This window comes from Gossypium arboreum, chromosome 12 (assembly GCF_025698485.1).
Source record: "Gossypium arboreum isolate Shixiya-1 chromosome 12, ASM2569848v2, whole genome shotgun sequence".
Classification (NCBI taxonomy): Eukaryota; Viridiplantae; Streptophyta; class Magnoliopsida; order Malvales; family Malvaceae; genus Gossypium; species Gossypium arboreum.
Window position 1 is genome coordinate 77,326,347 of NC_069081.1, and position 72,089 is coordinate 77,398,435.

General features: G+C 32.8%; 1 long non-coding RNA gene and 2 other non-coding genes across 3 annotated transcripts; 1 reads left to right on the forward strand and 2 right to left on the reverse strand.

The window, feature by feature from the left end:
• Positions 1-2,799: 2,799 nt before the first annotated feature.
• LOC128285363 (uncharacterized) lies at positions 2,800-3,898 on the reverse strand. The gene is made up of 2 exons (XR_008275879.1): positions 3,858-3,898; positions 2,800-3,100 (listed from the first exon to the last, which is right to left on the reverse strand). It is a non-coding gene; the product is annotated as an uncharacterized LOC128285363 (long non-coding RNA).
• Positions 3,899-14,090: 10,192 nt separating this feature from the next.
• On the reverse strand, positions 14,091-14,197 carry LOC128286070 (small nucleolar RNA R71). The gene has a single exon (XR_008276615.1). It is a non-coding gene; the product is annotated as a small nucleolar RNA R71 (small nucleolar RNA).
• Positions 14,198-47,233: 33,036 nt separating this feature from the next.
• Positions 47,234-47,340, forward strand: LOC128286248 (small nucleolar RNA R71). The gene has a single exon (XR_008276792.1). It is a non-coding gene; the product is annotated as a small nucleolar RNA R71 (small nucleolar RNA).
• The last annotated feature ends 24,749 nt before the right edge of the window (positions 47,341-72,089 follow it).

The window sequence follows — 72,089 nt, forward strand, 5'->3', positions numbered from 1 at the left end:
TCCCTTTAATTGATCAAACAAATCGTCAATTCGTGGCAATGGATATTTATTCTTTATCATCACTTTATTGAGTTGACGATAGTCGATGCACAACCTCATGGTTCCGTCCTTCTTTTTCACAAACAATACAGGTGCGCCCCATGGAGAAAAACTCGGTCGGCGAAACCTCTACCCGTCAATTCTTGCAATTGAACCTTCAATTCCTTTAATTCGTTAATGCCATACGATATGGGGCTATTGAGACCGGCGTAGTACCGGTACAACCGATGCCGAAATCCACTTCTCGAACCGGTGGCAATCCGGTAACTCCTCGGAAAAACATCCGAATACTCACAAACCATCGTACCGATTCGAGTTTCCTTTCCGTCTCTTTACTTTCAAACACATAGCAAGGTATGTTTCACACCCCTTTTCACATATCTCCGAGCGGTCATAGAAGATATTATCATTTGGCACTCCTTTTAAATCAAGAGACTCGACTCGGACTACCTCATTATTTGCACTCCTCCAATCAATGGTTTTCCTTTTGCGGTCCACCAACGCATCATGTACTGGTCACCAATTCATACCAAGAATAACATCGAATTCATCAAATGGTAGAAGCATCAGATCGGCCGGAAAACAGGATTCTCGAATTATTAGGGGGCATCTCTTGCACACTTTATCAACGAGTACGTATTGACCCAAAGGGTTTGACACCCGAATTACGAACTCAGTAGACTCAACAGGCAGAGTCTTACTGGATGCTAAGGTTTCACATACATATGAATGAGTAGAGCCGGGGTCAATCAATGCAATCACACTAGTATCAAAGAGAGTAAAAGTACCAGTGATAACGTCAGGGGAGGATGCCACCTCTCGTGCGCGGATGGCATATGCTCTAGTAGGAGCACGGGTCTCGGATCGAACACCAGATCGAGGCTCCTCTCGATTACCACCCCTACCTCCGAAATTCTCGGGGCCTACCTCTAGCCGTCGTTTCACTAGGTCTTGCACCTTGCATCTTATTCTTCTCATCTAGCTCGTGCAATCTCTAATGAAGTGGTCCTTGAACCGCATCCATAACAGCCCTATTAATGCAGACTTACCCCAACATTCACCTAGGTGTCGTCTTCCACATTGGGGGCATTCAGGTTTCTCTTGACGATTATTGCCCACACTAGCTATCAAGTACCTCGAGTCCGTCAATGGTCGGGCTCGATGGAAATTCCCGATCGCCTCGACTTATTAGTGTCCTCCCGAACCTCTTTGTTGAGAATGGAGCTTTGCCCGTCGATCTTTTACGAAAATCTCTAGCTTCAAATTCAGCCTTCTTCTAATCTCTTGCACATAGCAACCTCATCAGCCACACACTCCAGAGCATCTCGACTAAGTCTTACGAACTCATGTTCAGATTTAGATCTGATCATCCGCCTTGCTTAAGTTCCAAGAATTCCTTACACTTCTGATCGATGAACCGTTGACTAATGTATTTCTTTCGAAATTCAGATTGAAAGAAATCCTAAGTAACTCATTCATTTGGGACTATGGATATTAAAGTCCTCCACCAATAGTAAGCTGAGTCTCGCAACAAGGATATAGCACACTTAAGACATTCATCGGGTGTGCATGACAGTTCATCTAACACTCTAATGGTGTTATCGAGCCAAAACTCGGCCTTTTCGGCATCATCAGTAACTATGGCCTTGAACTCCTCGGCCCCACGCTTCCTAATCAAGTCCACAGGTGGTTTACTCAGCCTCACGGGATCGATGAATCGGAGGCATTACGGGCTCTTGGGTGGAGTATTTAAATTCAGGAATGGTTGGACAGCCGGATTGGTTCGGGCATATTGCGCGACCCACTCATTCATCATGGTGAAGAAGGCTTGTTTCGCCCCTTCAGCTTGATTATTCGCGGATGACTGAGGCTCAACAGGCGGTGTCCCTTGCGTAGGAACAGCCGCTACACTTTCAACGTCATCCGCCAAGGGTCTCTACCCGGGTTCCATTTGCAAATCAAAACAAAAACTTCAACCGTCAAGTCATCACATTTCTAAGCACTAACATTTTGGGCATGTATAGCTAGACTCACACGCTATGGTAGTCCTAGAACCGACTAAACCATAGCTCGATACCAATAAAATGTAACACCCCAAACCCGTGACCGTCACCGGATTTGACCACGTGGTGTTACTGGGCTTACTTCCTTATTTCTCTCTTTGAAATAATTGATTTGCATTCCAGGCAGGCTAGCTAACTGCGTCACTGTCACCTTAGAAATCATATCTCGAGTTCCAGAACTTGAAAATCAGTTTCGTAAATTTTCCCTGAAACTAGACTCATATATCCATCCCTGTACTTATTTCTAGAATTTTTGGTCAGGCCAATTGGTACAGTTTATTAGTTAAAGTCGCCCATGTTACAGGGGTCGACTACACTGACCTTCGCGCATTACGACCTGGATATATTCTCGTACAGGGCTTCAATGCTCATGTAGTTTGTTTCTAATGAAACTAGACTCAAAGGGGAATCTGCACATATAAGGCACAACTTCTAATTCCTTCTGGATAATTTATGGTAAATTTTCAAAGTCGAGACAGGGATCCAGAAACTGTTCTGGCCCTATTTCACGAGAACTTTAATATCTCTCAGTATACTGCTCATATGGTCGTTTCGTTTCGTCCATATGAAAATAGATTCATCAAGGTTCAATTTCATAATTTATTCACTATTTAATTCTACTTCTACTATTTTTAGTGATTTTTCAATCTCATATCACTGCTGCTGTCCGCAACAGTTACTGCAGAGACTATGCCAATTTCATGAATCTTTCCTTGGCCTTACTAATCATCCATCATACATGACACAAATTATGGCCACCTTATCAAAATTAAAGTTTCTAAGACTCGTGGCTATAGGTTCTAGCATCCCACTCAACGACCACATAGGCCATTTTCACATGGCTTAAAGTTTACAACCCACAATTCAACAAAACATAATAGCCTATACATGCCAAATGTTCTCCTAGTTCAACTACGAAGACAATACCAAAAGATTTCCAGCCGGTGTGATGACTTCAACGACGGTTCCGAGCACGCAACAATACGAGTCCAAGAGACCTAAAATGGGTGACAAGAAAACACCGAGTGAGTTTATAACTCAGTAAGTCATAAGCATTCATCAACCATCCATTAATAAAATTTTCACAACATCAAACAATAAACGAGGCTAGGTACTTCATCCATATCGAAAGTATACCATAATTCCTCGGACCTTTCGGTTCAATCTCATACCAAGTCATACATCCACATTTCATATTCTATACAATAAGATATTTGAGGCATTTTACACACCAACTCATTCACACCACAATCATACAATTGCAATCATCACATAGATTTAAAGCTTACCAAGCTCAACCCCGAGCATGAACGTATTGCCTATTCGTCATGAGCTCAAGGTACTTACCCGATCCGCTGTCCGGGATTAACTCGATAATGTCGCACACTCAGTGCCAATTGTAATGCAAGAGCATATAGTGAATCCGCACACTTAGTGTTATATATTTTCAGCTCGCACACTTAGTGCTATATAATTTTCAGCTCGCACACTTAGTGCTATATAATCAAACTCGCACACTTAGTGCTGTACAATTTTAAACCCGCACACTTAGTGCCAATCTTGTCACCGTGTCCATTTATACCCGCACACTTAGTGCCGAGACCAATACCTTATGCATTTTGCTGCCTTTATACATTCAACAATGGCATCATTCCATACACATACATTTTCATTTACACATCAACTCATTTAAACACAATTACGTATATATTATGGTCATTTACATCAACACCAAATATATGCTTAATGACTTACATTATGTAGGGTAGAACGGTTCCAATTCGGCTACTCGTTTGCTTTCTCCTTTCCTTTGTCCGATTTAGTCCCCCTTTGCTCTGGAGCTAAATCAAACAATTCACCTCTCCATCAAACACAAACATACGGCATTCATATACATTATTATGATTATTGCCGAATACTTAACACAACTAAGCTAAAAATTTACTCAATCTCATCTTAATTTATTGCTACTTATTCATCAAATTCCCAATACAGGGTATTTAACACCTATGCAACAAAACCGGATTAGCAAACACCCATAGCCCATGGCCGATTACAACTTAAACACAAGTCAACAAGATCTCATGATTTCAAATCAAACTCTTCTCAAGAATGCACCATGCCGAACCCTTAGATGATTAAACATCTAATTTAGACAATCTTAGAACATCTAAACGACACTTGTTCAAGGCATTAAACCACTACATGTTCGGCTATTACCTTAGGTGCATTAGAAATTTATACTATCAATAAGCTCAACTTCTTGCAACAACAATTTCTTCCTCAAGGTTTAAAGGCTAAAATCAAATTATTCTCCCATTAACCATAAACGAATGTACCATACCTCCATCAAGATTTCAAGATTCTTTTGGCTTGGGTTAAGTAAGAAGCAAGATGATTAACCTAAAACAAGCTTGAATTTCAAAACAAATCTAACACTTTTACTAACCTTTCTTCTCCTTCCATGACCGAAAGTCTTTCTCCCTCTTCCTCTTTACATTCGCCAAGAAGAGCTTAAGTTCCAAGCTTTGTTTTCATGACCCTCTTGCTAGCTAAAGAAGAATGCCGATTTGCTTTAGGAGATTTCCCTATTCCTTCATCTTTTCAAGTCATGGCAATTGTAACAAAAATGAGGAAGGATGAACAACCAATTTTCTTCCCTTTTTTTTTCTTTGTTTTGTCACGGCACAAGAGTATCCATACACATTTTTCTTCATCATTTTCCTTCTTTTTTTTCATTTCTTTATTTCCTTCCATAATGCACTAGGCCAACATGTCTAGGACATGTTTTCTTTGCCCATCATCATGTCATGGCCGGCCACTAACCTTAAGAAATGGGTTATTTGACATGCAACTCCACCTTTGTGTTAACATGCACTAATAAGCCATTTAAAATTAGCCTATCATATTTCACCATGTTTCACATTGATCCCTATTTAATAATTTCTCACAAAATTGGTAAAATTAGAGAATGAAACTTCCACATATGCATGCACACATATAGTAAGCATAGAATATAACAATTAATTATTTTTATGACTCGGTTTAGTGGTCCCGAAACCACTTTCCGACTAGGGTCAATTTAGGGCTGTCACACATTCGGCAATATATATATATGTTAATGACGAAAACACTTAGGCCAATTCTAAAACTTCCACAAATCTTCATGCTTACATGCCATAACCGTATGGTTCTTATCACACTTGGACCACAAAATGCATAAATTTCCCAAATTCTAATTACTATCATAAGCTCAATTTAGCACTCATTTAGCACTTCAACATAGCCGATTGTCATTAAGTAATTAAGCCACATCTATTCAATTTTTACCAAGCTCAACTCATCTATAATCAACCTTCAATACACTAAAGCATCAAAAACAACATCAAAAAAAATACAAACATCCATGACCGAATGTCATCTTCATAAATTTACAAAAACATTTGCCATGAGCTAGCTTCTATACTTGATGACCACTCCAAATATACAAAGATTTTCAATGAAAGAGCATTAACATACCTTAATCCCCTTTTCCACTACAGCCTTCTCCCACCTTTTTAGCCTTCTACTTGAAAATTTCAACTTATAAGCAAACAAATTTCATGGTTTTCCACTACATGCAGCCGGCCTCTCCTCTCTAGCTTCCTTTGCAAGAGACAAGGAAGCAAGATAGAAAATAAAAGTTGAAGTCTTTCTTTCTTCCATTCACGACAATGGGGGGGGGAGACAACTTTGGTTTCTCCTCCCACTCCCTTCTTTTTTTATTATTCTTCCCACACATTTTAGCATAAAATGTCTATAATATGTCTTACCCCATAGCATGGCCGGCCACCATTTAGATTTTTGGCTAATTTGACATGCAAACCCTTCTTTTATACAACATGCATTAATAGGTCCTTATAGATTAACCTATCGCATTCCAAAAGTGTCACACATAAGTCCTATTACTAAATTCACATGCAATCGGCTAAATCGAAGCTTAAAACTTTCACACATTCATATTCACATATTTTAGACAATAGATATCATATTCAAATAATTTGGTGACTCGGTTTAGCGGTCCCGAAACCGCTTTCCGACTAGGGTCACTTTAGGGGTGTCACAATTTTACTTGGTCAAAATTAATTTTTCTAAAAATTCCCTAGATTTTTCAAATTAATTTTTCAAGAAAATTTTTTAATCAAATTCTCTAGTTCAACAATTCTTATGATAAGTAGAATATCATTGATATACAAAACAATGAAGACCACCTTTTTGTCCTTTATATGCTTATAAATACAAAGTTCATCAGCGTTTTACTCAAATCCAAAAATCTTTATTGTTTGATCAAATCTTTTATTCCATAACTAGGACGCCTACTTAAGTCCATAAATAAATCTTAGCAGTTTGCAAACTTTCTGCTATTTTCCTTTGACAACATAGCCAATGGGTTGAGCCATATAAATGGTCTTATCAAGATAGCCATTCAATAATATTGTCTTGACCTCTATTTGCCAGATTTTATAATTGAGAGCAGCGGCAATGGATAAGAGTATGCGGGTAAACTTGATCATGGCTATCGAAGAAAATGTCTCTTCGTAACCGATGCCTTCTTTCTATGTGTAACCTTTCCCTACAAGTCTAGCTTTGTGTGCTTCTATTTTCCCGTCCGCATTTCTCTTCTTCTTGTAGGTTCACTTACACCCTATGAGTTTAATCTTAATTAGTAAGTCTATAAGTTCCCGATGCCTTCTTTCTATGTGCAACCTTTCCCTACAAGTCTAGCTTTGTGTGTTTCTATTTTTCCTTTCGCATTTCCCTTCTTCTTGTAGATTCACTTACACCCTATGAGTTTAATCCTAATTAGTAAGTTTATAAGTTCCTACACTATATTGGATTTCATTCATGGCCTGTTTTTAGAACTTGGAATCAATGTCCCGCATAACCTCTTCATAAGTGAGTGGATCATCATCCTCATGATTGACTTCCGTATTATAAATACTACCATCATATATGAAGAATTTTGGTTTCTTAGAAACTCTCTCACTACGACGGATTCCCCTATGCTGTTGATCGTTTGTACGTTTTTCTACAACTTTCTTGAGAATTGAACTTGATGATTGTTCTACCACTCCTAAAAATTCCTCAGTACCATTTTACTTTGAGGCTTAAAGTTATCCATGTAGCTTTCCTCGAGGAAAGTAGCATGAGTAGAAACTTTAATCGTATTATCTTTTAGTTTGTAGAATAATCCTCCTTTAGTTCTTTTTTGATATCCTGTAAACGTGTATAATTTTGTCCATGCATCCAACTTCTTTGCATCCTTATCCAGAACGTGTGTTGGACAACTCCATATTCTAAAGTTATTTAGAGTGAGTTTCTTTCCATGCAACAATTCATAAGGTGTCTTACAAGAAGACTTGGTTGACACATTATTCAGAATATAGCAAGCCATTTGTATCGCATATCCCAAAAGGAAGTGGGAAGTTGTGGATAACTTAATATTGAATGAACGATGTCAAGTGAGGTTCTAATCCTTCTTTTAGCTACACTATTCTGCTGTGGAGTGCTCAACACAATTAATTGGGATAAAATCTCATTCTCCTTGAGGTATCCTAAGTACTCATCGGACAAATATTCCCCACCTCGGTCAGACCGAAGATTCTTTATGAATAAACCTTATTGCTTTTCCACTTTCGCACGAAACTCTCAAAATTTATCAAAGGTTTTTCTTTTGCAGTGCATTAGATACACATATCCATATCGAGAATAGTCCTCAATAAAAGTTACGTAATAATCGTAACTTCCTCAGGAACTAATGCTCATAGGACCACATACATCAATGTGCACAAGTTCTAAAGGTTGATTGGCCCTTTCACCTTTCACATTAAAAAACCTCTTAGTCATTTTACCTTTCAAGCAAAATTCACATTGTGGAAGACTAATTTATTTAATCATACTTAAGGGACCATCTTTCTTAAGTTCAGTGATTCTTTCTTCGGTAATATGACCAAGTCTTAAATGCCATAGGTACACCTCATTAGAGTGAGAAGTTTTAAACTCTTTATTCACTATTTCAGTTTGAAGCATCGAGTAGCTATTTGGTTTGATAAAGTAGAGATTGTTTGCCATCCATCAATTACATATTAAAGAATGATTTTGGTGAATAGCAATCCCTTTATTGAATGTCACAATATAACCATCATAAATTAAACATGCTACATAAATTAATTTCCTTTTAAAATGAGGTATATAAAACACATTCTTTAAAACAATCTTCCTAAAATTATCAAAGTGTAAAATAACTTCTCCTACTGCTTTGGCTAAAATATATCTCCCATCTCCAGTTCGCAATGAGAGGCTCTTGTCACATAGACTTCTCATTTCACTAAACCCCTGTAAAGAAACACACACATGGTTAGTGGCTCCAGAACTAATAACCTAATTATCAATTGATTTTTCCATTAAACAAGCTTCAACCACAAAGAGTTCCATACCTTTGCCTTTTTTGGTTAGGTAATCCAAATACTCTTTCCAGGTTGATTTGAAATACTCCTTCCTTTCATCAGCTGAGTCAAGGTAAGTGCCTTGTTCCCTAAGTTGTAAACAGCCTTAAAACCAGCAAACTCCTTAGTTAAGGATTTGAACATTATTTCAATTTGAGTGTTCATGTCTAGTTCAACCCCATTGTCCACCACTTCTACAAAGAATCCCGTAAGCTTAAGCATATGTTCTTTGACTGAAGTGTTAGTTTTCTATTGAGAATTCATCAAATTTGCAATAGTGGATTTTCAAGCCAATGCGACTTGGCGTCCAAGCAAATCCTCCAAATTTTTCATGATCTTTTTGGCAGTACGAAAATTCTCGTGTTGCTTTTGTAACACAATACCATGCTCGCTAACATATAGCATCGAACAATCGAGTCAAAATCTCCAGTGATTTCTCGCTTTGGGCTGAGCTTCAGAAGGGCATATTTCATTAAGAACGAATTTGTGTTTCTCACAGCTGAGGACTATCAGCAAGTTCCGTTTTCATTTTTGAAAGTTATCCCCATTTAATTTATTCTCAGTAAGAATGCTAATAAGAGGAGTAGGAGACATATTTGAACTGAAAAAATAAAGATTTCATTAATTACTATTTTTGTATTAAGCAAATATTTTTTATTTCAGCAACATATAAAGAATGCAGTATGATGCATGCGTCTTGTATTAAAACCTTGAAAAAATATATTTTTTTCGTTGCTACGATCATTCTCACACCCATCAACCATGTTGCATTGGGGTCCCATGATTAAATAGCAAGAAAATGAATTACATCCAATCAATTCATGAGTCTTAATTCTCAAGACTCCACACGAACTAACAAACGCTTAACGTTTGACCATCATCTTTAACTTAAATATCATTTCTTAGGAAACTATTTAATAAGAGATGATCTTAAGTGTGTAACTGTTGACTTAACACTTATCATGAACATGCTTTCATTTGTGAGTCATCTTGGGACAATATCTCTAGAAGTCATGCATGACTAGTTGTCCTTAAAAGAAAATTCCATCTAGTGAACCCACATGACAATATTTACCTCGGGGTTCAGTCAGGGTAGGAACCGGCTTAAAACTTTATCATGTTATCACTTAGGGACTATCAATGGAAGCCATAGGTCTTGTTCAAGGACTTTTCCCACTCAATATTTTAAAAACATGCAAGGTTTTTTTATCTCAAATTTCAAGAATGATCATACAATAGTCCTAGTGGCATTCTTACCTAATCTAAATGACAGGCTTCCAATATATGCATGGCATGCTATGGCAATAATATCCATTCATAAGAATCAATCAATATTAAAACAAAGAATTTTGATTCTCCATAGTTTTTCTTTTAAGGAAAAAATCGAAGAAGTGAATGCGAACCATGCACCAAGTAGGGTCCCAGGAAAGAGAGGTGAGTCAAATTTGATCGCTTAAAAACCAAGTCTTTCCCAGCCAAAGCCAATCTTGGACATGCACCTTCTCATTACCACACTTCTCATAGTTATCGAATAACCTAAAGAAGTGAATAGAACAATACAACACATGTATTTTCTCATTACCACACTTCTTATTTTTAATCGATATACTGTAGATCATCTCATATATATCACAATTTTAACATTACATAATATAAATATTATAAACAACACAATTATAAAGCAGATATATGATGGGATAGGTAATTAAAATAAAATTGTAAACCAAGGCTTCCATGGTGCTATTTTTAGAAAATAAATGGAAAAATAAAATTACATAAATTTTCACCACAAGGTATTCCTTGAGTTTTCAACTGCCATCACATCTTTTTATTGTCATGGTCTCCTTTTGGAAAAATTACATTTACCTCCTATTTTCGTTTTCAGCTCACAAGGATTCTATGAATTTTTTTTAAAAAGCCCTAAATGGAGATAATAGTCCACAGTCTTTTTCCTAAGAACTACAACTTTGGCAAAAAACATTTATATAACAAATATATAATATTGCATCCATTCCCATATATAACTCACAACATGCATAAGATCAAAAGAATGCTACTTTCTATGTAATCAAATTATTCAAGGAGAAGAGAAATTTATTTTGATTATCTGTTTATACTTATAGATAGAACACAACCTAGCTCTGATACCAATTGTTTAAAAAATGGGTTTGAAAAATATAGTTAAAAATAAATTAAGGGAAAAACAAGAGTTTTAAAAATTTTTCAAAACAAGATCTTGGTGGTGATATCTAAAGTAATAAACATTTAATCAAAAATATACATTTTCGATTCGTCTAGGATGAACTCTTTGACTGAATAGTCTTCTCCGCTATCCTTAAGCTCACCTTTGCTGAGTGTAGGCTTGATTCGAATAAGAAAATTTTTCACAAAAATTACCAATGGAGTAATTTTGTAATTTCTCTAAACTTTTGAGTCAAGTTGTAAATCAGAAAAATATCTCCAAAAATTTTCTAGAATAATCTCTTCTGAGAGTTTTCTTTCTACAACTTTGTCTTGAATTCATGTGTGTGTAAATAATGACCCAAGACTCTGCTTATATAGAGAGAGTTTAAAGAGTTCAACTATGATTAAACTTAATCACTTTAATATTAAATTAATATAATATTTATCAATATTAGATTAATTTTAATATTAAATCTTATTAAAATAATAGAATATTTATCTTTTAGATAAACATTAAATTTAAATTTAATATTAAGATAATCACTTTAATAATAAATTAATTAAATACTATTAATATAAGTATTAAATTAAATTTAATATTAAACTATTAAAATAATATTATTTTTGAAATAGTTAATCTGAAATCAAATTCTCTAGTAGAGTTCTAGTAGGTATAACTCCTCCATTACTTAACCATCGAAGACCAACAGCCGCCGGCCACCGGGACGCCACCATGGAAACACGAAAATTTACGCATTTTTACATACCCTTTTTTATCTTAAAATCATACCATTTCGATTAAATTCTTGTCAAAAAATAATTAATTTTTATAAAATAATTAAATTATACTTAAAATATGAACATGATGAATTTTAGTTAATTTTATAATTAATTTTGAGTAATTTTGGTTATTTTCGACAGAATTGCGCAAATGGCGAAAAATGGCTCGATAGACACTACTTGAAGCACAAAATCGAGAAGCAATTTGAAGTATCAAGGCGAATTAATTTCCAGCCTAAGACTGTCCAATTATGTATATTAATTCATAATATAATTAATTTTAATTTATACCCAATTTAATTTGGGCTAAATAAATTAGTATTAATTAATTATGGAAAAGGTGGTCCAGTAGATATGGACCGATTGAAGTGAACCGGCCAAAGATTGGGCAGCCCAAAACCGACCATATGCTGACCCAAATCAGCTTATTAGCTGATTAATTAAACTTGCAATGAATCCCTTGAAGTCTTGTCAAAGTTGCATTCAAACCCCTTCACAATTGGTGGATTTTTGGATTTGCCCCAAGCCATTTTTAGCAAAGTTGAAAGCATCAACTTTCCCACATAGGTGGCCGACCAAGGGGTGGCTCTTTGGCTGCTTATTTTAGCAAATTTCAGCTGCCACAGTCAGCTATAAAAGGCCCTCTTGGCTGATCATTCAAAGCATCTCATTCATTCCTCATTCATTTCACAACACTTCTCTATTCTCTCATTCTTTTTCTCTCATTTTTTCATTTCAATTCCCTTGCTCTTGTGCCGATTTCTTCCCTTGGAAAAGGGGTGTTCTTCAACCATTTTGGAGCAGCAATTGAGTGTTCATCAAAGCCTTGATCGGCAAGGAAAACAAGAACGAGGAACAGAGCAACCAAGTCAAACCTCGGAAAACCACCGAATTTGATTTTTGTTCCCTATCTCTTTAATTTTTGTTGTTGTTATGATGAACATATCTATGAGTATTCATGTTGTTGGAATGGTTAATTTAATTAGCTTAGCTTGAATTTAATTCGTGTTGGGTTGATTGCATTTCGTCTTCTTAAATTGTTAAAATTGTGTTTATGTTGTTATAGGCATCAGTAAAAGGCTTGATTAAGTAAAATCATGCCTAAGTTATTCTTGCGTTATGACTGTGAGGTAACTAATGAATTAATTATTTAAACGGGTTGAAATTGTAATTAATTGACACAGTACTTGATCAGTGCATCTTTATTCTTCTAAGGTAGCTTAAGGTTAAATTAGCAATGTATCTAGCGATATTATTGCCTTGCATAACTTGCAAGATTATTGTGATTAAACTGTTTAAAGGTAGGGATACCTTGTTACCTCATATAGTCTTTTATATGCTTGTTAGATTTAATTAATCATTTGAATTGACATAGGGGTTGCAAGAGATTAGTCCAGTTTAATGAATATGTTTGTGCAATAACATGTTTGCTTACTAGAATCTATTTAGTCAGTTGAATTAACATAGGGATATGTCAAGAGATGAATGGATTTTGGTATGTAAGTATGTTCAAAAGTTAGCAAATTACCGGGTTGCCGTGATTTTATTCGTAACAATATAAACATAAGTCTAATAATTCTAAGATGAGAAGTGTAATTAATCCAACACAATTATATAATCTTGATTAAATCTTATTTTGAAATCGTGCATTAGAAATTTCTTTTACTTCATTTATTTATTTATTTTAATTTTCTTAAGTTTTTAATCACCCTCTTTAAACAAAATATTTTTCTTCATCAAAGTGTTTTAAATTGCATTCATAAATAATCCTTTTCACAGTCTCTGTGGATACGATTACTCGACATTTACTTGTCACTTTATTACTTGTTGCGATTGTATACAGTTGCACATTTTCGTCGTTCTAAGTTTTTGGCGCTGTCGCCTACGACTATTTTAAAAAGTCATTATTTTTGAATTTGTTAGTTTACATTTGGGTTTTTTTTTCTATTTAATTTTTAACTTAATTAATTTTTCTGAGATTATTTCAGGTGTTCATGAGTATTAACCGAATTATTGACCTACTCCCTGTAGACCCTACGATAGAAAGAACTTTTCGACAACGAAGAAGACAAGCAAATCAAATGAGGACTGAAGAGATGAACTTCAAAAATCCAATCCAAGGAAACAGAGCAAACCCTGCTCAAAAATCCTATCCTTATTGTTGATGATAGGGATAGAGCTTTACGATAGTATCCGTGCCAGTATTTAATGATCTTAATTCGATATTAGAAGACCTGAAATTGAGGCACAATAGTTTGGGCCGAAGCCAGTCATGTTCCAGATGCTTCAGACAGTCGGACAATTCAGTGGAATGCTTATCGAAGATTCTCACCTACACTTAAGACTATTTATGGAGGTAAGCGATTCTTTCAAGTTAGCCGGAGTACCCGAAGATGCATTATGATTGAAGCTGTTCCCATATTCGCTGAAGGACAGAGCTTAAGCCTGGTTGAACTCATTGCCACCGAACTCAATTTCTACATGGCAAGAGTTAGCAGAAAGATTCCTTATAAAGTATTTCCCGTCTAGCAAGAACGCTAAGTTGATGAACGAGATCACTGCCTTCCAACAAATGGATGATGAGTCCTTGTATGAGGCATGAGAAAGGTACAAAGAGTTATTACGAAAGTTCCCTCATCATGGAATCCCACATTACATCCAACTTGAGACATTTTATAATGGTCTCAATGCTCACACGAGGATGGTAGTGGACACTTCTGCTAATGGTGCTCTCTTTTCTAAGTCTTATAATGAGGGTTATGAAATTATCGAGAGGATTACCAGCAACAATTACCGATGGCCAACCAACCGAGCAGCGTCAGGTAGACGAGTTACTGGAATACATGAAGTAGACGCTATTACTTCACTCGCACTCGCATCTGAGGTATCATCAATATCCTCAATGCTTAAAAATCTTACTACTAATGGGTCTAATAGTTTTGCAGCACAGCCACCAAATCAATTTGTAAATATAGCCTGTGTTTATTGTGGGGAAGGACATTTATTTAAAGAATGTCCATCAAACTCAGAATCCATGTACTACATAGGTAACTAGAACCAAAATTGAGGAAGGCAAGGACTGCAATCCAATTTTTATAACCCATCGTGGCGGAACCACCTGAATTTTTCCTGGAGTAACTAAGGAGCCGGAACCAGTAATACTTACGCCCAACATAGATCGACCCAGCCACCAAGTTTTCCCCAACAAGTTCAGAAACCAACCCAAGCTGAACCATCCAATGACTTAGAAAATCTATTGAAGGCATACAAGGCCAAGAATGACAACTTAATCCAAAGCCAAGCAGTTACATTGAAAAACCTAGAAAACCAAATGGACCAGCTTAAAAATGAACTCAAGAATAAACCACAAGGTGCTTTACCTAGTGATACGGAAAATTCGACGAATTCGGGGAAGGAGTATTGTAAAGCATTAACATTGATGAGTGGAAAGATAGTAGAGCCCAACACCATTGAAGTTGAAAAGGAGTAAGCTGATGCTCAAGAATCAAATGAAGTTTAACCGAGTGTTGAAATTCCAGTTTAACAAGAACCAGAATCTGCAAAACCCGACAAGGTAATTTCAGAAACAGCTAATTCTGATTAACTAACAACCCCGTCAGATACAAAATTGCCACAGAAAATGAATCAACCAGTTCCAGTAAAGAAACCACCACCACCCTACCCTCAAAGACTTCAAAAAAACAAGCAGGAGATTCAATTTAAGAAGTTTCTAGATGTACTCAAGCAACTTCATATCAACATCTCGTTGGTTGAAGCACTTGAGCAAATGCCAAACTATGTCAAATTCATGAAGGATATCCTGTCCAAAAAATTAAGACTCGGAGAATTTGAGATGGTAGCTCTGATGAAGGAATGCATTGCATATCTTTAAGACAAACTACCCCCACAATTGAAGGATCCTGGATGTTTTACCATACCTTACAACATTTGAGTAACATATTATGGTAAGGCACTATGTGACTTGGGTGCAAGTATCAACTTGATGCCTATGTCAATATTTAGAAAGTTGGGTATAGGTGAAGTTAGACCTACTACAATTACTTTTCAATTAGCAGATCGATCTTAGTACATCCAGAAGGAAAAATCGAGATCGTATTGGTACGTGTAGATAAATTTATCTTCCCTACTGATTTTGTTATCCTAGACTTTGAAGCAGACAAAGAAGTGTCAATTATCTTAGGAAGACCGTTCTTAGCAACTGGAAGGACCCTTATTGATGTGCAGAAGGGCGAGCTTACTATGCGTGTTCAGGATGATCAGGTAACATTTAACGTTTTTAAGTCTATATGATTTCCTAACACAATTGATTATTGTTCTACAGTATCCGATTTAGAAGATTTAATAGTGGAAAAGGAGCTCAACTATGTGGAGGATCCGTTGGAACAAATTTTGACATCAGATCCTTCGAATGATGAAGAGGAGGATGAGTACTTAGCTTTGTTAGAAGCTAATCAAAGGGGATTTATTCCGTAATCTCGCTTTGAATCTTTGGAGTTAAAGGAAAGGGATTATGCCCAACCAAAAGTGTCAATTAAGGAGCCACCTAAATTATAACTCAAGGTACTGCCTTCACATCTAAAATATGTTTATTTAGGTAACTCTTCTACTCTGCCTGTGATTGTTTCAACAGAATTAACTACTGAGCAAGAAGAGAAACTCATCTTGGTGTTGAAACAATTTAAGAGGGCTATCAGATGGACCATAACCGATATCTGTGGTATTATTCCATCTGTATGCATGCACAAGATCATACTAGAAGATGGCAAGAAAGGGACGATCGATGGACAACGAAGACTGAATCCCATCATGAAGGACGTAGTAAAGAAAGGAATCATTAAGTGGTTGATACGGGTATAATTTACCCCATCTCAGATAGTTCATAGGTAAGTTCGGTCCAGTGCGTGCCAAAGAAAGGAGGTATCAGGGTCATCAAAAATGAGAATAACGAGTTGATCCTACTAGAACGGTTACGGGATGGAGAATTTGCATTGATTATCGGAAGCTGAACAAGGCGACTAGGAAAGATCACTTTCCTTTGTCGTTTTTGGACCAGATGCTGGATAGACTCGCAGGGCGAGACTACTACTATTTTCTCGATGGGTACTTGAGGTATAATTAGATTATAGTAGCACCGTAAGATCAGCACAAGACAGCATTCACCTGTCCATACAGTACATTTGCATTTAGGCGCATGCTATTTGGTTTATGTAATACATCTGCTACATTTCAAAGATGTATGATGTATATTTTTACTGACATGGTTGAGAAGTATTTGGAAGTTTTTATGGATGATTTTTCAATATTTGGAGATACGTATGACGATTGCCTAGCCAATCTAGCCAAGGTACTAAGGCAATGCGAGGAAACAAACCTAGTACTTAACTGAGAAAAGTGCCATTTCATGGTACGAGAAGGGGTTGTTCTAGAGCATTGGATAACAAGACATGTAATCGAAGTAGATAAAGCAAAGGTAGATGTTATTGAGAAACTTCCACCTCCAACATCTGTAAAAGGTGTTAGGAGCTTTTTGGGCCACGCCAGTTTTTATCGAAGATCCATCAAGGACTTCTCCGAAATTGCTAAACCCTTATGCAAGTTATTAGAGAAGGACTCGAGGTTCAAGTTTGATGAGGAATGCTTAAAGGCTTTAAAAGATTTGAAGAGTTGATTAGTTACGGCACCCATAATAGTCACACCAGACTGGGATCTATGATTCAAATTGATGTGTGATAGGAGCCGTTATGGGCCAGCGAAGGAACAAAGTTTTTTATCCCATTTACTACGCAAGTCGAACTCTGACAGGAGCTCAACTAAATTATACAGTAATAGAAAAAGAGTTACTTGCTATTGTGTTTGCTTTTGACAAGTTTCGATCTTATCTTGTAGGTACCAAAGTGACTGTCTATACGGACCACTCGGTAATTAAGTACTTACTCTCTAAGAAAGATGCTAAAACGAGGTTGATTCGATGGGTACTTCTACTTCAAGAGTTCGATCTAGATATTCAAGATTGAAAAGAAGTGGAAAATCAAGTAGTAGATCACTTGTCCAGATTGGAGCCGCAAGAAGGGAACTCTCCTCTTATACCAATTCAAGAAACATTTTCGGATGAACACATACTAAAGGTAAATCATGTCCATAATGCCCCTTGGATTGCTGATATTTCTAACTATTTAGCTTATGGTTTGATGCCAATTAATAAGATGTATCATCAAAGGAAAAGTTTCTTCACAATGTGAAGTACTATTTCTGGGAAGAACCATACTTGTTCAAAAAGTGTGCAGATCAAATGATCAGGAGATGTGTGGCAGAAGATAAAGTACAAAAGATTCTATACCATTTTTACTCAGCTCTAAGTGGGGGACACTTCGGAGATACTCGTACTGCGGCCAAAGTATTGCAACTCGGATTCTTTTGGCCAACACTATTCAAGGACACGTACGCTTACGTAAAGAGTTGTGATCGATGTCAAAGGGTCAAAAATGTCACCAGTAGAAATGAAATGCCTTGAACAAATATCATTGAGGTAGAATTATTCAATGTTTGGGGCATTAACTTCCTCGATCTTTTCCTTCCGTCTTTTGGTCACAAGTACATCTTGGTAGCTGTAGACTACGTGTCTAAGTGGGTCGAGGCTGAAGCTTATCCAACAAACGATGCTAGGGTTGTAATAAAGTTTTTATAAAAACACGTGTTCACAAGGTTTGGAACCCCAAGAGCTATTATCAGCGATGAAGGGTCCCATTTTGTGAACAAGTGGTTGAAATGGTTGTTAGATAAACATAGAGCTAAACACAAGGTCGCTACAGCTTACCATCCGCAGACGAATGGGCAAGCTGAACTGGAAAATAAGGAGATCAAAGGCATACTTGAGAAGGTAGTTTGCCCGAACCGACGATATTAGTCCAAAAGACTGGATGATGCTTTTTGGGCTTACAGGACAGCATACAAGACACTTTAGGGATGTCACCCTACATGTTGGTCTTTGAGAAAACTTGTCATCTACCCTTGGAGTTAGAACACAAAGCTTATTGGGCCCTTCGACAACTCAACTTAGATCTTAAGCTTGTTAAAGAGAAACAAATGCTCCAACTCAATGAGCTAGAGGAATTTTGAACGTTCTCGTACGAAAATGCCAAACTACTCAAGGAGAGACTTAAGAAATGGCATGACAAGCACATTCGAGTTCGAGAGTTTGAAACAAGTCAGCAAGTCTTGTTATTTAATTCCAAATTAAAGTTCTTTCCAGGTAAACTAAAATCACATTGGTCCGGTCCATTTACAATTCATCGCATCTATCCATACGGAGTTGTTGAACTCCAAGGTAAGGGAGGTAATTTTCAAGTTAATGCTCAGTGTCTGACACATTATTGGAGAGATAAGACTGAACGGAATCAAACTTCGTTCATTCTATCATATGTTTAAATTTTCTTATTTTCCTTTTTAATAAATGATTTAGGGTGTATTTTCGAGATTAGTATGTTTAAATCAATTTTGTCTAGGAGATTGGAACTTAAGTGGGACCACTTGTGACCCGTCCAATTTTTCCTGAGAATTGATTTTAACATAATTTTCCGAGAAATTATTCCCTAAATAGAAAAATAAATTTTTAGTTTTTCAAATAAAGAGGTCAATGTTGACCTAAGTTTTAAATTGCAACTCAATTTCAAATTTTCATTAAGTCTAGGGACTTAATTGAATTATTTTCAAATTTTGGTTGCTCTTTTCGTAAATAATAAAAACTAGATGCCTCTTTTTTTTGTAAATATTTTCAAAAGGCTTCTAGAATAAATTTTTAATTCAAAAAAATATGATAATTATTAATAAATAATTATATCCATTATAATATATATTAATTATTATTAACTTTATATAGAGTTAGGATTAGTGTTAATTTCATCATATTTTATTTGATAAGTTTTTAATAATAATAAGATGATAGTCTTTAATATATAATTATATCTATTATAATTTATATATTAATTTTATCAATTTAGCATAGAATTAGGATTAGTTTTAATCATATCTCAGTTTTGTTTAAATAAATTAATAGCATTAATAATTTAATATACATATATTTAATTATTAATTGTTGTTAACTTGGATTAGAATTAGAACTTAGAGTTTTTAATTATTAAATTTCTCTAAGAATTCTACTTTAAGTCCTATTCCTTTCATTATAAATACTACCTTTTCCATTCATTCATCACTAAAAATCCCAAACACTAAAACCCTTAAAGTGCCGCAAGCCCCTAGCCTAGCAGCCATTCAGCCAGCAAGCACCCAGTAGCCCAGCTCCATCGCACATGCCGAGCACACCTACCCCCATCGCGCCCTGCATTGCGCGCCCCGTCCTGCTCCAGCACCTGCGCACGACCAACTCCGGCACTTACCAGGCCCGCACCTTGACGCTGCATCTGCTCCAGCTCCAGCGTGCGTGTGCCTCAGCTGTTGCCCACTCAGCTTTGCGGCCTTCTGCCCGTGCAGCTCATCCGCCAAGCTGTGCCGCTTCTTGCTCCTGCTTGACGAGCCTGCTTGCTGTCTGGCACTTGTGCGGCACACACCTACACCAAGCCCCTTAGTCGAAATCTTCCAACCCACCTTAAATTGACCTCTTTTGTTTATTAATTATTTTTAGGAGTTCTAAGTTTTATGAAAAAAAAGGTGGTAAGAAAATTTGTTTTCTCCCAAATTTTAATTTTATTCAATTATTAATTTTTCAGTTTACTGAATTATTAATAAATTTTGTGAATTAAATTTTTGAGAAAATAATTTTTCCCATCTTTTGTTCAGGTTAATCATGCCTCGCAAGAGAACTCGTGCTTGCACCTAAATTGATGAAACACAAAACAAATTTCATTGTGAAGAAGCCAAAACAAGATACAAGAGTATCTTCAAAAATCAACAGATGCATTTAGAGAAAGGCTTTACATTGAAAGAGAGAAACTACAAAGACTTTATGGCACGTATTCGTCAAGTTGCTGAAGCCTTCAATTGGGAATTATTTTGTGAAAAGGGGCCTAGTGTAACATCCCTAACCCATATCCGTCGCCGGACTAAGATTATGAAGTATTACCGATCATATCACAGTTTTTACAAATAAGTATTTCATTTTACAACTCAAAATATTATTCACATCAATGCTAGTAGTATCGTCTAAAATCAAATCTTAAATTTCATATCATTCATATGGTGACATAATTAAGACTTAATCCAGTATATATATATATATATATATATAAACAAATTACTCACATATATATAACATATAACGAATCATAACTTCTTTAATTGCATATCAGACCAACTTATAAATATATATTTTAAAGTCCTGGGCATGCACATATTACACATCATTTAAAATAAATTTACCTGCTAAGCTTTACTTTCATTTTTGCGGCATAAAAGAATTGATTAAAATATACTTACATATTTCATACATTAATACCAATTAATGCATCCATTTGAATATGTATATATATATAGGCATTTAATCACATTCAAACAAAACTTTATGGCAAATCAAATTATGATTATTACACAACCATCACATCGAAGATGTAACCATGTTTCACCAAATTCAAATACATTTCACCATATTATCATGAATCACTTTAGAACAGAAATAATAACTCAGAACCAAACCATGCACAAATTCTTATATCTACTACCACATATTTTCAACACATACAATTATCAATTATTCGACTAGCAACTTGGCCTTTTAATACCAAATCATAAACATCACGTCATAGCATATATATGTTTCATTCTTCATCAGCCGAATATAAGGCACATCCCTACTATTTTCAAGCTAACTCACAAGACAAAATACACATCCAATAAAAGTCAATATGATAAACAAATTCACATATGCCTCAATCTATATAAAACCTTGGCTGAACCATACCCATGTCTATCTAAAATCACCAACCACTTCAAGCATATACTACTTACCAAAATTACCATACATTCATCCATGACACTTAGCATAATAACCAATACAGACTTAAACCATGATCAACCAAAACCGAATTCAAGCTAGGAAGTTAGGCCATTTTCGCATGGCCTTTATACATAAACCAAATACAACATTTCAAAACACATTTCAGCCTATACATGCCATAATTCAAAAATGTAACTTATAAAATACCAAAGACGGTTGATAGTGTGATGAACTTTGCTGACGATCCCCAAGCTTGTAACTCGAAACCAAAATCTATAAAACAGAGCAAACAAAAATACACAGAATAAGCTAACTTAGCTTAGTAAGCCTTAAGCAAATATCAACTCAATAATATAGTCAAATCCTTAAAATTTAAACTGAACCAATTTTCTATATCACTGCCATATTTAGTTTCAACTTAATCAATCCATAACTAAACATGTTTAACATAAATATCACTTTGGTCGAATACTTATGAGATTAACATTTTATAAATTTTTATTCAACTTTCAAAGTCAAATATCATTATACATTCAAATATATTTCCACATATATACACAAGTTCACAAAACAACATTTAACTTCATTTACTAATAACACTCATTTAACCGAATACACAATATCAAATATAACATCACATATGTACATACCTATGTGGCTGAATATACAAGATCAAATATAACATCACATATGCTCAAACCTGTGTGGCCAAATATACATGGTCATTTAGCTTAGTTTTCTTACTCAATTACCACATCATCATGAAGTCTAGTGGGCATAGGCTTAAAATAAATCACCGACATAAAACCTGCTAGGCATAAGCCTGAATTACACACCGGCACATGGCCTGCTAGACTTAAAGTCTGATTTTATTCACCAGCAATAAGCCTACTAGGCATAAAGCCCGATTTAATTCACCAACACATTGCTTGCTAGGCTCATAGCCCGAATATCATTATTATAAAGCTATCTTATAAACAATTCATATAACAAACATTTCAGATATTCTACATAATTCATACGAACTTTTAGAAGTTTTAACTCAATCGAATAAAATTCAACCACATTAATTCCATGTTTAACCACATTCGACTACTCTACTATAAATATATAAAACTTGAATCATCATATTAAACCATTTTTCATTCAAAATAGACGATGTTTAATTGCTTAAAGACTTACCTCGGATATCGACGAACGTTGTAAATTGACTATTCGACTATTTTTGCTTTTCCCCGATCCAAGTCTGATTTTCTCTTTTCTTAATCTAAATTGACATAATTTAAACTTATTTAATCAAATTCATTCAAAAACACATAAATAGATGAATTTCACTTTTGCCCCATACATTTTACACTTTTAGCAATTTAATCCAAAATTCACAAAACACAAAATAAACATAATTTGCCCATGCCATGCTTGAGCCGAATTCTCCCCATACACATACAAGTCCTCACATTTTGTTTATTTTGCATCTTAGTCCTTCAATTTATTATTTTTGCAATTTAGTTCTAATTACTCAAAATCTTCAAAAACTCCAATACAAAACATGTTAATCTAAAACATATTTTTGACATTTCATCATCAAACATCACAAAACAAAAATATTTATCAATGGCATAACTCAAAATATGCATCAAAATCAGAAATTCTAGCATGGGTCGAATAGTATTTGAAGCAACGATCTCAAAAAACGTAAAAATTATCAAAAACTCAGCTAAACTCATACCTTAATCAAGCTTGAATACAACCGAAACCTAGCTTCTTTTTCTTTCTATTTTTATATTCAGTCAAAGAGAAAAGTATGAACCATGGCTTTATTATTTTATGTTTTATAATATATTAACTTTTTAATTCAATTACATATTTAACCTTTATTAACTAATATAAAACCATTATAATTTAAAGTCTTTACCGTCCATTACTTATTGTTATGGACAAATTGCGTACTAAACACCTCAAATTACAAAGACAAACACAATTCGGCCCTTACATAATTAACCACTAAATTTTTGTTTTACGCGATTAAGTCCTTTTATTAAATTAAGCACATAAATGATCAAATTTTAATACGAAACTTTCACACATACAAATTCACATATAATTGACACAAAAAATAATATTTAAATATTTTTCTAACTCAAATTCGTGGTCCCAAAACCATCATTCCAATTAGGGTCTAAATTGGGCTGTTACACCTAGTGTGGATGAGGAACTAGTTCGTGAATTCTATGCCAATTTAACCTCAAGCGATTTGACAGAAGTTCTAGTTTGTGGAATCAAGGTACCAATAAGTTCAAATGCTATTAATGAGTATTCTTCTTTGATGAGCAACATCGAGCCTGAAAATTTGCAAGAAATTCTTGAGGAACTTACAGTTCCAGGTTCTAAGTGGACTGTGTCAAAGTAAGGAATCCAAACTTGTCGAAGAGAATATTTGACACCACTTGCAAAGGTATGGTTCTATTTCATCCATTTCAATCTTATGCCTAGTTTGCATGGGACTACAATCTCGTTAGAGCGAATGGTCTTGTTATATTCGATTTTAACTGGAAAGACCATTGATATGGGAAAAATCATCCTACGAGAGATGAGGAATTGTGCCACTAGACGTTCTGGCCCCGCTTACTTCCCCTTTATGATAACAATTTTATGCTTAAAAGCTGAGATTCTTGCAAACGTAAAGAAGACAGGGTATAGCTAGGGCACAATCATAGATTGGGACCTCTACCGAGTAGCTGGAGATTCTGTTCTACAACAGCGAGTTGAAGAAAGTGAAGATCCCGATGAAAAGGAAGAAGATCCCATAGAGATCAAGCCAATACAATCAGCTGAAGTCCCTGATAAGGTAAAACCAGAAATTGAGCTCGATGACGAAACTTTAATATTTAGAGCTCAACCGCCTAGCCCATATCTTCGAGATGAACTGTCAAAGTTGATAGACATAATGCAGCATATGCAATGGCAGCAACAAGCTTACTGGAGATACTAAAAAATAAGGGATGACTCAATGAGAAGTGCTCTTAAGAAAATTTACAATGACCCATTCAATTTTGTGCCTGAATTTCCAGATTTTATATTTGAACCATGGAGTCCATTATCGAAGAAAGAGCAAAGTAATTCATGCAAAGGCGATAGTGACGGAGCAAAAGATGAGTCAAATTCGGAAGGGTCTGCAAATAAATAAAGGGGGGATCTTGATTTTATTTTATTTCTATTCTTAGGTCATTTTAGGATTAAGTTACTTTGGATTCTTTTTTTTAAATTAAGAGAGGAAAATCACTAACAAAATTTGAGCAAGTCACGAAGTATAAAGTGTGGCAATAGGTATATACATGTCTAAGATTGGATTTAGAAAAGAGCTTGGTACTTAAGCAGTCAAATTGACTCACCTCCTCTTTTCTAGAATCCTACCTAGTGTATAGTATCTATTCACTTTAAACAATGAGGACATTGTTCATTTTAAGTTGGGGGGACCGAAAATTTGAATAATTTCCACCCAGAATAAATTTTTCTGTTAATTGTGATTAGGATATATTTTGTTCAATAATTTGAAATTTTGTTAAGTATGCTAAACTTTAGTATGAATAAACTTCTATTATTTCAATGAATTGTTATGTTAGTTTAATAATGATATAAATGTATTTTTAATAAAGCATGCAAATCACACCATAAAATTTTAGTTCCTTACGAAAGTTAGCATGCATGAAAGTTTTAAGTCTTTAGAATTGACTTAGTAGTTTCTTGAGCCGAAATCCTAGGAAGCATGGAATGATGGAAATGATTTAGGCAACTTTTGTTTAGACCGTTTGAGCCTTTCAAGCCAACCATGATGAAACTTTTATCCTTTGCAACCTAACTTTGAGACTATATAGCCTAATTTTATTTGAATCCTTGCAAATTTAGCCATCACTTCTCTCTTAACTATCTCAAAATTGTCCCAAACACTAGACTCAGTACTATTCCAAGTATTCGTTGAAAATAAGTTTGGGGGAGTTGAAAATAAGTTTGGGGGAGTTGAAAATAAGTATAAAATGCTCTTAAAATTGTGGTACATTCAGGAAAATGCTCGTGTAGATTGAAAAAAAAAAGCATATATACCTAAAAGAGAATGTACAGAAGAGCATATGAAAGCAAAGAAAGTTGGTGTATTGAAGGTGATTATTTCGAAGGTCCGATACAAGCTGAGTCTAGGGTTTAAAAGACTAAAATTATCTATCTTTTACCTACCCTTAAGCCCAGCCACGTTACAACCTTGTTAAAGACCTATTGATTCAAAAGTTCCAATGCTACCTACATTAGTGGAGAGAAATTGCTACGTACACATATGAAGACATAAGTTAAATCTAATAATTGCAACTTAATCTTGAATAAAGGGAATAAAATCACATTGGTAAGGTTTAACATGACTTTATTAGGAAGCATTTAGTCTAATTTCTGCTATCATAATAGTTGTTGAGATTAATTTGAACAATATGTATACTTAAGTAGCATAACTATCTAATTTCTTGTCTTTGAGCATAAGTATATTAAATTCATAATTTTGGGAAAAATGTTGTTCTAAAGGAGTTTTTCAAAAGTGTTTCCGAGAAATTATTTTCAAAATTTTTGCATTACTCAGGACGAGAAATGAATTAAGTTTGGGGGTGTGGAAACATGAAAATTTACTCATTTTTACATACCCTTTTTAGCTTAAAATCATATTGTTTCAATTAAATTCTTGTCGAAAAATAATTAATTTTTATAAAATAATTAAATTATACTTAAAATATGAACATGATGAATTTTATTTAATTTTATAATTAATTTTGAGTAATTTTGGTTATTTTAAATAATTGCATAAAAGGCGAAAAATGGCTCGGCAGAACCTTTGCTTGAAGCAAAAAACCGAGAAGCAATTTGAAGTATCAAGGTGAATTAATTTCCAACCTAAGACGGTCCAATTATGTGTATTAATTCATAATATAATTAATTTTAATTTATACCCAATTTAATTTGGGCTAAATAAATTAATATTAATTAATTATGGAAAAGGTGGTCCAGTTGAACCGAACCGATTGAAGTGAACCGACCAAAGATTGGGCAGCCTAAAATTGGCCATATGCTGACCCAAGTTAGCTTATTATCTGATTAATTAAGCTTGCAAAGAATCCCTTGAAGTCTTGTCCAATTTGCATTCAAACCCCTCCACAATTGGTGGATTTTTGGATTTGCCCCAAGCCATTTTTAGCAAAGTTGAAAGCATCAACTTTGCCACATAGATGGCCGACCAAGGGGTGGCTCTTTGGCTGCTTACTTTAGCAAATTTCAGCTGCAACACTTAGCTATAAAAGTCCCCCTTGGCTGATCATTCAAAGCATCTCATTCATTCCTCATTCATTTCACAACACTTCTCTCCTCTCTCATTCTTTTTCTCTCATTTTTCCATTTCAATTCCCTTACTCTTATGCTGATCTCTTCCCTTGGAAAAGGGGTGTTTTTCAACCATTTTGGAGCAACAATTGAGTGTTCATTGAAGCCTTGATCAGCGAGGACAACAAAAAGGAAGAACGAAAGAACCAAGTCAAGCCTTGGAAAACCACCGGATTTGATTCTTGTTCCCTATCTCTTTAATTTTTGTTGTTGTTATGATCATGTTTTTGGAATGGTTAATTTAATCAGCTTAGCTTGAATTTACTTCGTGTTGGGTTGATTACATTTTGTCTTCTTAAATTGTTAAAATTGTGTTTATGTTGTTATAGGCCTCGGTAAAATGTTTGATTAAGTAAAATCATGCCTAAGTTATTCTTGCGTTACGACTGTGAGGTAACTAATGAATTAATTATTTAAATAGATTGAAATTGTAATTAATTGACACAGAACTTGATCAGTGCATGTTTATTCTTCTAAGGTAGCTGAAGGTTAAATTAGCAATGTATCTGGCGATATTATTGCCTTGCATAACTTGCAAGATTATTGTGATTAAACTATTTCAAGGTAGGGATACCTTGTTACCTCACATAGTCTTTTATATGCTTGTTAGATTTAATTAATCGTTTGAATTGACATAGGGATATGCAAGAGATTAGTCCAATTTAATGAGTATGTATGTGCAATAACATGTTTGCTTACTAGAATCTGTTTAGTCGGTTGAATTGACATAGGGATATGTTAAGAGATGAATAGATTTTGGTATGTAAGCATGTTCATAAGTTAGCAAATTACCGGGTTGCCGTGATTTTATTCATAACAATATAAACATAAGTTTAATAATTCTAAGATGAGAAGTGTAATTAATCCAACACAATTATATCATCTTGATTAAATCTTATTTTGAAATCATGCATTAGAACTTTCTTTTACTTCATTTTTTTTATTTATTTTAATTATCTTAAGTTTTTAATCACCCTCTTTAAACAAAATATTTTTCTTCACCAAAGTGTTTTAAATTACATTCATAAATAATCCTTTTCACAGTCTCTGTGGGTACGATAACTCGACATTTACTTGTCACTTTATTACTTGTTGCGATTGTGTACACTTGCACATTTCGTCGTTCCACACCATCACAGCCACCGGCATCATCGTGTCCGGCGATGTAGGTGCGACACCCTGATGGCACCTTGAGTCGGTTCAATTGTTGTCGGTTCGATCCGGTTTAGCCACCAGTTGGAGCATCAGCCGAGTTTCACATACTAGGCCTGGTTCAACGAGGTTTTGGGTCTTGGTCTCGGTTTTGGGCTCCCGGACCTAATTTATGATCTCAGGTCCAATTACCTATTGGGCCAATTCCCTGACTTGAAAATTGACTTCCAAGAATATCATATTAATTTTAATTGATTTGAATAATTTAATTTTACTTGATCAAAACTAATTTTTCCAAAAATCACTTAGATTTTCCAAATTAATTTTTTTAAGAAAATTCTTTAATCAAATTCTCTAATTGAATAATTCTTCACCTAATTTAATTTCACATCGAATAAATCAACTTAATTAAATTATTCCCAAAGTTGTAGAATTTTCTTCTAATTTAAATGCAGTTCGATTGAGCTTTTATTGAACTAGCAGAGGGATCAATCAGACATATATAATTAGGCTCTAGTGATTACAATTATGTCCAGAAGCATCGTTCCAATAATTTGCAATTACTTAATTATGGAGTCAGTCCACAAGAAGTACCATATTGAAAACTCCTTATTGTATACTCTTTACGAAAGCAATTCATCCACTTTGTCCAATGATCTTGTCATGTGTGTGTTACCCTCATATGATATCCTTGATTCCTTTAAGTTAAATCTATTCACTCAATACAACCCTATTTTATCTCATTGTCACCATTTTGTCTTTTTAATGATTAATATGATCACTGTCAACAAATAACTGTGATAAATTTCTTGTTCGAGAACAAGCAAACCCGTGGTCACGTTTCATATTTATCAATGCATACAATGCCAATGAAAAGATATCATTAACTCTTTAATTGAGTTGTGAATTCCATTGTTGTTAGTAAAACCATGCCATAAACAAGTCATGTACCCAACATACCGACTATGGGCTCGATCATCTTTAGAGCATAAGCCTCTTCTTATATAAAAGCTCTTGAGTTACATACGCATGGTCAGTGACTAATTCAGGATTTAGGTAAATCACACCATGAATGGCGCAAGTGAATAAATTCACAAACAGATTCAGAATTAATTCATCTTGGGTCCAGTCTAATGTATTATTCTACCAATGAATACATCTGTCTCTAATCGTGGAGTTAGCTGCTTCGATAGCCAAGACTAGTCATCTCCCCAATTGGAATTGTAGATGACATAATAATCCTTCTCAGTATTTGAATCAAATGCTCACTTTGATTCTTTTATGAGATTAGGGACTCATTTAGATTATCTAATGAAGTAAATTGTCTTTCTCGCAATGTGAACATTCTTACAATGCCACTTATCTTCAGTTTGAACTTTAGACAATCAATGAGCTAATATTTACATACAAAAGACATAATAGTGAAATGTGAAATTAATGTTATTTATTTAATCATCGTTCAAATAAATAGAAAACAGTTACATGTTTACTACAATATGAACATATTTCCCAACAAAAGCTCAATAGGTAATCTCACATGACTCGGTGCATGGTTCCACCTATTTAAATAACTTATTAGCATAATAATTTAAATTTAAATCAATTTGATCATGAGGATATCTACTGAATTTTACCTTGTTACAAGTGGGAATGTATACAGGTAGTTTGGTCGAGGACGTAAAAATGGAAATTGAAACTGGGCCCATGATTGTAGTAGTAAAAGGCAACCACTAATTTTGATTTTCGCTGGTTGCGTTGCCTAACACATCTCTCAGTACAATGTCACCAACACGTAACTAAGTTTGATCGCTCCTCTAAAATCGGTGAGTTTAGCAGCCATCTTAGATAGACGAGATTTCGTGACTTGTCTGGCATCAGGATACCTCCGATGATCTGAAGGATGTACAGCTGGGCGTATCATTCTCCTTGGACTTTAGTCAAATCATCAACTAGCTCCGCAAAATTTTTTCACATCCAAGCCATTTTGATTCGACCTCCGTAAATCGTCTCTGGAACTGCACCCAAAAGATTTAAACATATGGTTTTCCAATCACCCGACTGAACAGGCCCAGTGACTACCGACCTTTCCATGAGTAACCCCAACTGTAGATGTACGTCCTCCAGAGTGATAGTACACTCGCCGCATGAAAGATGGAATGTGTGCGTCTTGTGTCTCCACCTTACCACCAATACACTTATAAATTTCGTGTTCAACTTACACCCTCGGCCTATAAGGGCCACGTATCAAAAATCAGCTTCCCTCAAGTATGTTTCGATCAACGGTGATAGAGGATTGGGTAGATTACGAATATGACATTGTAAAATTCAATCTTTCTCCTATTTACGTAAAAATTATAAAAAATATTAAGTTAAAATATAAAAATGAAATAAAAAAGTAAACAATATTAAAATTTATTCTTACCATTTGCAATTGGTTGACGGAGATATGCTTATTATCAAGACGGATTAGAGACATGGTTATTGCTAAATTATATTGAACACGAACAAATTTTTAATAAAAAATTATTTCTTGGAAATATTAATAGAAAAATAATAATAAATGGAATTTAGGAAAAAAAATTAAGAGAGAATTTGAGAGATTTTTTAGATTGATTGAGTAAATTTGAGAGATTTAAGAGAGAATTGTGAGAAATATGTGTGAGAAGGTATGTGTGTGTGGGGAGGGGGAGTTATAGTTTCTTTTTACCGTTGAAGTTACCGTTGAGGGGGGGAGGAAATGCGCTGGCTTGGACTGTTTTTCTTTAGAACATTGACCTGGACGCATTTACTAGTCAAGGGGGAAAAAGTGCTGAGCTGGATGCGCTTTTCTAATTTTCCCTTGAAAACGGTACTAGCTGGGCAAATTTTTGTATAATTAGCCCATTTTCGTAAATTTCAACAAAAATAACCAATTTCCATAATTTTTTTTAAAAATTGGACATTTTCGATATATTAGTCCTTCTAAACATTTGTTTAATAATATTTTTTAAATAATTATTATTATTGAGATAATTTCAATAAACATAGCTTCAATTTGAATACACAGCATGTTACAAATTTTGTATGATTAAAATATTTGAAAATAATATCTATAAAATAATATTTGAAAATAAAAATATTAAAATTATAAAATTGGACTAAAAGATCATATTACAATATGTTATGGTTTTAGTTGAAATGGTAAAGTTACGATATTAAATATTATAACATTTTAGGTTTAAATCACATCATATACATGTATTTTTTTAGATTTTATATTAAAAGGCAAAATTACCCTCAAAATAATATCTATTGCTTTGTAAATAAGGATTTTAGTAACTTTACGACAGCATCAACTCATTCAACTCACTAAAAAAGTACTAGATTTTGTCACAATACAATGTGGTTGAAAAGTATTTGCATTTAAAATTTATGTAATTATGAATATAAGTAGAGTGGTAATAAATTTATTTTTCTAAATAATATTGAATACATGTTTGATTCTTGGATTTATAATTTATAATTATTTTATTTAAAAATGATATAAAAGTATAAAAAGACAAAATGCCACTATAATAATATTAATTATAATTTAAAAGAAGAAATATTTTTGTAATTTTATAGTAAGTGTAACACCAACTTAGTAAAGTGCTTAAATATAAGTTGATTGGCATAAATATCAAAACTACGTATAAACTTTGATTTTAACTCAATCTTACAAATTTAGAAAAATATATATCTATTTATATTAATGTTAGATAAATATAATTATTTTTGTATAAAATATGTAAACACTGAATAATATTATATTAATAATTGTGGTAGTTGTTTTTACCTTTCTCAGCCCTTTGGCTAAAATTGATGGTTAATAGTTTGTGAAAATTGAATCAAATTAAAATTTTAAATATAAAATTATACAAAATTAAAGTTGGTATTTAACATGACATATTTGATCAAAGTTTATGTATAATTTTAATATTTATACCACATATAATTAAATTTGAGTGATAAGAAGAATATATGTTGATAATGTGAAGCAATAATTTAGCAAAACAAAAAAAAGAAAAAGAAAGAAATAGACAAATTAGATGATATAGGCAGTAGGGTAGTAGACGATATCCGAATCGTACTTTTCATTTATTATTTAAAAAGAAAAGCTTATTTAATAGGCAGTTGTTGCCGCGAGGCATTGTTTAAATTAAGAATTCATCTTTTATAAAGTAAAAAGTTCTCAATTTTTTTTTTAAAAATAATTAACTTACTTTTCCTTTTTACTTAATTGGGTCTCTTGGGTTCAACTAGGACCCCAGTTTCTAACCCGACTTTCTACTAAAATTAAAATTGAGAAAAGGAAGTTTTCCAATCTTTGACTCAAACCTATTGGCGAAGTCCACTCATCGGAATAAGGGGGTATTTATGGTAAGACGGGCCAATTTGGTATTTCACAATAAAGTGATAGATGGAACTGCCATTAAACGGCTTATTAGCATATTAATAGATCACTTCGGAATGACATATCTATCACACATCCTAGATCAAGTAAAAGCTCTGAGTTTCTAGCAAGCCACTGCTACATCCATTTCATTAAGAATTGATGATCTTTTAACGATACCTTTTAAGGGATGACTAGTCCAAGATGTTGAACAACAAAGTTTGATTTTGGAAAAACACCATTATTTTGGGAATGTACACGCGGTAGAAAATTTACGCCAATCAATTGAGATATGGTATGCTACAAGTGAATATTTGCGACAATAAATGAATCCTAATTTTAGGATGACTGACCCGTTTAACCCAGTCCATAAAATCTCTTTTTCAAGAGCTAGAGGAAATGCATCTCAACTGCACCAATTAGTAGGTATGAGAGGATTAATTTCGGATCCCCAAGGACAAATGATAGATTTACCCATTCAAAGCAATTTACGTGAAGGACTGTCTTTAACAGAATATATCATTTCTTGCTACAGAGCCTAAAAAGGGGTTGTGGATACCGCATTTAACATCGATCTTTGGATATCTTATGCGCAGACTTGTTGAAGTAGTTCAACACATTGTTGTACATAGAACAGATTGTGGCACCACCCGAGGGATTTTTGTGAGTCCTCAAAAAAGGACACTTCTGGAAAGAATTTTTATCCAAACATTAATTGGTCGGTATCGGTATTTAAACTTTCAAAATGTATTAATGTAATGACCTAAAATTCACGGGCATCAAAAAAGTGTAATTTTGGGCCTCCGTCTTAGTGAAATGGGTTCATAAATAATTATTAGAAATATTTATGAGACTAGTAGTGTGCCTAATTAGGTTTTAATTAGGTGAATTTAGCTTAAGTAAGAGTAATTAGGAAAAAGGACTAAAGTGAATAAAGGGTAAAAGTTGAATTGTAGATTAAAAGAAAATAAAAAGGACCAAAATGGAAAATAAGCCATTTAGCATAAGTTGAGGCGGCAAACAAAACAAAAATCTAAGATTTTGTTTGTTTAATTAATATAAATAAATAAATTAGTTATAAATTTATTTATTTTAAATTATAATAATTATATTATATTATATTATATTATATTATATTATATTATATTATGAAATAAATAAAATAAGGACAAGTCGATGGTGATGATAATATAAAATTGTAAAATATATGTGTGCACAATTGTAATACATATATTTATTATTAAATAGATATTTATTATTATTTAATTGATATTAAATTATAAATTAAATTAAATAGTTAACAAATGTAGGGTGATGATAAAACACGTGTAATAAATATATGTAAACATTTGTAATATAATTATTTATTTACTTATATTTTAAGCAAAAGTTATTTATTATAATTATTATTAAATTAATTTATTATAAATATCATATTATGACTTGAATTAAATTAAAGCCAAGTGTATGGTGATAAAAATATACAAATGTAATAATAGTATTTATACATTTGTAATATATTTAATTAATTACCTTTTAAGTAAATAGATATTTATTATTATATTATATTATATTATTATTATTATTGTTGTTGTTGTTGTTGTTGTTGTTAACTAATATATATAAAATAAAGTAAAATAAAAAAGAAAGAAACAAAACAAAACAAAGAAGAAAAGAAACAGGTAGCAATTCGAAACAGGGGGAAAGGAAAGAAGAAAAGAAAAAGAAAAGGAAGGGTTTTAATTAGTAAGCCAATTAAGTTCTTTTTACTTAATTTTGATGTTTTAGAAGATTTAGAACAAAGTTTTGTTGAAATCAAGTTGAAGTTTTGGAAATTTTTAGGTTTTTGAATATAGTTCATGTTGAACAAATTGATGAATTAGGGGTTTAATTGATAGAAATTCTAGTTAGAATTGCTTAAAGGATTAAATTGTAAAGTAAGCTATAAGTTTTGCATAGTAGGGACTAAATTGAAAGAATTTTGAAATTAGGTATTTATGATGAAATTTAGATAGTTATGTCCAAGTTTGGTTGAAATTTGAGTAGAAATAAAGTATGAATTAAGATAGGAAAGTAAGTGAATTTAATTAGGACCAAATTGCATTTAAGGTAGAAATCGAATAGAAATTGAATAGAAAAATTTAAATATTAGACATAAATTAATATTGTATTAATGATTATGAAAATTGTCTTAATTTTTCGTAGCTAATATCGTACCTGAGGCATCCACGAAGAAAGGAAAAGAAAAAGTGGACGAGGAGTAAACACGAGAATCATAGTTTGTATTACTATAATTCAAGTTATTTATTATTAAATGTTAAATTTTTATTTATGTGCATGGTAAAAAAAAATATGAGGTAAGTAATAATAATAATAATAATAATAATAATAATAATAATAATAATAATAATAATAATATTATTATTATTATTATTATTATTATTGATGAGATGAGTGAGAATTAAATTAAATAATTGATATGAATTGATATTTGAATTGTATATTGATTGAAAGCGGAAAGTGAATTTGAATCGAATTGTGACTAACATTAAATTGAATGAAAATGTATTGAGCTGTGAAAATGTGTGAATTGTGAATTGAATATTGGTTGAAAGGTGGAAGATAATTGAATTGAAAATGTGAGAAATTGTGATTGAATTGAGGTATATATGTGATTGAATACCCTATTAACTAGTCGGGCTAGGTCGGATATAGTTGGCATGCCATAGGATTGGAAGAGTACGAGATTTATCGGCTTTGTCGATCAGACACTTTATGTGTCGTATCAGACACCTCGTGTGTTGTATCAGGCACCTTTTGTGTCGTTTTGGGCACTTTATTTGTCTTATACTGCTTCTGATATATTGATCAGGTACTGAGTACCGTTTTAGGCATAATGTGCCGTACTGGTGTCTTTGGGTTGGAATCCGTATATCCGTCAAGGTCCGAGTCTTGTTAATAGGGGTAAATAAACGAAGAGATAAATCGAATAAATTTGATTGATCGAGCTATTGAAATGAAATGAGAAATTGAATTGAGAATTGAAATTGAGATATGAAATTGAAAGCATCAACCAAAGGTTCATGAAATGATTGAAAATTGAATTGATGATATATAATGCCATTTGATGAAAGACTAATGTTGTAAGGTTTTTAAACATGGAATAATATATTGAATTGGGATATAGAAATGAAATGTATGAAATAATGATTTATGGAATGGTTATTAATGGAATGCATGAAATGGATATTGATATAGTAAGAAGATATAAATTAAAATGAAGAGAAACTATTTAAAATACATATTATTAAAACAAAATTAAAGTTTAAATGCATGAATGATTTATTAAAGGTAAAAGTGGTAAGATTTAATGTGTATATATATTGTTTTTACCTTAAATGTTTGAATTATAGTAATACTACCGAGTGTATACTCAGCGTATGGTTTGTTTTCGTGCACAGATTGGGTACAGAAATTTTTGAAGAGTTGAATTTGAGATTGCAAGCTTTCATCTCATCACATCTTCAAGCAATAATAGGGTATGTTTTAAAATTTTGAATAGAATGGCGTATACTTATGAAAAATATTAAGTATGTTCCAAGTGTCCGTTTTTATGTTCAAATATATTAGTAATTAGCCAAGAATTACTTTGGCACCAACTGTAATATTCCTATATCAGGTTCCTTGAGCCGAACATAGTATAAGGGTGTTACAATTAAAATGTTTTTAAATTTTTTCAAAAAAGCAATTAAGTTCCTTTTTTTTTTTGCACACAATTAGATACTTGAACTGCGAAAATGCATAAAAAAATCATTTGATCGTTAACTTTAACAGTTGATCTTTAAAGTTATCTGCCTCTAATTTTTTCTAGTTAAATCTACCACGTGTCAACCATGTCGTGACAAGTGACAAAATGATAAAAATAAAAATAAATAAAAGTTAAAAAATTATTAAATTTTAATAAATATATTTAAAAATTAGAAAAATTATAAAATATATAGAAATGTAGAAAAAATTAAAAATTTTATAAAGTCGTAAGAAAATTATAAAAATGTAAAAAATATAAAAATCATAAAATTATCGTACTAAAAAAGTATTTTATAAAATTTCTATAAAATTTATTGATTTTTATTTTTAATTATTTTTCGCCACATGTCCCTTGTGTTGCAACATGTAATGGCTTCACACGAAAAAATCGGGGATCGTTAACTTTAATGGTTAACAGTTAAAGTTAATGGTAAATGACCTTTTTGATGCATTTTATAACTTTTTATGATTTTATAATATTTTATAATTTTTTTACGATTTTTTATAATTTTTAATAAAATTTAATATTTTATTAAATTTTATTAATTTTATTGATTTTATTTTTTATAATTTTTACCACATGTCATGTTGTGATTGTGACATGAGGTGGCTTTAACTGAAAATAATTAGGGACAGTTAAGTTTAATGATCAACTGTGAAAGTTAATGATCAAAGGGTCATTTTGATGTATTTTGACTGTTTAAGGACTTAATAGAATGTAAAAAAGACAAGGGCTTAATTGCTTTTCTTGAAAAAGTTTAAAGGTCTTTTTTTTATATATTTTGAAAGTTCAAGTACTGAATTGAGTGTAAAGAAAAAAAAGTAGGGTCTTAATTACTTTTTTTAAAAAAAAATTAAAATTTTTTTGATGCATTTTAAAAATTCAAATACACCGTTAAATGAAAAAAAAAAAAGGAAGAAGTTAACTGTTTTGTGTTTAAATTTAAGAATTTTTAATTGTTTTTTAATTTAAGAATTTTTATAACATTAAGCGTTTATATAACTCACTGTAAAGTTTTTATATCGTTAATTTATATCTCTATAAAATAGTGTTAATTTATGATAGGAGTATACAAACCAAAAAGGTTGGGCGGAGATGATTTGTGTAAAGTAGCATTGATGCTTGGTTGGGTGGTTCAAGCAATCCAAAGCGAAGGCTTTTCTTTTTCTTTTTCTTTTTGAACGATAATGTCTAGGCTTATTCCTTTGTGGATTTTCCTCTTCGTATTTTTATTTTCTTTATGCTAAAGTTACAAATAATATAATTGGAATAATTACAATCACAATAAATAATTAATATTGGAGATGATATTATTAAGGGAGATAATTACGAATTTTGAATATAAATTGTAAAGTGGATGATATTTATGAAATTGATTAAAATTTGACTAAAACAAGTGCGTTATAAATTAATAGTATAGCTATGGTGAGTAAATATATCGTTCTCAAAAAGACTAAAAGTATTAGTAATTATCGTCTTTCTATTATCTAATCGAATAATTAGAGTGATTGATTGATAGCTAAAATTAATTAACTAAAAACACGACAAAAAACAAATAAGGAAAATAATCAAGTAAACAACCAAGAAGCGAAACAATACTAACGAAATAATTCACCTAAATTTCATCTATCATTATCAATCTAAATTATGCAATTTCTTCACTTAGTATTTTGATCCGTAGAAATCCCTAAATTATGTTAATATCTCTCTTCAAGAATAAGAGCAATTGACTCTAGGTTAATTAATTGAAATTTATTTCTAATTAAAACTCCTATTATCACATTAACTCGATCTATGGATTCTCTTATTAGATTTGACTCTAATCCGGTAGATTTATGTCGTCTTATTTCTAGAATTGCATAAAACTCCACTCAATCATACTAGATCTACTCTTAAATAGGGTTTATTCCTCCTCTTATTTAAGTACATCAAATATGGATCAATAATTTAAAAATATTAAACCAAGAATTAAGCACATATAATTGAGAACAAGATTTGCATAAAATAGAAATCAAACGATATAATTAATTCATCATAGGGTTCATCTCCTTAGGTATTTAGAAAATTAGTTCATGCAAGCAAATAAAAACATCCAAAATATAGTATAACCACAAGAAACAAAGAAACACATAATAATCTCTAAATAAATCACAAAGTAATCTTCTATTTTGATGGAAATTTGCTTCAGAATCGACTTCAATAGTATTTTTTATGTTGTTTTCTTGAGTATTATCTTCATATTTTTGCCATATATATGTCTTAAAATGCTTGAAAAACCTAAAAATCACGTTTTTCTGAAGGTTAAATTTAATAATTTAAATCATGTGTTCCAGCCTCTTGAAAAATCGTGTGTTAAATCGCGTTTTAAAATTCCTCCTCTTAAAATGCTTCAATAGTAATTTTTTGTGTTGTTTTCTTGGTTTATGGCGTTTTTCTAGTTAAATCGTGTGTCCAGGCCATGTGGAATAGTCCAACCTATGTGGCTCTGTAACTTACTCTAATTTTTTGTTTTTCACTCATTTTACTTCCAAATGCTCTCTGAAGTATAAAAACATGAATTTAATGGATTAGGAGCATAAAATTCACCATTAACATTGAATAATCACCTAAAACGCATTAAGAATAAGACTAAAACATGTTACTTTTAGCACCTATCAAATATCCCCACACTTAAATATTTGCTTGTACTCAAGCAAAATTCTCAACCCACTTCAAGTTAATTGTTCTTAATTTATTGTTTCCACCAATAATGCCTTAGGATAATTTACAGATAATCATGCAATGAAAATTCACACTAAAATAACACTAAACAACACAAGCAAAGTAAGTAGAGGATTTTAAGCTTTAAAAAAAATATTAGGCATCTCCTCTATCTCAATAATTACTAAAATTCAAACTCAATAAGGAATAACATCCTTACTAAAGATTCACTCAAAACACTCAAAGTGTTTAAGATTCAAATAATATGCACTAAATAGTCAAACGAGAAATGTCATTACCATAAGTTTGCTCGAAAATCAAATTTCCACCACCATAGAATGAGATGACACACTAATCAAGTGGTCTTTACAAAGTTGTAATGGGTTTAGGTTAAGGGTATGAAAAAGGTCAAAAAAGTTAGTTATAATCGCGAGTCGAGTTGATAAGTTACCAAACTAGAAAAAATCAAATGTTGAATTAACAGAATTTACATTAACAAGAATAATAAAAAATGAAAATGAGCTTTTCAACACAATATGAAACTAACCATTTAAGCTTAATCAATTTTTTTTATTTCATTATTTCACTTTTTCTTTTGCAAAAGAAATTCAGTAATACAAATGATGAAATATAGACAAGCAACTAACCAAATCAAAGCTCGACAAGAAGGGAGTCAATAAAAAGAATAATTTACAACATAGATATGAATTATGAGTTAACGTTGACGAGTTAGAAGAAAAGATGTATTAGAATCAACGAGGTTTACTAAGGAATAATACAACAAGTAAGCTATTTAAAGGTTAAATAGGTTAAATCCTAACTGCCTCTATCATCTCAGTATATCAAATTAATAATGTGGTCTCAACATGTATAACGAAGTAAGTTCTAGAATAATAAATCAAGTCAACATACTCACAACTAGAAATAAAATGAGCACAAAATAAAATATATGCTCTATAGGCTCAAAAGCTCACAAAAAAAAATGATTTTAATGTCAAACTTGCAAATTTAAAATTTTAAGATAATATTTTAGTTTAAGGAGACAACCTAAATTAATAATTTTTGCAAAACAACTTATCATGCTTGACTCTCTCCTGTCTTAAAGTATAAATCACACAATTCACAAAAATCCACAAATAAATCTTAAAACAAAATTAATACAGACTCTAAATTAAAAAAAAAAATTAACTTCAATGATAGGTGTGAGAAAATTACTCAAACACAAACAATAATTCAGAGATTTTATCGCATAAAAATATAAACAACCTCCCCATACTTAAGATGTACATTGTCCTGATGTACAAATAGGTAGAAACCGAAATGAAATTGCCCTGAATATGGATGAATTCATCAGAATAGGGAAAATCGAAATCATGGATAATTCTAAATGAAATACATTTTCTAAGAAAACTAATTAGAAAATAGACAAAATATAAATAAGATAAAAAGATAATAAAATTAAAAGAAAACAACAGATAAAACAAGAAAAGCGAAAGTTCAGAATAGAAAATAAAAAATAAAATAAAAAAGTCTCACAAATAAAATAAAAACAACAATAAAAATAAAAGTACAACTGAAAATAAAAATAAATAAAACAAAAAACTAAATCAGGTCAGTGATTGGCGTCATGCGAGGTGTTGGGATCTTGAGGCACATGATTGGGTGGAGATATATGTAAATGTTGGCATATCCACTGCAAATACGCCTCAATATGATCAATCTACTTTAATTGTCGCCGCTCGAAAAGGTCAATTCAATCAAAGTATCGCTGCTCAAAGCAGTCAAACTGCTCGAAAATATCGTCGAGTGGAGCAGAATGCATAGTAGTAGGGTGACTCAGAGGAGGAGGGGAGCGAGCTGGGTCCTCATGTCGAGGAGGATCATCATTTGGAAGCTCGTGCTCATCCTGAGGATTCGAATGAGATAATGTGTATCAGCAGTGACCCGCTCTGTGTAGGTTCTCAATCATTCTCATATGACTCATAATAGATAATCCTTGTGGGATCATCTGTCCAACCAATGTGAATAAGGAAGTCAACTTTGGAGTATCAAGCAGTCCAAAATGTCTTGCTAGCTGAGTCATGTAAGGGCCCAAATAGATAGGACTTTTCCTACTTCGTTCAGACTGGTGGTGACAAGAGGGGGACACAAAATAGGTGACATCAATTGGGTGTCGCATCGCCATACTCCAAAGGAAATAAGTATTAGACGTGCCAACAACCCCCGTACTCTCCCTTTGACCGGTTAGTGTGTGTGCCAGAATGGCATGAATGTAGCGTAGGGCTTGAGGTAAACAAGTCACCTTAGACTGGCTCGATTATATTGTGTCGTAGTCGCAACAATATTAGTTCAACAGAGAAGGGCTAAGTGATAGATATGCCGAGATAATGTCAAAAACTCCTGGGCACTCATGAACTCTTCAAAATAGAGTCCAAGGCCGGATTTGAAACTCGAGATGCTTAGATAATGCGCCATTCCATCGAGTCTTAAGGAAACAATGCGTGGCTTATCTCACTATGATAGAGCATGCTATAGAGAGAAATTCGAACATAACTCCAATGTGAGTTCTGAATAGGTAGGCTCGACGATGGTGAAAATTTTGTCCCATAGAGCTGTATCAATCTGTGCTCACACTCTGTCAGCTAAGTGTACCACCTATAAGGCCTTCCAGATGATGCAATGACCTAAACCCAAAGGTCTCTCCTTTAAGTATTGATATTGATCCTCATGTGGATCCGCCAAGAATAATTGTAGACATAGATGTCTCGGGACTGGAGGATGAGCCGAGGACGAGGTCACTTTCGGTGTCTTCCACTTTTACGAAGCGGCAACGACCTTAGATTTACCTATTATGTTTGTCATGATGTACCTGAAACAAATGTATGAATTAACAAAATGGTTTCAGTCTAATAAATTGCACAACAAACACCGAATTCAAACTAAAATCTAAAACAAAAAACCTAACAAAAAATCTAATAATAATTTAACATACATGTAACAAACTAAAAATAGTAAGAACAATATTAATAATAAGAATATAACTACACCTAATAAATATAAAGCTAGCGATAATATAGCACAAAAATAGTAGGATACTAATGATAAGAATAACAAACATAATAATAATAATAATAATAATAATAATAATAATAATAATAATAATAATAATAATAATAATAATAATAATAATAATAATAACAAAGGAAGTCACAAACGGTGGTATTGTTGGATGACGGTGGTGCAAGAATGGCGAGGATCCAACGAGGGGCGCGGTTGTGATGAGGGCATGTGGAATAATGGCCGAATAGAGGGAGAAAGAAGAAGGAAAGGGAAAGGATAAAGAAAAATATGGCGCTTGATTTAGGGGGGAAAGGGACTATTTCGGGGTTTAAAATAGAGGGGGAATAGGTTTTGTCAGCAACGAGGGAAAAAATCGAGGAAAAAATAAAATGAGAGGGATGGGGAAAATTAATAATGGCTGGCGAGTGGAGGCTGATGAGAACAAGGTAAAAAAGGGGAAGGAAAAGAGAGAAAGGGCAAAGGAAAGGACATGGTTGCGTGGTGGTCGGACTGACAAAGGGACAAATAGTGACTGGTAGGTGATGAGGGAGGGGATGACGGCGGCTAGGGTTGGGAGGATAGGGGAAGTGACGACTAGGGGTAGTTCAAGAAGAAAAAAAGTAAAAAAAATCAAAACCCTATCTTGAAATAGATGGCATAATCATGTATAGGGCCCGTGTTGGGCCACGGCTGTATCTAGAAATCGTGTACAGGCCCATAGCCTGTGTGACAATCGAAAGTGTGAAAATAATAGGATCTAGGATTCACATGGCCTAGGACACACTTGTGTGTCCCACACGGTAGTGTCGCCAGACTGTGTGGTTCATCTTAGACCGTTTGATGCTTCAAAAAATAGGTGAAAGTATGCCCAATATCCATATGACCTAGGACACCACTGTGTGTCCAGGCCATGTGTCACACAGGACTGTGTGTCAGGCTGTGTTCGATGCTTGTTCGCTTCTCCTATGCCCGTGTGCCTCACTGATGTAGTGTGTCGAAAGAAAACTAGAAAAATTAGCTACAGTATGCACATGGCCTGGGACATGCCCCTGTGTCCAAGCTGTGTGTCTCACACGGCCATGTCTTCAGGCCGTGTAGACCACCTCAGACCGTGTAGACCATTTTTTTCAATTGTTTTAGTAATAAAAATAAAAATAAATGTACTTTATATATGTATATATATTTTTTGAATTTTTTGAAGTTTTTTTAAATAATAAAAATATGTACTAATATTTTTTTGAAATAACATGAAAGTAAAATAAATAAATAAAAACACTCGGGTTACCTCTCAAGAAGCATTTACTTAGAGTCTAAGCTTGACTTCTCTTTTTAAGGTAATGGTTAAGGAAAATCTTGGAGTTGAAGCTCATCTCTCTCGTTGTCAGTATTACCACCAAAATAAAGTTTAAGACAAAGACTATTTACCTTGAATATGTCGTAATCAGGGTGTGTTAGCTCAATGGTTCTGTATGGAAATATGTTTTGTACCACAAATGGGTTCCACCCTCTTGACTGAAGCTCTAAAGGGAACATTCGTGGATTTGATTTGTCTAGCAGCACTTTGTCCCCAACTTTGAATTGGTTCGTCCTCTTTACATGCACATTATGTCATTGCTTAGATATTTTTTTGACCGTTCTTGTACTCTCATCATCCTTTATTCGCCATTCATCTAATTCATCAAGTTGCACCATTCGCTCTCCACTTATCCTTTGATTTTTATCACCTTGAGACGGATATTGTTCGAACACGTATTCATTAGTAAATTCCTGTAAAGAATGTCAAGCCACATGATTACTAACATTAACAAAATAATGAGTATCATCTCGCTTATTGGGAACTCTAACAAAATCACGTGCTTGAAGACTAACCTTTTCATCACCTATACTCGGCACAAGCTCACCATTACCCACATCAATAACAGTTCTAGCAATAGCTAGAAAGGGTCGACCTAAGATCATGGGTACCTCAATATCCTCATCCATGTCCAATATAACAAAATCAACAAGGAATATAAATTTATCGATTTTAACAAGTACATATCCAATAACACCCTTAGGATACCTAATTGATCTGTCAGCTAATTGAATATTCATCCTAGTAGGTTTTGGTTCCCTGAGACCAAGTTGTTTGAACATTTTATATGGCATAACATTTATACTAGTCCTCAAATCAGCAAAAACTTTTTCAACATTTAAACTACCAATAAGAAAATGAATAGTAAAACTCCTTGGATCTTTAAGCTTGTTTGATAGTTTGTTTTGGAGAATGGTTGAACAATCCTCATTAAACTCCACAGTTGACAATTTGTCTAAATTCCTTTTATTTGTTAACAACTCTTTTAAAAATTTTACATACTTTGGCATCTGCGAAAGGGCTTTAACAAAAGGTAAGTTAATATGCAATTTTTTTCAAAATTTCAAGAAATTTATCATATTGTTCTTTTATACGGTCTTGCTTCCATGTTGCCGGATATGGGATTCGTGGTTTGTATTCTCTAACTACCGGCTTATGCTCTTTCTTGCTTTCCTTAATCCTGTCATTTTTTTCAACAGTTTCTAGATTCAGTTTCTTTTCAAGCTCGACTAACTCTTCCATGCTTTGAACAGTGATTGTATGGACTTGCTCCTTTGGATTAGTTTCAGTGATACTAGGTAAACTACCTTACTGTCTTTTTGGAACGAATTTAGCAAGCTGTCCAATCTAATTTTCAAGTCCTTAAATTAATGCTTGCTAATTTTTCAGAACTATTTCAGTGTTTTGAAATCAAGTGTCGGACACCGGAATGAATTTAGCTAACTTCTCCTTAAGGTTTGATTTCTTTTCTTACTGATAAGGTTGCTGAAAACCTAGAGGGTGTTGTGATATTTGATTTTCTTGATCACCCTAGGAAAAAATTAGATGATTCCTCCATCTTGGATTATAACTATTGCTATAGGGATTATTTTGAGGTTTAGAATTATTACCCATAAAGTCGACTTGCTCATGCTCTATGTTCGACTTGAAAGATGAATATTCTAAATTAATCACCTATAACGCTCAGTTTGTGCAAGTGTACACAGTCTTTCAAGTAATAAGTAAACAAATAAGTTGTCGTCTCTACAGGGACTGTGTATGTTAATCAATTAGTTGTAAATTTATAAGTTAACAATTTGGTGATAAAAACACAGTAATTTGAGTGATGATGATTAAACTAGATTAATTTAACTAGATGCAAAGTTAATCCCAAATGCAATTTTAATTTAAGTATGCAAATTATCTAAATGTATGAATGAATTTAATAGCAGAAAGACAACTTCAACAATCAATAACATGAACAGGATAGGATAACTATATCAATCAACTTGATTCATTTTCATCATGCTTAATAGTGTTCGGAAAACATTCCATGGCAACTCGATCTTTCATGAGTTTGGAAACCAAATTAAGTCCATTTGGAATCTTTTACTTAGTGAAACATGCATTTTACTGATCATATTAAACTAAGAGGTTTCTTAGTATTTATGTGAAGTAACAGGGACGGGTTAGGTTTGAAACAGTTTAATCACATAAACCTAAAAACTATGTAAGATAATAGTGCTCGTTAAAGTTATTATGAACCTTTAATTTAGTCAGGTTAGGATCTAAATCAATCATGCACTTTTCAATTATTGTGTCCACTAATTGTCGTCTAGTTAGGATCTTTCAACTAATTCTAATGCTTCCAATCACTTATGAATGAAATACATACTTGAATTTAATTGAAAGCATGATCGACTGAGGCACAAACACTTTAAACATAAATCAAACAAATCTCATTGAATTAATGCAATTAACCTAGCTAAACAGATTTAAGCTACCATTGTTGATGTCAAGATCACAAAACACATTGCAAACATAATTAATTTAAAACAACAAGTAAGGAAAGAATAAACTCTATTTCAAGTCGATAGTTTCGCGGGCTCGGATTGAAGGTGTTTTTGTCTACTCCTCTTGTTGCACTTTTGCTAATGGTTTCTCAAGGTGGCTGGCCAAGAGATGGTCTCTTCAAGGCTTTTGTTGGCTAAAAACTAAGGGAAAAATGGAATCATAGGCGTGGTGGATGAAGAGAGCAATAGAAAGAATGAAGAATGTTGTAAAAATGAGGGATGAAGGGATGATTGAAAAGGTGAGATAGGTGTGGCATTTATACGTGAAGTAGGTGGGAGAGTTTACTAAAACTAATAGCAACAATCCCTCGGATTTCTCCCTCCTACGACCGACCATGATATGTGGAAGAGAAGGTGGTTTGGTTGCTTGATTCAAGCATGATTTCATGATTGAATCATGCAAGGGGGTGGACGTTTTCTCAAGCAAATCTTGTGTCAATTTCCAATGTTCTTCCAAGTGTGAAGATATTCAAATAATTGTCCCAAAATTGATTTCTTGGCTGCCTAATTGTGGTTGCCGAGTTGGGCCTCTATTCTCTTAAACTAGACGGTTAATAACCCAACTAGCTTGTAGACTTGACCAACATGTATCATCTTTTTTTATTGGGTTAAGGTGGCATCTTGATGATCCATTAAGCTTAGTATTGCCGTCCAACACATGAGAATAATAGCTCATGTCCATACAATATTATAATAAACTCAACTCTATGGTCCCATTGCATAAGTAAATTTAACATATTAATAAATAACATGAAATACTTTAATTTTAAGCATAAAATCATATAAAAAAACACAAATTAGCATACTTTATAAATTCATGTCCATTATTAACATTTAAGTAAAATTCACTTAATTAATTAACAAATACTTAAGATTAATATTATTTTGAAGTAAAAAGGTGGTAAAATTTACTCAAAAAATCTTATATAATTTCAAGTTTACATCATCCCCACTTCATCTGCATCACATTGTATCACCGGATTCACCTGCTTAGAAAAATTCAAACCATCAATTTTCTTACCAAGAGCTTCTACCTAATTTTCCAACATAGAAACTGCATCAAAATAAAAAAACTCTGGCTACCTTAGCATGTTTTACTTTCGTAACTTGCTACTAATAATCATTCAGTGTCATCTTCTCAATAATCTCTTGAGCTGCCTCAAGTGTTTTGTTATTCAATGTTCCGCCAGCTGCTGCATCAATCATCTATCTAGTCAAGGGGTTCAAACCATTGTAAAAAAGTTTGAACTTGGAGCCATAAAAGGTAGTCCATGGTGACGACACCTTTTTAACAAATCCTTAAATCTCTCACATTTATCATAAAGAGTCTCAATATCAAATTGAACAAAAGAAGAGATATCATTCCTCACCTTAGTTGTTTTAGCCGGTGAAAAATATTTCAATAAAAACTTCTCAGTAACTTGATCCCAAGTCGTGATAGAACCCCGTGAAATTGAATTCAACCACTGTTTTGCTTTACTCCTCAAAGCGAATGGGAACAATTGTAAGTGCATGACATCAACAACAACGCCATTAATCTTGAATGTGTCACAAATCTCTAGAAATTTAGCCAAATGAGCATTCAAATCTTCATCTTGCAAGCCATCAAACTGAACATACTACTGTACCATCTAAATTATGTTCAGATTTAGCTTAAAATTGTTGTACTAATAGTCAATCTAACGATACTCGATTCAACCACAACTAAAGTAGGCTTAGCATAATCATACATAGTACGAGGAGTAGGAGGTGCAAGTGTCACAAGTCAAAGTTCAAAGCCCGTAACCATGGCACAAGATACGCCCCATAGAGGTCTGTCAATAAGATGGGGATCATTTAGCCCATGAGAATTGGCCCGATTCAAGGAACTGTTGAGAAGCCTATTATATTGAAGCCTGATTGGCCCGATAATAAAGATATGGCAACTTCAGCTATTTTGGGCAACTAATCTTAGAAGATTGATAGGAATCATTTCTTGTAAAGATTAGATTAGATTTGATATGATATATCTTGTAAATCCCTAAAATCAAGGGATATGGTCGATCTTGTCCGTCGATGTAACTTAATCTTGTCCATTGGTTTTGGGAGAGCTCAACTATAAATAGAAAGCCTCCCCCTCACTTGTATACCATTCCATTGTATGTGAATTCTTAAAAGTAATAGAATTCTGAAAGAATTTACTCAAACACCTCGTGTGTGTTCTTTTCTGTGGATTTCTATTGTTCTTTGTTGCTTCTTTTGGCACAAGTTTGCTTCCGCTCTACAATTGGTACCTTGGAGTTCTTAAGGAATCCTCACTTGAGAAAAGACTAACTTAGGTGGGTTTGGACGAACGGATCGCCTAAGGCCGCACGGATCGCGAGACAAAAGATCTAGCCCTGTGACAAGTGGTATCCAAGCTATTGGTTCGAAGGCACTATTGGGATGTCGAAAGAAGTTGTTGGTCAGAGTGGGCCAATGGAGACACGAGGAAGGGCCAGAAAAGTAATTCGATCAAGGAAGGGCTAATATATGTGCCCAAATTGAAAGAGTTTAAAGGGGCAAGCTCCACAAGTAAAGTGGATAACTTTCTTTGGGCCATGAAGCAATACTTCCGTGTGATGAGCATCAAGGATGATGCCACAAAGGTAAATATTGTTACTATGTATTTTGTTGATGTTGCTTTGTTAAGGTGGCAACGTAGGTCCACTGATGTGAGACATGGTGGGACCGAGAATGGGACTTAGGAGGAGTTCTAAAAAGAGTTTAAAGCACAGTTTTACCCCGAGTATGCCGAGAATGAAGCTCGAGCAAAGTTGCGCCGGCTTACGCAACGAGGCACGGTTAGGGAGTATGTACGGGAGTTCAGTGAACTCATGCTCCAAATTTTTGATTTGAGCGAGAAGGAAGTATTTTTCTCCTTTATGGATGGGTTGAAACCATGGGTGAAGTAAGAATTGCAACGTCGAGGAGTTCAGGAACTTACCAATGCCATGATGGTAGCAGAGTCCTTAGTGGAACTTGTTCTGAGAAAAGACAGGTTTGAATCTTCCAAGCCCAATGAGAAGGGAAATGGTGGGCACCATGAGGAAGATAAAGAGGGACATAGCTATTATGGCAGTGGTAGTAGTAGCGACAATGGTAATGGGAAACCATAAAATGGGAAGTGGAAACCTAATAGCCTGAAAGAGAATAGGGGAAAGTTGAGATGCTACTTTTATAAAGGACCGCATATGAAGAAGGACTGTCCAAAAGTATCTTCGTTTTCAATTGTCAAGAGGAGTGATGAGCCGGAAGAGGGGAAGCCTATTGAGAAAAAGGCATCGACGATCAATTCGTTAGTGCTTATTCCGAAGAAAAAGAATGGTGGAGAAGGGTTGATGTTTGTAGACATCAACATTGCAGGTCAAAAGAGGAGTGCTATTGTCGATACAAGAGCATTGGACTTATTCATATCAGAAAGCTGCGAAGAAACTTGATCTCTCAATTAAGAAATTGAATAGGAAGATCAAGACAGTAAATTTCAAGGAAGCCCTAACTGTGGGAGTAGTTTGTAATGTGGAGCTATAAATCGGCGATTGGAAAGGCAATGAAGAATTCGAGGTAATCCAATTAGATGATTACGATTATGTGCTTGGCTTAGTCTATAATTAAACTCTTACACTATATTTAATCTAGTCCTTATACTAAATCAACCTTAATTCAAACTAATTCACTTAACTAAAATCTAATTAATCACTCAACTAACATTCGTAAATATTTCTAATAAATATTTATGAACCCAATTTTCGAAAATAGTAAGCCAGAAACACGATTTCTGATACCCATAAATTTTGGGTCATTACATTTCTCCCCCTTTAATAAATTTTGTTCTCGAAATTTACCTGAAAAGAGATGGGGGTACTGAGATCTTATTGTATGCTTTGGTTTCCATGTTGCTTCTTCAATATTATGACTTTTCCATAATACTTTCACTAAGGGAACCCGTTTATTACGCAATTCCTTTACCTCTCGGGCTAATATTTTAACCGGTTCCTCTTTATATGACAAATCAAGTCGAATTTCAATATCCTCAGTAGAAATAATATGAGATGGAACTGATCGATATCTTCTGAGCATAGAAACATGAAAAACATCATGAATCTTTTATAATTCTGGAGGTAAAGCCAATCGATATGCAACCTGCCCAATTTTTTCCACAATTTCGTATGGTCCGATATAACGTGGACTCAATTTACCTTTTTGTCCAAATCTTAAAACTTTTTTCCAAGGAGAGACTTTGAGAAATACTTTGTCCCTGACTGAATACTCAATGTCCCGATGTTTCAGATCTGCATATGATTTTTGTCTGTCAAAAGCTGCTTTCAATCTTTCTCGAATCTTCTTAACAGTAGCTTCTATTTCTTGAATCAATTCTGGTCCAATTATTTTCTTCTCATTCAGTTCTGTCCAACATACTGGTAACCAACATCTCCAACCATATAAAGCTTCATACGGTGCCATTTGAATACTCGATTGGAAACTATTATTATATATAAATTCAGTTAATGGTAGATAACGTTCCCAACTTGATTCAAAATCAATAATACAAGCTCGAAGCATGTCTTCTAAAATCTGAATAACTTTTTCTGACTGTCCATCGGTCTGTAATTGGAAAGCTGTACTAAAATGAAGTCGAGTACCAAGAGATTCATGCAACTGCTTCCAAAACCTTAATGTAAACCTTGGATCTCGATCTGAGATTATCGATACAGGAATACCATACAGTTTCACGATTTCTCGGATATATGTTTCTGCAAGTTTATGAAGTGACCAATCCGTTCTGACTGCTATAAAATGAGCTAACTTTGTAAGCCGATCAACAATCACCCAAATAGCATTTTTCTTACTTGTTGATAATGGTAATCCCGTTACAAAATCCATTGTAATGCAGTCCCATTTCCACTCAGGAATATTAATAGGCTGAAGTGAACCAGTTGGAACCTAATGTCCTGCTTTGATTCGCTGACATGTCAAACATTTGGCTACAAATTCCACTATATCTCTCTTCATACCTGGCCACCAATACAATTCTCGTAAATCACGATACATTTTTGTTCCTTCGGAATGTAACGCAAATGAACTATCATGTGCTTCTTGTAATATCAACTCTTTCAAATCTGAAACATTTGGAACACAGATCCGATTATAAAATTCAGATAATCATGCTCATCAATACTGAAATTCCCAACTACACCACTCTGAACCATTTCTTTTCTCTTCATTAGCTTATCATCTTCTAACTGAGCTGACTTGATTTGTTCAAACACCACTGGTTTAATTCTTAATTTAGCCAATAAACCTCCATCATCACTAATACTGAGCTATGCAAACATTTTTCGCAATTCAATTGTTGTCTTCCTACTGAATGCATCAACTACCACATTAGCTTTACTCGAATGATAGTCAATAACAAAATCATAATCTTTTAGAAGTTCTATCCACCGATGCTGTCTCAAATTCAACTCTTTTTATGACAAAAGATAATTGAGACTTTTATAATCAGTGTAGATGTAGCATTTCTCACCATACAAATAATGTCTCCAAATCTTCAAAGCAAAAATCACAACTTCTAGTTCCAAATCATGAGTCAGATAGTTACGTTCATGTGGTTTTAGTTGTCGTGAAACATAATGAATCATTTTCCCACTTTGCATTAGTACACACCCAAGTCCATTTAAGAAAACTAGCTATATACAACAAAATCTTTTCCCAACTCTAGTAAAGTCAACACTGGTGCTTCTGTTAACATCTGCTTCAATTTCTCAAAACTTTCTTAGCATTGATCATTCTAGACAAATGGAACATTCTTTTGCAATAACTTTTTTATCAGTAAAGCTATTTTTAAAAATCCATTCACGAACCATCGGTAGTACCCAGCCAATCCAAGGAAACTATGTACTTCTGACACATTTTTGGGAGTTTTCCATTAAACAATTGGTTCAATTTTCTTTGGATCTACTCTAATTCCATCTGCTGATACCACATGACCATGAAATACCTCCTCTAATAACCAAAATTCGCATTTACTCAATTTCCCATATAATTGTTTCTCCCGTAATGTTTACAAAACAATTCGAAGATGTTGCTCATGTTTAGATTCAGACTTTGAATATACCAAAATGTCATCAATAAAAACTACCACGAACTGATCCAAGTACGGCTAAAAAATTTAGTTCATAAGATCTATAAAAGCAGTTGGGGCATTTGTTAACCCAAATGGCATCACTAAAAATTCATAATGCCCATACCATGTTTGGAACGCCGTCTTTGGTACATCACTTTCCTTCACCTTTAACTGATAATAGCCCGATCTTAAATCAATCTATGAAAACACATAAGCTTCTTTCAATTGATCAAATAAATCATCAATGTGAGGTAACGGGTATTTATTCTTAACAATCACCTTGTTTAACTATCGATAATCAATCATAACCGCATCGAACCATCTCTCTTTTTAACAAATAGTACTAGAGCTCCCCACGGTGATGTACTAGGTCGTATAAAACCTCGATCCAATAAATCTTGTAGTTGTACCTTCAACTCCTTCAATTCAGTAGGTGACATATGATATGGATGTATCGACACTGGATCTATTCCCAGGTATACTTCAATCACAAATTCAACTTCCTGATCATGAGGTAATCCAGGTAGTTCTTTAGGAAATACATCAGGAAATTCACATACAATTCGAATTTTACTACATTTACTCTCCACCAAATCTGAATTAATAACATATACTAAGAAAGCAGCACAACCTTGATAAAGAAGGTTACTATTTTTTATTGCTGAAATAAAATGAACTGATCCACTGGTCCAAATACTATTTACTTCAATCTGATCACCGCTTTCATTTTGAACAGTGAACTTCTTTTTGTACCAATCCAAAATTACCCCATGATCTGATAGCCAGCCCATACCCAGTATTATGTCAAAGTCGCCAAATGGCATAATTAATAAATCAACGGAAGATTCTATCTTGAATCATTAATGGACTTCTTCGACAAATTCGATTCACTAACATTGTTTGCCCCAGAGGACTAGACACCTTTACTGTTACTCTAGACAGTTTAGTTTTAATTTTCCCGTCTCAACTAGTTTTGTATTAACATAAGAATGTGACAATCTCGGATCTATTAAAACATAAACAGGCTCTAAATGCAATAGAAATATACCTGTCACCATATTGTGTACGTCTTCTTCTTCATAAGTTCTTATAGCATATGCTTGGGCCGGAGCTCTAGCTTTCGATTGTTGAGTAGCAACTTTATTTGTTTTTCTAGCACCTCCTCTACTAACTGAACCACCTCTGCCTGACCCTCACCCTCTGGAAGCAGATTTAGATCTCTGTGATACCTCTGGTGCTGTATTTTTAATTTGTAGGTAGTCTTTTACAAAATAATCAGTGGATCCACAACGGAAACAACCACCAGTTAATTTCCAACACTCACCCCGATGTTTGTTCCCACAGTATTGATATTCCAAAATTTTAGTATTCCGAGAAAGCCCTTTAATGGTACTAGTGGAAACTGTCGTCTGTTTACCACGATTTCTGTTAATTCTATCTGATCTAGAACCAAATCTCCCATTGCCTCAAAATTCTTTTGATCTCTTAGGTTATGAATTAGAACTTGTAGTTCCAGGATACTTTCCAAGTGAACGAGAAATTTCAGGCTTTTTATCTAGTTCCAACACTTGTTTCACAAATTTAACTCTCTCAATTAAATCTGCAAATTTAGTAGTTCATAGAGACACCAATTGTAGTCATAATTCATCATGCAATCCTCGTAGAAATCGTTTGCATTTGTCAGCTTCAGTTGGTACAAATTTAGTTGTATATCTACTCAATCTCAAAAATTCCCGTTCATAATCCGCTATGGACATCTCACCTTGTTTCAACATTAAGAACTCCTGTTTTCCATCTTTCATGTATAATTCTCCCAAATATTCCTTTTGAAATTCTCTTAGAAAGAATTCCCAACTTATCTGTTCTTTTGATACATACTGAGTTACCGATTCCCACCATACGTACGCTTCTCCTTGTAACAAAGAAACGACACACAATAAACTTTCCTGTAGGGTACATTCAAGCTACTTCAAGATTCTCTTTGTAGTTTCTACCCAATTTTCAGATATAGACGGGTCAACTCCCTTCAATCCCAGAAATTCAGTAGCACCATATTTCGTAACTCTTTAATCGGGGCTCGTCGGGTAGTAGGGGTAGGAGTTATAGTAGGTATAGTTCCTACTGCTGTTTGAAGAGCATCAACTATCACTCTGAGTATTTCTGTATTATTTCTGTATTATTTCTTTCTCTAGTATCACTTCTTCTAACATTTGGTGGTTGATTACCTATCGAATTTACACTTGGTGTTGTAGACTCCGATTCATTCATATCATATGATTCATCACCTTCACTATACATTTCTTGATCGATATCTTCAATGTTTTCATCAGACATCTTTAACTATAAAACAAAAACAATAATTCAGTATCTATTTATCAGCATCCAATCTTGACTCAAATTTAACTCAATAATGACATGTACCTCTAAACTCATTTCTATACTCAGTTTTATCCTAGAGTCGACTAAACCTGAATAGCTCTGATACCACTAAATGTAATATCCCCAACCTTTTTTCAGCATCAGAATAGGATTATGGAGCATTACCAGTCAATACAATTTAAAACACGAATTATATAAAATTATTCATTATACAATTCAATAATTTGTCTTATTGACCCTTTAATGGACCTTCGAGGCCTAAAGAAGATGTTAGAAACAAATTGGAACCTGATCAGAAGCTTATAAATTTTTTCATAAAATTTCTAAAATTTATCTTATGAACAGTACCCACACGCCCGTGTGGTCTAGGAGACAAGCCCGTGTGTCCCTGAGACATGCCCATGTTGTCACTCCGTGTGACTCACACTGCCAGGACACGCCCGTATCCTTTACCCGTGTAACTCTCTGACTTGCAGCTCATGAACAAATTAGTTTCACACGCCCGTGTGCCTAGCCCATGTGGATTTATTTTCAATTCAAAACTAGTGTAGTTTTCACATGGCTAGGGCACATGCCCTTGTTTTGTGGTCGTGTACCTTACATGGCTGAGACACACACCTGTGTCTCTGCCCATGTAGCCATACCTGAGCATTTTGTTTACAATATTTAAGATGCAGGGGACACAAGGTCTAACTACATGCCCGTGTGTAAGCCTTGTTTCTCACACGGTTTGGTCACACGCCCGTGTGCCAAGCCATGTGGACTAAAAATGAGCCTTATAATTCAAGTTTACTAACCTGCAAACCTTGAAATACAAACAATTTAAAATCTAATCTTTCAACCAATCCAAAACATGATTAAATATATCTAAAGCATGATAAAACTGTCAATATAACGATCTAACTCATGTATGATTATAACAATCTAACATAGATTTTCTAAACTTTATATTTAAATACCATCCAAATCAATTCAAATTAAACTTTGTAAAATACCATATTATAAGACATAAATTTGCATATATAGATTAACCAACATTATCTTATACACTATTAACATTCACATCTCAAAGTAACTTCAAAGAACAACCTAGGTACATGCCATTTTTCAAAATAAGATACATCACCAAGTATTTGAGTTCGGGATCGGCTTGGATGCTGAGTCGTTAATCACTTTTTTACCTAACCTGCTCACGAAAACAAACCGTGCGCTTAGTATACATTCAGTGGTATTTCTATAAACCAACACTTAAATCAATTATTAACTCAAATGCATTTAAACTATAAGATTTCAAATCTTATAGCAATAACTATATTTACAGCTCATTCTCAAAGAAATATTCAATTCAATTCATTATCAATCAATATCAATTAGTTGTCCAGTACAGTAGTACAGTCATTCAGTTGTTCAGTACAGTAGTTTACCCCTATTAACATAATTCAGACCTTGGCGGATACACGGATCCAACCAACACACTAGTACGACACTAAATGCCTCATCGGCTTTGTCGAATTAAATAGTAACAGTACAGTACTCAGTACCTCATCGGATTAAATCGAAGTAACAATAGCAGTACGACACACATGGTGCCTTATCGACTCGAAGTCGAAGTAACAGTACAACACTTATAGTGCCTCATCGACTCAAGGTCGAAGTATCCCTGAACACTTCCAATCCTATGGCATGCCAACTATATTCGACTTAACCCGACATTGTTAATAGGGTATTTCAATACATAATTCAATTTCCAATCAATATACAATTTCAATTTATTCCAATTCAATACACTTTTCAATCATACACATATTTTCACAAAATAATTCAATTCAATGTCAATATATCAAACTCACCTCAATTTCACTTACCATACACATTAAATAATAAAAAAGCAACAGTTAATTATTAAGTTCGGTTTATAGAAATACAAACCGTAATTCTCGGATTACTCTTTGTCAACCTTCTCTTTTCCTTTCTTTGTCGATGTCTCCGGTACTACGTTAGCTACGAAAATTAAATAATTTACACTATTAATACAATATTAATTTACATTAAATAATTGACTTTCTATTTAATTCAAACCTTAATTTCAATTTAATCCTAATTAACTCATTTACTTTTATCACTAAATTCATACTTCATTTCTATTCAATTTTCCTATCGTATTCACTCTAACCATCAAATATTCATGATAAAACCCTGATCTCAAGTTTCTTTCAATTATGTCTCTCAAACATAAAACTTATAGCTTCTTTTACAATTTAATCCCTTAATCAATCCTAAATTGAAATTCATTCAATTAAATCCCTAATTCAACAATTTTCTCAACATGAACCATGCTTAAAAACCTAGGAACTTTCAAGATATCAATTTAATTTCATTAAAACCTTGTTCTAGAGCTTCTAAAACATCAAAATTAAGTAAAAAGAACTTAATTGACTTACCAATTAAAGCTTAAAGCTTCAAATCCCTAATTTTCCCTTTCTTTTTCTTTCCTTCTTTCTTTCTCTCTTTTCATTTCTTTCTTTGTTCCTTTTTCTATTTTGTTTCTTTATTTCCTTTTATTTATTTTATGTTTTATTATATTATATTATTATATTAATATATTATTATATTATATACTTAAATACTAAGTATAAATATATGTATATTATACATACACATGGGACCTTATTTTTCCACACATTTGTCACTATTTCCTTTATAGCTTATTTACTAATTTAGTCCCTTCACTTTTTTTAGTTTATAATTAAACTCTTACGCTATATTCAATCTAGTCCTTATACTAAATCAACCTTAGTTCAAACCAATCCACTTAACCAAAATCTAATTAATCACTCAACTAACATTCGTAAATATTTCTAACAAATATTTACGAACCCAATTTTCGAAAATAGTAAGCCAGAAACAAAATTTTCGATTCTCATAAAATTCGGGTCATTACACGACACCTGCAGATTCCATTGTATGTGAATTCTTAAAAGTAATAGAATTTTGAGAGCATTTACTCAAACACTGCATGTGCGTTCTTTTCTGTGGTTTTCTATTGTTCTTTGTTTCTTTTTTTTTTTTGTACAAGTTTGCTTCCGCTCTACAATTGGTGCCTTGGAGGAGTTCTTAAGGAATCCTCACTTAAGAAAAGGTTGACTTAGGGGAGTTTGGATGAACGGATCGCCTAAGGCCGCATGGATTGCGAGACGAAAGATTTAGCTCCGTGACACAGGAGGCTGCTGAATATTTTGATTACCATCCATCTCCATAATTTCCTTTTCCTCTTTATCGTTTATTAAAATCTGTTGACATTACTTTGTTTCTCTAACCTCTCTATAATTTCTGTGAGCAATTTTTTCAAATTCACTATCAAACACTAACGATTACCAACGGGTTTTCTCTAGTCTTAAACCAAAAGAACCTGTTAGAATCAAACAAACAAAAAAATAGAATGCAAAAAGTAAATTAAAAACAAAAATATTAAAATAAAAGTAAAAAATGGCTAAATTAATAGAAATGAAATTTTCTTAATATTTTAGTCCTTGACAATAGCGCCAAAAACTTGATGTCCATGAAACTAACTAAAAATCTGACTAAGGCAAGTGCACCTATCAATTAAATAGTATAACTACGGTGAGCAAAGATATCGTTGTCACAAAGACTACAAGTACTAGTAATTACCGTCTTTTATTATTTAATTAAATAATTGGAGCAATTGGTTGATAAAGTAAAATTAACTAAATTAATTAACTAAGAACACGACAAAGAACAAATTAGGAAAATAATCGAGTAAACACCCAAGAAGCGAAACAATACCCAAGAAAAAATTCACCTAGATTTCATCTATCATTATCAATCTAAATTATGCAATTATTTCACTTAGTATCTTGATTCGTAGAAATCCCTAAATTATGCTAATATCTCTCTTCAAGAATAAGAGCAACTAACTCTAGGTTGATTAATTGAAATTTCTTTCTAATTAAAACTCATATTATCGCATCAACTCGATCTATGAATTCCCCTATTAGATTTGACTCTAATCCGGTAGATTTATGTCGTCTTATTTTTAGGATTGCATGCAACTCCACTCAATCACGCTAGATCTACTCTTAAACAGGGTCTATTCCTTTGCTTATTTAAGTACATCAAATATGGATCAATAATCTAAACATATTAAACCAAGAATTAAACACACATAATTGAGAATAAGATTTCGAAAAATAGAAATCAAACGACAAAATTCTTCATAGGGTTCATCTCCCTAGGTATTTAGAAAATTAGTTCATGCTAGCAAATAAAAACATCCAAAATACAATATAATCACAAGAAACAAAGAAACTCATAATAATCGCCAAATAAATCACAAGGGAAGCTTCAATCTTGATGGAAATTTGCTTCAAAATCGACTTCAATAGTGTTTTTTGAGTTGTTTTCTTGAGTATTTTATGATGACTTCCTCCCATCTTCATATTTTTGCCATATATACGTCTTAGAATGCTCAAAAAACCTAAAAATCACATTTTTATGCAGGTTTAGAGTGCAAATCGCTAAATTGACACATCCTACCATATGGCTATGTGGAATGGTCTAGCCCGTATGGCTCTTGTAACTTGCTCAAATTTTTTGATTTTCGTTCGTTTTTCGCTCGTTTGTCTCCCAAATGCTCTCTTAAGTATAAAACCATGAATTCAAAGGATTTGAAGTATAAAATTCACCATTAACATTGAATAATCACCCAAAAACGCAATAAGAATGAGATTAAATCATATTACTTTTAGCACCTATCAATTTTTAAAACAAAAATTACAATAGACAATTGAAAACTTATTTTCTAAAAAAAATTAAAATAATTATCACCTCAGAAAAAAAGCATTCACTTGCATGCTGTTACACATTTTATATTTTGATATATACGTTTTTAAGGTATATTTTGATATATATATATATATATATATAAAAGATAAATGAAACAATAATAAATGAGTTGAATAATAGTGTAAATTAAAGTTGTGCAACATTTGCAATTAAAGTTGTCCATAAGTTCATCAATCTTTAGTAATGATATTAACAATTTTATGATTGTATTAGTTTGAGCCAACTCAAAATATGAATTTAAAGATTTGTTGAAATCTGTCTATATTCCTAAATGATTAATTCAATCCTATTTTAAATTCACTCATATTATTTTTAAAAAATATTATATTATTTTTAATTTAAATTTAATATTTTTGTATGTTTGTTCATTTATTAAAATTTATATATAAACGATTTAACATTTTTTAATATTTACATTATAATATTATATATTACTATATACTTAATATTTTATGTGCTATAAATTATATAATATATGAATAATATAATATAATATACTATTTTTTTATCTCATGTGTATCAAATTTATTTATTTTTAAAAATTGTTACAAAATTTTTTAAGTAATATAAATGTTTAAGTAATACCATGATTAACAAAATTAAAAATAATATAATATAAATGTTTAATTTTTAAAATTATTATAGTTTGTATTATTATCAATATAAATTAAGAATATAAAATTTTAATATTTAAAATTAACTTGAATTAATAATTAATTTTCATCAAAATGATAAAAAAATTAATATTTAAGAAAAGAACTCATGATGTCAATGTTCACTATTTTCAATCTCTACTTTGAATAGTTGTTTCAAAGAACTGTTATAGAATATATATGATTTGTCCAATACATACATTAATTAAAAGATGGAGTCAATCCACAAATGATAAATTTAAAATTTATTATTTTTTTATGAACTTTAACATCAATTTTGTATGGTAAACTAAATTTTACACCGGCTTCGCCCGGGAATTAAACCATTAATAAACAAATTTACTTTATATATATATATATATATATATATATATTGTAGTTTTACTCTTTTATATTTTAAAATTTTATATAAATAAATTTAGAAATATATTTGAATAATTATAATAAATCTTATAAAGTATGAAATAAATTAAAATATAATAAATTGAGAAATTTAAATATATGAAAACGTAATATTAAGACAAAAAATTATATGATTTATCTAACCCTTTTCAAATTTGCTAACAAATCCATAAAATAAATAATTTAAATAAACGTCGAGTGATTGTACATATTATTTTGTATATATCATTTAAAAATTAAAAATACTTAGTTTAATATAAAATTTTAAAAAAAATTTGTGACCAAAGAATCAACATATAGTTGGACGCTTTTAAAATCTCAATTTATAAGTATATAATAATTTAAAAATAATTAAAATAATTTTTAAAAATTAAATTAGTATGATTTTTTAAATAATTTAAATTAAATTTTAAAATGTAATACCAAAAAAAATTCAATAAAGTAATTATACTTAATTAATTTTCTCCCTTCCCTTCATTTTTTTCTCTCTTTTCCCTTCTTACCCTTCTTCTCCCAGCCGAATTCGCAAACACACAAATTTGTCAAAGTTTCAAACCTTTAAGAGTAGTAAATTACCTTTTACACCCTAGACACCTCTAATATTTGTAAGGTAGAACATCTATAGTGCTGTAGTTGTATCTTCTTTGTATCTAATATTCGGCCATTTTATCCAAAAAGGCTTTTTAAAAAATATAATTATTAAAATGGGCCGTTTATTGGGTTATTTACTGGATTAGGCTATTTTCCACGAAAACGCGTCTACGTCAGCATGATTTCAAGGAATATGCCAGCAAAGTGCTTCCTTGGAGGAGTGTTTTTGCCATGTCAGCAAAAATCGCGCCCTCGTGGATGCGCTTTGTTGATATGGCAAAAATGCTCCCCCAAGGACACGTTTTAACCCGAGTTTAAATTTTCAAAAAAGGTCATTTTTTAAATATTATAAAAATAGACCAAATTTTTGAAAATTTATAAGAATAAACATTAAAAAAAGGCTCAAAGTGACAACACTATTTGTTTTAAGGTTTTATCAATTAATATAAAAAAGAAACAAAGTAAATCTTTGTATAGACTCAAAGTCTCATTTCTCTTGTTTTCTTAAGTAATGTGGGATATTAGATATGTGTATATATAGACTCATGAATAAGTTTGCAGCTTGTTCCTAAACAATGTGGGATTCCTTCCTCTTTTAACTAACAACATGAGACTAAATGCTACATTATATTTTATAATTTTTTACAAAAATTTTTTATTTTTTATATTTTGTTAATATTTTCTCATATTTTAAAATTATCTTTTGAGATATTTAATCTTATTGTATTTTAGAATTGTTAACATATACAAAAGAACTATTAAAAAAGAAAACAAATTGCACATATAGAACTTGTACATGCAATAATATTCTATTCAACTTTATATGTTTGAAGTTAATATCAATGCCATTCTAATTTTTAAAATAATTTTCCATTATTTAAATTTAGAAGTTATACTTTTAATTTTTAACTTTATTTTTATTTTATATTATGAATGTTTGACTAATAAATAAATGGTGAGTATTTGGCACTCAAATAGTATTTTTTTGTAATTTAAAAAAATGATATATCTTTTTAAATATTTACTTATTTTTAATATTTTACTATACTAATTAAATTTTTAATTCTAATTTTAATTTAATTTTCATCACCTAATGAATGCTAATAAATTTATTTTAGATGTATTTTGACTAGATAGATAATTTATTTAAACATAGTATATAATTATGTTAAATAAGATTTTTTATAGAAATATATAATATACATAAAATATAATAATCATTTTCATATTTTTATATCTAGATTAAATTACATTAGTAGTAACTTAACTATGATTTTTAGCTATCGAATTATAAAAACTTACAAAATGATCACTCAACTATTAGTAATTTTTAAATATTTATTTTAATATTTTACCATAATCATTTTATATTTGATAATTTTTTACTTATAGAGTTTAAATTTTTATTTATAATGTAACAAATGTTAACTTTTGTAAAAAATTTAAACTCTAAGTAAAAAATATAAAATATAGTGTAGCTTTTAATCTCATGTTGTTAGTTAAAAGAAAGGAATCTGATTATTTAGGAACAAGCTGCAAACCTATTCATGAGTATATACACATATCTCATATCCCACATTGCTTAAGAAAACAAGAGAAATAGGACTTTGAGTCTATATAAAGATTTGCTTTTTAAGTTTTGTTTCCATATTAATTGGTAACACTTTAAAAAAAATGGTGTTATCACTTTGAGCCTTTTTTAAGGTTTATGCTTGTAAATATTCAAAAAAATTGGTCTATTTTTATAATATTTAAAAAATGACATCTTCTGAAAATTTATACTCGGGCTAAAACGTTTCCTTGGGGGCGTTTTGTCCATGTCGCAAAGAGTGCCCCAAGGAAGCGTTTTTCTTGACATGGACAAAACGCTCCTCTAAGGAAGCGTTTTGCTAACGTGAACACTAAAGTGTGCTGACATGGATGCGTTTTCGTGGAAAACGGTCTAATCCGGTAAATAACCCAATAAACGGCCTATTTCTGTAATTATATTTTTTAAAGGGCCTTTTTGGGTCAAATGCCCTAATATTCTTTTAATAAATGCATAAAAAATAAAAATTATTTGTTAGACTTGGTTTTTCATATAGATAATACAAAATAAATATTTAATACCTAAATGTTATGTTTGCAGCAGTGTTGCGGGTGGAAGGCATGGAGGAGGTAGCACCACTATTTTTTTTAATTTAATCATGGAATCATCATTACCAAATGATATGTGTTTTACAAAAAATTAAGGGTGGAGAGAGTCAAAGAGGCGGCACCAGTATCCGGGTTATGAAGAAACCCAGTAATAAAAGAGGCCATATACAATGGTTTAATACAAAATAAAATTTAGGGGACTTGTAATGTGACAGGTGGGGTGGAGGGAGAGAGATAGACGGCACCATTATCCACTGACCACTTGTTGCGACAACATCAATCGGTCAAGAGTTGGGAATAAGGGAAAAAATAGGTCAAGAGTTGGGAAAAAGGGAAAAAAATAGCTTTCAGCATATATACCTGTATTGTGTGGGGTTTGTGGTTGGGGAAAAAAAAATTATTTTGTTTGTAGAACGGGAAGAAAGAAAGGAGAAGGAGAAGCAGATTATGAATTTTTTATTTATTTATAGATTATGAATGTTATTTTTTTTTTGTTTTTGATTTATTTTACAAATAGTTCTTTATGTTGATTTTTACTTGTTTTTGATTTATTTTACAAATAGTTCTTTATGTTGATTTTATTGAGATTTAAATTTTGATTTTTGATTTATTTTACATGGGGAAGAAAGAAAGAAAGAGTGTTTGAAAGACACTCAGCAGATATGTTTTTGTTTTTTTTTAATATTTGTTTCTTTAGTAGATGCAAATAAAGTATGATCCCATTGAGTTTATTTATTCTTTGATAGTTTCTTTTTTTAACATTTGTTTTTTAGTATATGCAAATAACATATGATCCTATTGATTTTTTTTATAGTTTATGTTTTTTAACATTATTATTTTTTATTTTTATGTACTTAATAGATGGTCGCATTGTGTTGAAATTTTTGATGGTTTTTTTTGTTTTTATTTGTAATTATTATGTATTTATTTGTTGGCTTTTTTATTCCCAAAATACAAAAAAAGAAAACTCAAATGGTATGTCCAAGAGATTATTTATTAAAATGGTACGTTTGCTACAAAGATTGTTCTATCGGTCTTTGCCTAAAAAAATTTGCGAAATGGGTCACCCTACAAATGAATTACCGAAATGGATCGTTTGCTACAAAAATAAATACCGAAATGTGTTTTTGCTTCAAATTTGTTTGGTGATCTTGGTATTTAATTATTTTTATTATTGTGGTAAGAAAATTAATTGATATATCTTACGTTAAATTGATTAAATATTAATTAATTGAATTGAATTGTCTTTAAAATTTTTACAGTTCAAAAATGTTTAATATCTATTATGTAATAAAAAATTGTTATTGGGATAACAAATGAAAAAATGAGATAGTTTTGAAAAATAAATGATCAACTTATATTAGTGCATCCCAAATTACGTTGTTATTCATTTGTTTATATAGGTAAAAATATTATTAAATCTTCAAAAAGAAAATGGTACAAAATTCATTTTCATTATTTGTTCAGGCGATGATTAATTTTTTCAACTTAAAATTGCAAATATCAAAATGGCTTCTTTGGTTACAGAAACAGATAACACATTATATATGATTAATGTGGTGGTAATGAAATTTTTATTTGTTATTCAGGGGTCTCCTTATAAACTTCCATTTAATTTTTTATTTAATTGGTACATATTAACTATTATAGTTGAATATCTGGTCAGGGTTTGTACTGCATACTGAGGGGTCGTGTCAATGGTGTGGGCTATTTTCCGGATGAACGTCACATGACATACTTGGAGGCATCTGGATTCGGATAAGTGACATTGATTCGCATGTTTGATTTGAAGTATGACTTGATCTCCACTTTGGTCGAGCGGTGGTGCCCAAAGACCCACACATTTCATTTTTCATGTGGGGAGTGTACCATCACTCTAGAAGATGTTGCACTGCAACTTGGGCTCACAATCAACGTGTAACACCCCTCGCCCGTATCCCTCGCCGGAACAGGGTTTGACGTGTTACCCAACTTAAACTCAGTCAATCACACAAAAACCGTGCCGAAAAATTTCAATCAATTTAAAAATTTTCTTTTCACATGTAATCTGTCCATATATGGGCTTACGAGGCCCAAAACATCACTAGCCAACATAGGCCTATTTTCATGGCCAAAACACTTTATCAATACAAGCCACCACCTTTGGCTAAATTATAATATCATATACTCAACATTAAAACCCTATACATGCCATAGACTCGAAATACTAGGATTTACTTACACCAATACCGTGAACTCGACAGTGTGATAATATCTCCGGCGAACTCCAACCTGAGCAAGTAACTGGAGCCAACAATCTATAAAACAAAGAACATAACAAACGGAGTAAGCTTTCATAAGCTTAGTAAGTTTTAAGCAGTGCAAACAATTAAATGCAATTATACTTCAATTATTCAATTTCTCAAAAGGCCATTTTCTAGGTATATTACCATTTGGCCGAATATACACAAGCACATAATGCACATTTAGCATTCTTATAACATTTAATCTGAATTCATAAAACATAAATAAATCAAATACTTTCACACCTTGACCGAATGTATCATGGTCATAGATATAGTTATAACATTTATTCACATATGTATCATATTATACACTTGTGATTCCATTCAAATCGAACTCACATATGAGTACATAGTACGTACCTGGCCCACTTAACGTATTGAATGTATTCATTTGTCAAACTAATACGAGATGCCTTAACCTTAGACTTTTATTCATTCACCGGCATTTCGACTGTTAGGCTCGAGGCCCGATATCATTTCACCGGCATTATAGCCTGCTAGGCTCGAAAGGCCCGAATAATGTCTCACCGGCATAATAGCCTGCTAGGCTCAAAGGCCCGAATATAATACCAGCACTAGGCCTGCGGGATTTAACCCGGATATAATACCAGCACGAAGCCTGCGGGATTTAACCCGGATATATTACCAGCACGAAGCCTGCGGGATTTAACCCGGTTATATTACCAGCACGAAGCCTGCGGGATTTTAAGCCCAGATATCATATTTCGATAAACAATTCACCTGTTTTTTCCCACTTTCATAACTTATACTTCAATCGTGTATAACTAAAACACATATCTATGAACAAAGATTTTCATCCTTTCAACCACATAGGGTTTAATTTCACATTGGAACACATATCTTAGTACATCATTTAATAGTATCAAATTCGACTAGATATGCTAGTCACACACGGCTCATAACTTTAATTTAATGTTCACTCAACACAAAGAACATATGTATATTTTCACTGAAGCATCATCTTAATACAATACATCTTGCTCACTGATTCGCACGCAACCATTCAAATTAGCAATTATAAGATGGTTCCGCACATAGTCCATCCTTATCGATAATTTACGATGGTTTTACCCTTACTCACATATATGACATAGGCATTTTCACCTATGCTTCTCAATTCACATTCATGATTCAATTCCAATCGATTTAACATGCATAAGTACATATCGCATACCTGACCAACTTAATGTATTGAACGAAATCGATTGTTGATTAACACAAGGTCTCATAGTTGAACATAAACATGAAACCATTTCTTATATGTTCGATTCACATCAATCATCAAATTCATTTAATTCACATGTACTTAATTAGGTTGTTCGTACCTGAATAATTTACTTTACGAAATGAATCCACATATCATATTAGCCCATAGTCTTATAGCACCACACTTTTAATAGTTTACCGGCAATTTGCCTGCTAGGTAATAACCTGATTTCATCACTGGCCATAAGCCTGCTAGACCTTTAAGTCCGATGTCATTTCACCGGCATTACGCCTGCTAGGTTTGCAACCCGGATGTATATTATAATGCATAACTTATATCATCGATCACTAACAGTTACCTCATCGAAGTTCACATTTAATCACTTTAGTACCAAGCCACATTTGGCTACCACAAAGGACTCATAATAATAATTTTATACACATCAGGTTTCCTTTAGATATTTAATAATCACAAATCATGATATCTCTACCAGCACATATACGGCATAGTTCATTCATTGTAACACTCATTTAGTGCATCAAATTTCCAAATCCAATTCAACTCAAGCATAATAGCCATAATCGGCTTATAGCCTTAAATCATTACATATTCGGCACATTAACTAAATAAAATTTACATTCTCTTTGCCATATTAATTTAACTCTTAGGCATATAAAAAGGAATCAAGCTTAAACACTTAAGAACTTACCTCGAATGTTTCCGAACGATTACAACGGCTATTCGATTACTTTCTATTTTTCCTTATCCGAATTTGCCCCTCTATGCTCTTGAGCTTAAATTCAACAATTTTAAACTTAGTCATTATTCGACTATTCAAGCATCACTTTCAAAATATAATATATATGACTTCCACACCTACAGATCATAGTAAGCTTATAAGAAATCAATAAGCAACTCATTAACAAATTTTTTTGTCAATGTCTACCACATAATCAAAATTTTACTGTAAGCTATCGTCCTGAGCAACAGTCACTAAATCATTAATAATTGGAGCTACGAAACCCCAAATCAATTTCTGTTAATTTTACCTGAAAATAGACTCATATATCTTCTATCCATAAAATTTTCAGAATTTTTGGTTTGGCCAATCAATACCAGATTTTTCTTAAAGTTTCCCCTATTTCACTGTTTGACTAATCTGACCACTCTTCACTACGAATCAAATTTATCATTGTACAGAATTAAAAATATGTTCTCGTTTATTTCATTTGAAACTAGACTCATTAAGGAGTCTAAGCATATAAATTTCATCTTATTACCATTTTTTTACAATTTATAATGATTTTATAAAAACAGAACAGAGGATCTAGAAGTCATTTTGACCCTGTCCCACATCACTTCAAATATCTCATTATCGGCAATTCGTTTGCTTACAAGGTTTCTTTTATAAGAAAATAGACTCATTAAGCTTTAATTACACAATTTATTTAGCTTCTAAATCAACTCCCAAAATTTATGGTGATTTTCCAAAATCAGGTTACTGCTACTGTCCCAAGCAGATTTATTACCAATTCATTCTTTCACACATTCTTTGCATGCATGTTATTTAAACATGCATATCACCAATCAATCATCACATATCTATAATTTCACTTAAGCATAATCTCTATTTCATCATTTTAAAATGTTCAACATCAAAATTTCTTTGCATTTCATACTATAGCCGAATGTATAGCTCATTAAAAAGAAATTTATTCATGTTCCCTTTCGGCCATAGTACACACATCATGTTAGCCAATTTTCCCACTTAGCATCTAATGCACATATATGCTCATTTGTTTGGCTCAATTTCACCTATCTACCATTATTCATCAAAAGAACATGAAACAACAATCATTCTCTTTAACATCTTCCATAGCCGAATACTCATATCACCACCAACTTCAAAATTTTGGCATGGGCTAAGTAAGGGACTTAGTATCTAGCTTAAACTATGCTAAAATTTCAAAAACTAACATGCATTTCTTACCTTAATTCTAACTCAAAGGTGACCAAATGGCTGAGCTTTTTCCTTTCTTCCTCTCTTAGTTTCGGCTATCAAGAACAAAGATGGACAAACTTTTTCCCTTTCATCCTTTTGTTAACTTATTTATTCTTATTTTATGATAACAAAGCCATTAGATTGATAGTGCTAAATTTAAAATCCACATTCTATTCATTCCCATCATGATGGCCGGCCACTACACATAAAATGGGAGGTTTGACATGCAAATCCTCCTATTTTGCTCTACAAATTATTTGGCCACTACAAATTAGCCTATAGCATTTTCAGAAATTTTCACATAAGTCCTATTTCATAATTTCACTCACAATTGACAAAATCAAAGCATGAAATTTTCACACATGCACTTTCACATGTAATAATCACAGAATATAACATTTAATTATTTTTGTGACTCAATTTTGTGGTCTCGAAACCACTTTCCGACTAAGGTCAATTTAGGGTTGTCACACAACGACATTGAGGTCACGGGTTTTAGTACATTGTTTGATCTGAAGACCCTTTGTGATGACTTATTAGGAAATTCGCCTAATGATGGTGACGATAAATTAACGACTTTGAGATTTTCATGGTGGAATGCAAATTTTGAGTATTTATCGAGTACTGCCACTAATCGGGAAGTGATGTACGCCGTTTAAGCGTATATAATGCATATGATAGGGGGTGTACTCATGCTAGATGCAAATAACATAAAGGTCCACTTGATGTACTTGCCCCTGTTATTTTATTTATATGTTGCCCATTTATATAGTTGGGGCTTAGCAATATTACTACATTGTATTGCGAGATTTGTTGAACGACAAAACATCGTGTCATGGACATAGGTAGGTGCCTGGTATTCCTACAGTCTCGGGCGCTTTACAAGATGCTATTCTTGGCAGCAGTTACTCACCAAACATGTCTTCCCATGAATAGGTGATAAAATTTAACTATTACAATAAGAATTTTGTTCAGTAAGACAGGGAACTCTTTTCCCTAAATATACAATATGCGATCAAAAGTGTACACCTTATTGATATATTATTCAACATTGATTGAGGCGTGAGCACAAGCTGCAATGACGTGCACACAAGGGTAACAATGTGACTGGAACTTCCTGCAATCGCATTGTCTATTTCGGAGATCAACCCCGTAGGACCTAGGTGGGATACCAGGCTGACGGCTGACGAACTCCGTAACTTGAAAAGTTTCTAACTGTTGAGAATATATTTCTACATTCATTGACCTTGATCTTTGACGGTTTGCATCTATTGCCTTCTAGATCTCTTTGACAAACACATGTCCCATCTCCATCTGGTTGACTTATTTCAGCCTCATTCTTGGCATCAAGGTTGTCAACCTGTAGAATGTAGTTGGGAAAACAAATGAAATTGGAATATGTCATGTTCGTCTCAAGAAAAAGTTAACCACCTCTACCAGGTTGGCCGTCATATGACCATATCGAGCCTCGTCATTGAAACTTTGAGCCCATTGCCATAACTCCATGATACCCAACTACTCTCGGAAAGGAGTATTCGTTCACTTTGCATGTCACCCTCAAGTTTGGTCATCCTTTGCCTGAAAATGTGTGGCTCTAGCTCGTAAGTTGTGTATGCATTAAGAAAAGACAAGTTAATGCGAGTCTTAAGGCCCAAAATCAGGTTCATGAACGTGATGGGCTTAAATTTCCTCAAGGCCCAATAACAAGGTCAAAGGCCAAGTAAATCCAAGCAAGATTGAATGAGACCATCCAAGACTTCGTTACCAAGGCCCTAGATGCGTACACGACCAAAAAAGAAAATCAAGATTCATTTTATTATTTTCAAGAAAATCAAGAAATCGAATCTTGGTCCAATTTTGTTATTTCGAACAATTTCAAGAATCAAGAAAATCAAGATTTCAAATCTTAGAAATCTTGGTCCAAGAAACCAAATCTTATAGCTAAGGCACATTAGATTTCATGTATAAGCTTGAACAAGCCAATTTTGAGAGCAAACGAATCACAAGACCAAGTTCTTGAAAGAATGGCCCATTGAAATGTCTACAAGCCCATCCTGAAGTTTGAAAAGTAATTTAATTGAATATTAGGCCAAATTATGAAAGTGGCCCAAATTGTAAAATATTTAAACTATAGGTCCAATTTTATTTTAATAGGTAGATCATCATGTAAGAATTCAACCTAAATAGCCCATATAATTCCTTTGGCTGAATTCCCATTAAAAGTCCACACATAGAATTATTTTGTTTTTTTTTTATTTGATGAGTTGTCATGTTAGTTATTTTATTAAGGTTAGGAAAACTTATTTTGGAGGCCTATAAGTAGCATGGACGTTCACCCTAATACACATATAATTGATTTATGCTTTTTTTGAGTTAATAATAATTCGCTTTAAGTTTTTCTTCAAGAATTGCTCTTGAGTTTCTTTTAGAAGCTGTTTTAACAATATTTCAGGTTGTGGGATCATCTTTAAGCTTTTTCTTACTAAGATATTTTTCTTGGAGGGGGAATTAGAGCCATTTAAAGGAGTTGTGGATTCTTAATGTTTCTTAGGACGTCATCTTTTCTTTTCTATCCTTAATTTCTCGTTTCTTGCTTATTTAAGCTAGTTCTTGTTGTTTTGGCTTGTTGATTTTATTGTTTTTCATTCTAGGTTAAAGTTGCTTTACGAAAGACGTTCTCCTATCTTTTTCCATCAAGAAACACATAAAAATTAGGATTTTTTAATCTTTTCTTGTTGTTTGCACGAAACAGTTTGCTTTTGTTTTAAAATCACTTTTAACAAATCTTTTTGTGTTTTATTTTTCCAGATTTGGTTGGCACGTTTTCTTGAGGTCCAAGGACGGTTTCTTTCCATCTAAGAAACTTTAATTTGTTCTCTTTTGGACACTTTACTAGTCGTTTCATCTTTCTTTTGTTTTAATTTTGTTTAGCTCTCCCTTGTGACAACTAATTTGCTTTCGTTGTTTCTCGTTTGAGTTTACGTTCGTCTAGAGATTTAGGATAAATTTGTAACTTTGAAAAACTTTACGATCTTCTTCTACATTCATCCACATCATTCCTAATTACAAGTTATAATCTCGAATTAATTTGTTGAAGTATTGAGAGCATTTAAAACATGTGTTGAAACTAACTTTTACCCATTTTCACTACTTGTTTTCGCCAATCTGCATTCTTATAGTCTCAGTGGAAGTTAGCTGCGATGTGCCAGATATAGTAAAAGGATCTTCACGAAACACTGGAATGCCTAATTCTGTCAATTATTCTCTTCGATCTATTGGATATGGTGCAAATATTATCATCCCTAACAACATACGTTTGCAAGTTCGTTAGGAAGAATTCCCATGATTCCATGTTCTCCGACTCCACAATGGCAAACGTTATCGGGAGCAAGTTATGGTTCTTGTCTTGCGCAACCACAATAAGTAGGACCTATATAT